We start from the raw sequence: 72,089 nt of genomic DNA on the forward strand, positions 1-72,089 counted from the left end.
TGCCTGGATGGGAACGACTGCACGTAAAAACAAGACCCAGCATCCTTCTTTCTCTGTTTAAAAATCTATTTTCTACAAGTTGCAAGGGTTCTAAGAATTGGTGTGTGGGTGGTTATAGCTCACGTTTGCCCTTTCCCCCATCCCACTGTGCAGATTAAATGCGCGCAGGCAACAATAGTTCTAGTAGCTAGAACCGGTGCAGTAGCTGTGTGAGGCATTCAGTGTCTGCATGTATTACTTCAGGGATTTTCATCTTTATTTTTGAATAAGGACTCTGAGACCCAGACAGGCTAGGTATGTTGATTAAGATCACATTTTATAGAGGACAGGGTGGGATTCAAAGCCACATGGCTGACTCCACAGCAGTGGCACTGGAAAGGACAAGGCAAGGGGAGGTGGTGGAGTAATCCACCTGGGTGAAAGTGGAAATTTAAAATAATGAAACCAACTTAAATTATCATCCCATGTATAAGCAATTTTCAATAAAGCAGTGATGAAATATTCTTCCTTACTAGAGTGGACCCCTCCCATCACCTTATTAGGCTGGATGCTGGCATGACTGTATAGGGTGCCTGCCCATGGAACGATCATGGTACAACTTAGGGGAGCTTGACTGCAACACTGCGGATGGCTGAGCAAAGGTATGGAAAGAACTTGGGGCTTTAAAAGTATTGTGGTAAAATATACAAAAAATTTACCATTTTAACCATTCAATTCAGTGGCATTAAGTACATTCACAAGGTTGTGCAACCATCACCACTATCCATTCCAGAACTTTTTCATCATCCCCAAAAGAAACTCGGCACCCATTGAACATGATCCTTTATTCTTCCCTCCCCCAGGCCCTGCTCCCCTCTATTCTTTCTGTCTCTGTGAATTTGTCTATTTTAGGTACACACAGTAATTGTCCTTTTGTGTCTCCTTTTTTCACTTAGCATGTTTTCAAGGTTGTATCTATGTTGTAGCGTGTACCAGACTTTTATTCCTTTTTAAGTTGCAATAATATTTCACTGTATGTAGAACCTGGGTTTATAATGACACCATGTGTTAGGGGACCTCCTGTTAAGGTGGATAAGTTTACCCTAGGGTGTAGGTCATGTGCATGGGGTCTTCTGTTTCTTGCAGCTGAAAGAATCCTAACTGACACATAAGGCACAACTCAGATTCTCCTGCGAAGCTCCAGGGTGGGCAACAGGCCGAGCCTCAGAATGGAAGTTCTCCAGCGCGTGGCGCAGTTCTCCAGCATTTCCCCCTGGGTGAGTGTGCAAATCTAAATCTATGTATGTGTACACATGTATATGCACACAAACACATGACTAAGCCCCCACCTTCACCTCTTTTCATCCTCAGATTAGCTATTTTGATAATCCCTTGTTACAACTGTTAAGTTCAACACACAGTTATTCGGTACTTAACATTTTTCACGATAAAAAAAAAATATTGAACTCCAAATCAAGTGAGACATTGTGCCCGGAGCTCTACAGAGAAGTACAGATGGATGCCTCTTTCAAAACACTTTTCCACAATCTTCAATCTTCAGAGTTAGTAACAATCAAGTTTAGTCAAGGGTAAAGAATAAAAACATTTATTTAAGAAATACCATCCAGCATCAATTGCTCTGAGTTTGGCAGGCATGAAGAGTGGATGATTAATGTTTTGTTGGTGTATGAAATTTGAAATACAGGAAGCAGTATGGCAAAAAAAAAAAAAAAAATACTTAATATTAAAATTGAAAAAGAAAAGTTACTAAGCTACTAGGATAGAAAGAGACTTGAGGTTAAGAAAACGTCACCATGCAATGAAAACAATCTCCTCTTTAATAAGTACTAGCAGAGAAGGAGGCTAGACATACTTACATGATTATGGGGGAATGTTTCTCATGGAACATTTTGGTTCCTGGCTCTGAAGAGGTGGACTGTAGAAAGATGTAAGCAGACCCCAGGACTAGCAGGAGATATGGAGAAGAGGGATAAGGAGAAAGAAAAATCAAGCAGAATGTCTCTACTCAAAGGTCCCTATAAAAAATATGTTTTAAAAAATCTGAGTAGGCATATATTATATTTTTTTCTATGACTATAAAAGTATAATGGGCATCATGGGAAATGCTGTAAACACATAAGAATACCCTTTCATTGTAAACATATATAAAGCCACCTGAAACTATATTATATTTCACATTACAAAGTTGTTTTGCTGCTCCCCTTTCTGGTTGCTAGTTGTTCACATTATGGGAGAGAACAAAGGCCTTTACAAACCTATCAATTCAGTCCTTTTATTTCACAGATAAAGAGGGTAAGCAGCTTGTCCGCAGTTACATGCATCCTCAGTGGCAGAGATTGGACTAGAACCGGGTCTCCTGATTTTCTATCAAGTGATTTTTGCATTATAACAGACATAATTCATACCACACTCCATCCTGGTCTGTGCTTGATGATTCTCTGTGAACCTCAGCTAGGGAAGAAGAGTTGTGAAAGAATAGGTCTGTTTGGGGCTTCCCTGGGTTGCTATGAGTGTGGGATACTAGAAGAGGAAGTGATAAAACACATCTCCTACTTCTTCTATTCATCCCAGTTCTAAATATTGCAAGAGAGAGAAAGAGAGCGAGAGAGAGTGAGAGAGAAAGAAGAAGAAGAAGAAGAGGAGGAGGAGGAGGAGGAGGGAGAGGAGGAGGGAAGAGGAGGAAGAGGAGGAGGAGGAAGAGGAGGAGGGAAGAGGAGGAAGAGGAGGAGGAGAAGAGAGAAAAGAGAGAGACTATTCTAAACACCTAACAGAAATATTTCCTGGATAGAACATTGTACATGAGAGAAATTTTTAAAACCATAGAAAAGTAATTGATTTTACAGAACATCTGGCCTAAGACACACAATCATACACCTTTCAGAAGCTCTGCAAATAAAGCCCTGGTTACAGATGACCAACATAGAGAGCTTCAGGCTCCAGGGAACATCTCACCCTGCCCCGTGGAGTCTCTAACCCCCACACTATCAATTGAGCTGCTAATCAGTGGTGGAACTTGCCTCCAAATATGCAAATTCCAGGAGAAGGAAAAATACATTTGACTGGATTCTTTTGAAAAGCCCCACCATTCTCACGTCTATTTCTGATTTCATATTCATCAGTACCCAACATTCCACATATTCTATTCTGGGTAACCAGGTCCCTGGGTGACAATATGGGGGATGCTTTATCACAACATTCATGAGCTGTGTCTCAGGAGGAAGGGTGGTCAGATCTCTTGGGGTCATTCTTCTGTGCGTCCTTTGAGAACAAAATTCAGTGACAATGTTATTTATTATTATTATTATTATTTTTAATCCTCACCTGAGCATACGTTTTTATTGATTTCAGAGAGAGAGGGAGAGGGAGAGGAAGAGGGAAACATTGATGTGAGAGAGAAACATCAATCAGTTGCCTCCCATATGTGCCCTGACTGTGCCTTTTGTTGTACGGGATGATGCTCCAACTACCTGACCCACCTGGACAGTGCAAAAGTGTTATTGTTTTTAAAGTGTCTATCAAACAGTTTTTGTTCAAGGTTCAACACAGGAGTATGAATTGAGAATAGCCTGTGTCATATTCATGAACTAGGAAAGTTGTGACAGCAAAGTTCTTGAAACTGCCATTCTCAAGTTTACTGAAACATCAAAAAGTACCACATTCTTTGTCTGGCAGACATTTATCTTCCTTGTGCTCCATAGCTTCCTATAAGCATAGGATCGCTTCTATTTAAACTTTTCCTGGAAATTGCTTTCTCAAGTGAAGAGAAATCATTTGTTTTTAAGACATGAGCCAGCCATGTATTCTCTGTTCCATCTCAGGCAATACATTGCCTTTGTGCCATTTTTCTTGTCTCTTTCCATATCGTTTTCTGTGTTTTATACACAGACTCCTGAAAAATTCTTTCTACTTGTGTAGGAAAGCCACGACTTTCTTCCTCCAGGGCATTGATGGTTCTCAGAGCAAACGGAGTCCTTCCCCGGGGCAGGGGATTGTTCAGAGGCCGCATGGGAATAACAGAGTTGTATTTGTGCTGCCTGTTAACGGAGTTCATTAGGGACGTATAGAACTGGAACTTACACCACGTATCTCTTAAGAAGTTTTCAGTCAACAATAAGATTGTCCACGCAGACCCATTTACAGCATCGTCTAAATTCTGTAAATGCTGTCTGCCACATGGCATCTCGGCGAAGATTATTCCAGGTTTGATGCCAAAGTCATTCTGGAGCAGATCCTGGACCCTGAGAGCTTCACCTGTGTCATCTTCTGCGTGCAATATCACAAATTTGAAGAACAACTCTTCTTCTGCTTCCTCGTCAGGCTCCCCGTCCACGCCCTCAGCTCCCTCCTGCTCTCCTGCTGGCCTCTCAGTTGTGTTGCTGTGCTTAGCAACATCACACAGAGAGACTTCAGATTTCTTGGATTCTGACTCATGATGTCTTTGACTTGTGTCCACACTGTGGCTTTTAGCCAAAGAGAGAGAGAGAGAGCAGCGATCTATTTTAGACTTCCCGATACCCATTATGAATATCCAAGTCAGAAGAGAAAGGCTTTATTTCTCAGCTTTTCTTTTCATTCTAAAAGAAGAAATAACAGAGAAGAACATTGTAAATTTAATCAAAACATTCAAAATAGAAGCTTGCATTTAACCTGAAAAGCTCAAAAAGATGACGATATATGGTCCTAAGAAAGAAATGCCAAGCAGATCATTGGGAGACAAAAATCACCTGTCTTTTGTGAGCTTCTCAAGGGCTACTACAGGGAGTCAGGTGTAAGTTAAACCAAGGGTCCAAGTGACTATAAGACATTTGGAAAATTTAAATGTTATTTTATTAGCATATCAACCTCCAGATTAAAATGAATCACTTTGGTATTGTAGTGAGAGGTATCATACCACTCTATCCATCTGGAGTTTAAATCCAACTTCCCCATTATCAAATTATTATATAAAAATCTAAACAAACTGAATATTCAAATATTAAATGCAAGATTTATTTTTGTACCAAACACAAATACTAAACAGAATACAAATATCCTAACGCTGGCCAGCAGGCAGCTCTATTGACTCAACACAAAAAGACTGCAAATGTCAAATCTCACTGGTTTGCAGCTTTTTTGTTTGTCTGAGGTCAGGCATTATTGCTGTAGTGAGGATGGTGGAGAAATTATAAGAAGGGTTGTGAAAAATAGGGAATATTCTTTTCCAGCTAAACCTGGGAATACTGACTAAAACATATTGATTCACTTAGGGAAAAACTAGCATCTCGGTTTGGAAGTGAGATCTAGAAACACACACTGCAATTTTCTCCATTGAAGTCAACAAAGAATCATTATTGCCTAAACCCATTATTTTATTTTTAAAATTCCAAGTTCAGAGTGGAAGAATTAGATCAGCCACGAAAGAAAGGTATTCCGTGTGAATCTAATTGAAATAAGTGTTCAGATAATGTTGTTAATGTAACTCCAAAATAGGCAGTTACAAGGGGGATTCTTTTATAAAAGACAGAAAATTTAAAATACATAAATATAGACTCCATATTTTCAAATACGGGCCCACACTGTTTATTCTCCAGAGCACTTTTATTTATTGTTCATGGGCAAAGACCAGAGTTCAGTAAGAAACCAGAATCACATGATGACATAAGTAACACAGTTTCATATGCCTAAATAATTCAGGTTTAGAAGAAACCATTCAGCAAAAATGTGAAACATTGTTATGGGAAGAAAAGATAAGAAAAAAACACAGAGCCCAGCTGGTGTGGCTCAGTGGTTGAGTGTCGACCTTTGTTACTGGTTTCATTCCAGATCAGGGCACATGCCCGGGCTGGGGCTCAATCTCCAGTAGGGGTCATGCAGGAGGCAGCCAGTTGATGTTGATGCTTCTCTTTCTCATTAATGTTCCTCTCTCTCTCTCTCTCTCTCTCTCTCTCTCTCTCTTTCTATTTCTCTCTCTCTCCCCCTCTCTCTCAAAAAATCAATAAAAATTTTTTAAAAAAGGAAAAGAAATAACACAGAGAACTTCCTTCTGATATACATGAAGAGTGACAGGGTTTGCTGCTGCCTCTGAATAGAGAAGGAATTGCCGACTACTACATGTCATTTATTACATCTGTACTTCATGTTCTGACTCCATAGTAAATTATGCTAACTAAACTGCTACATACATATATACACACATATATTCCTAATAATACAATCAAATTAATCTGAACTCTCCTCACTGGTTAGGATTAATTGCTGACTTTGTTGCTGCATTATGAAAAAAAGGTTTTACTATGCAAAGTTGAAGAAGCTTCCCCTGCAGAATAAAATAATGGTTAAATATCTATTTACTGTGCCAATTAAAATGATCTTTGCTTCTTCATTGAGAGGTTTGTTAAAGCACCTTAACCTCAGTGTCTTGATCACTAACTGCTGCAGATAAGTGCATGTGAAGTAATACAAGACAGTCATAAAAATGTCAAAAATTTCTAAAGTAAAATGCTGTGTCAAGCCAGATCACAAACTCTTTTCAACTAAAAAAATTTTTTAAAGAATTACAACTTTGTGTCTTATCTTTCTTAAATGCCAGTCAGCAAAAAGAGCAAAACACTCCAGAAATCTATGGTGTGCTATTTAACTTCCAAGCACTCCTACCCACCCCTGCCCTAAGTAGACCAGAGAGAAAAAGTTAATGACAGTGTCTTAAACACGTCACTCTGATCTTCTAACTTGGAGGGAGAGAGTGAGGAGGAAGCCACGGTGTGAGGGAGCCCTGCCTTTCCCACTACCAGTGATTCACAGACGGGGAGATGGTCAGATTCTGTCACTGGGATTCCCAAGGTTGGAAGAAAAGAGAGGGGCTGAGTGTGCCTACTCTGAGCCAATAATGCCATCAATAAGGAGGGCTTTACTAGAACTGAAGGAGGGCATGGATGTCGAAGGAAATGTGGGGAGGGAAGAAGGCTTGCCACAAGAATCCTAGAAGCTCCCTTTATTAATTAATTAATTTATTAATTAATTTATTTTTATCCTCACCTGAGGACATTTTTCCATTTTTTGTTCAGATAGAGTGGGAGGGAGAGAGAGAGAGAAACATCGACGTGAAAGGGACACATCGAGTGGCTGCCTCCCGCACGACCCAACCAGGGACGAGGACAAACTGCAACAGAGGTACGTGCCCTTAGCGGGAACCGAACCCGGGTCTCTGTGGACCGCAGACCGACGCTCTAACTGCTGAGCCAAACTGGCCAGGGTCTGGCAAGCTCCCTTTAAAGTTCTCTTCGCCCATCAGGAATGGTCAGCACCAGGGCTAAACGTTTGGGTTCCATCTCCTTCCCCTCAGCTAAATGGGAGGAGAGTGAAGGCAGCCGCTGGGGAGAGGTACATGAGATGGCTGTTCACGGGAATAAAACACATGTGTATTCACTTTCCAATTTACTTTTCCAGAAAAGATGGTTGAAACACCTAATGACTTTGAAAACATTTATATTGAAAAGTTTCACCTCCACCCATATCCATCCTGTTACCCCCATGGCCTCCCACTGGTGATCAATTTTATGAGTTTCTCCTATATATTCTGTTTCTTTATGAATATATATTCTTTCGTCTCTTTCCTTGTTTTCAAAAAAATATCGTGTGTGTGTGTGTGTGTTCATTTATACACACACACACACTGTCAAATACCAATATATGGACAGATTGCTTTTCCCATTAATACTATGACCTCATAGCTTTCCACATCAGCACATAGAAAACTTCCTCACTCTTATTTATGACATAACCTTCCACCATGTGATTGTACTACAGCTGTCCCTGTTCCTGGATATGGGAGTTGTTTCCAGTTTACTACTATTATGAACAATGTTGCAATGAATAACTTTGGACAAAAGTCATTTCATGTGTGTGCAAGTTCATCTGTAGAATAATTCTATCAAATGGAGTTTCTATATCAAAGGACAAATGCATTTGTGATAATGATAGATTTGGCCAAATTGCTCTCTGTAAGATTGAACATTTTTTCATTTATTTATTTATTTTTATTTATTGTTTTTATCTATTTATTTTTATCTTCATCCGAGGACATTTTTGCATCTATCTTCAGATAGAGCGGGAGGGAGAGAGGGAGGAAGAGAGAGAGAAACATCGATGTGAGAGAGACACATCGACCGGTTGCCACCTGGGGGCTGAGTTGCCACCGCAACTGAGGCACGTGCCCTTAGCGGGAACCAAACCCAGGACTCTCTGGTCCATGGGCTGACGCTCCAACCACTGAGCCAAACCAGCTTGGGCATTTTTTCGTTTTTTAAATGTTTAACTTGACACATTGACAACCCCATCTCCCTTCCCTTGCCTCTGCCAAGATCTAAGACAATGGAAGCTACCAATTACCATTGACCACAGCCCAACACAGCTAATCACATCCCCTTAGGCAAGAGAAATGTGGAAAAATATAAGCCATCTAGACTGACAAACCTCAGAAGAGGCGGTGGGGGGGAGGGAAGAGATAAACCACAGAACTTACATGCATGTACGCATAACCAATGGGCATAAACAACAAAGTTGGGGACAGAGCGGGGAGGGCGTGTTGGGGAGAAGGGTGTCAATGGAGGAAAAAGGAGAAACATCTGTAACAAAAATAAATTAATAAAAATAATTTTAAAAAAGAAAAGAAAAATATAATCCATCAGAATGAAGCCCTGAAACTGAGGTTCTGAAGGGAAGATCAAAACAGGTCTGAGATCAGAAGGAATGAGGGTCCAGAATGTATCCACTTTATATGTAGGCAAAAGAAGATCTAATAGAATCCCCTGTATTAAACAGGAGTAAGATGGAAAGAACAGCTTGGCAAATATGCAAAAATATTACAAGAAATAAAAGAGAATATAAAGAATCATAACATGCAAAAGACAAATAAAAAATTCCAAATTCATTAAGACTCTGAAATCAGATGGTCTGAATATAAATCCCAGCCCTGCTACAAAAACAAACAAACAAAAAAACCCACAAAACTGGGAAATTTTGTACAAGATACTGAAAATCTTTGTGCTTTGACCTTAACATGTGTAAAATGGTAATAATTATAGTGCCTACATTTAGGGTTTCTAGTTTATAGTTATAGTACCTATGAAGATCAAAATGGCTTAGAACAGTGCCCCCCAAATTTTAGCAGCTATTACTGTTATTAAATATGTAACAAAGAAACTAAAGAAAAATTTACACAACAAATGGTCAAAGTGGAGTCCATGGACAGGTGCCAGTCTCTGAACGTTTTGGTGTCAGTCTGTGACGAGACAACGAGATTGTGCCAGGATGTCAATCAACTACATTAGCTAAGTCTGCTGTTTAGTTCAGCTGACTTTTTTTTCATAGTAAGACATTCTCAGTGAAGACAGCAGCATGGTCTACATTGGGTGCGGGCTTCTTATATTACAGACAAGCACTGCGAGTAATACTGCTCTAAAAGACATGAAAGAGAATATGTAACAATAAAACAAACATATTAAAGATGAGCTAACAGAATTAGATGAAAAGGGAGACTGTAGACTATTAGGAAAAAATAGAAAGAGTAAAGAGTGAAATAAATATGAAAAAAAAATCACAGCCTTGGCCGGTTTGGCTCAGCGGTTAAAATGTCGGCCTGCAGACCAATGAGTCATGGGTTCGATTCTGGTCAATGGTACGTGCTTCAGTTGCACTTGTCCCTGGCCCTGGTCGGGTTGTGCGGGAGGCAACTAGTCGATGTGGCTCTATCACATTGATGTTTCTCTCTCCCTCCCTCCTTCCCACTCTATCTGATAATAAGCAGAAAAATATCCTCAGATGAGGAATACAAAATATATATATATATCTCTCACAGGAAATGGAAAGGAAAAAAAACCCAACAACAACAAAAAAGTAATTTGAAAAAAAGATAGAGCTATGGAGATTTATTTTTTTATTTTTATTTTTTTGTGTGTGTGATTTTTTTTTATTTTATTAATTTATTTTTGTTACAGATGTTTCTCCTTTTCCCCCCACTGATTCCCTCCTCCCCCTCCCTCCCCGCCCTGTCCCCAGCTTTTATGCCCATGTCCACTGTTCATGCATACATGCATATAAGTTCTGTGGTTTATCTCTCCCCCACCACCCCCTCTACTTGGGATTGTCAGTCTGTACCCCACTTCCACGTCTCTAGGACTATCCCATTCCTCGGACTGTTATGTTCATTATATTTCACAAATCAGTGAGATCATATGATACTTGTCTTTCTCTGTTTGGCTTGTTTTGCTTAGGATAATACTTTTCAGGTCCCTCCATGTCGTTTCTAAATATAAGAGCTCTTTCTTTCTTACAGCTGCATAGTACTCCATTGTGTATATGTACCACCACTTTTTTATCCATTCGCCTACTGATGGACATTTGGGCTGTTTCCAGATCTTAGCAATTGTAAATAGTGCTGCTACCAACATGGGCGTACATATATTCTTTCTGATGGGTGTTTCAGGCTTCTTAGGGTATATTCCTAGAAGTGGGATCATGGAGATTTATTTTAAAAGGCAACCAGTATAATGAAAATAAATGCATCTGAAATAGAAAATCCAACGAACATAAAAAAAATAATTAAAAGATATAACAAATTCACCACCTTAATTCAAGTGATCAGTCTTACTGAGGACAGCCAGACATTATGTGTCTCCCGGTATAATTCAATATGACATGCACAGCATAATGTAGGACAAGATTTGCTAACGATGCTGAGTCAGCATAGAATATAGAGTCTGGCATTTGGGGAAGAGGTCCAGCCAGGAGATGTGTATTTGGCATTTAGCTGTGTATAGACAGTATTTAAAACCTAAAGATTATATGAAATTATTAAGGAAGTGCGTATAGATAGAAAAAGGAAGTGGATTTCCGACTTGCCAGCCCCATAATTATGTGAGCCAATTCCTTAAATAAATCTCCTCTCTCCCTCCATCTCCTCCCATCTCTCTCTCCTCTAACCTATTAGTCCTGTTTCTCTGGAGAACCCAAATACTACCTTCTTTAAGAGTTTGTTGCCCTAAAATTAAAAGTTAATATTTGCATTTTTAAAACATTATGACCACTTGGGAAGAGAGGCTCCCAAAGAGTAAGTAAAATAATAATCAGTAATTATTTGATAATAAAATACACACATATACAACTTTTAAATCTGTCCATGTGGTTACCACAGAAAAAGCTTCTGTGTTTAATCACTGCCTCTGAAATTTAACACATTTAAAATTGAGACATCTAGTACAGAACCTGAATCCTTCAGACTTCGTTTTCTTTCCTATTTAAACAGCACCATCTTGTGGCGAATACATGTAAAATCAATGGTTTCTTCACTTGTCAATACATTTTAATGTTATAAATAAATAAGTGTTGTTGAAAACTTACCCTGCACCAAGACCTGCTGGGTTTGAGGGCTGTGAAGTCAGGATAAGTAGACAAGTAGGACTCACTGCACTGTGCTTCATTCAGGAGAACAGGTGCTACGGAAGCACTCAGGAAGCCACCTGCAGCAGGGAACACCAAGCGTTAGTGAGGCCAAGAGAGGTGGGTGTTTTCCATTCAGCGGGACCAGCTTTTGCAAAAACACTGAGACACCAGATGGTAAATTCCATTAGAAACATTTTGCACTAGGTGTTTATATAATTCCAGTCCACGTAAGTAAGGGCAGGAAGAAGGTAGTGGTGACAAATAAGAATGGGGAGATAAACAGGATTGGAGAGTGTAAGAGGCCTAAGATATTATGTTCAGCACTTTGAATTTGATCATGTTTGCAGAGAGAGAGAGCCCCTCACAGGTGTTAAGTTGGGGAGTGACATGAAATGACTTGTTCTAGACAGGTTAAACTAGTTGCAGTAAGGAGACTAGGCTAGAAGACTGTAAGGCCTTAGACTGGGAGAACAATCATTTGAGAAGCTGGTGCAATAACCAAGGTAAGAAAGCAGAGTCCTGACCTAAGGAAGTGATAATGGAGACAAAGACATGTAGTCGGTAACAAACGTGGGTGGGTGGCAGAAAGAAAAATCAGGTATGCCTCCTAAGCCTGTGCTTTATATAACTTGGTGGTGTTGACATTTGCCAAGATGAACAGGGGTGGAGGTGGGTGTGACCAATTAATTCAATTTGGGGTGTAGTGAGCTCCGAGTCCCCATAACCTAGAAGAGGAGCTGCCCAGTAGGGACTTACACAAGTAGGTTCAAAGCTCAGGAGCGCATCCTCATGGGGGATCAAAGTGTGGCACTAGCTCAAATCTGTAAGGAACTGAAAACAGGTAGAAGGAAAGAAAGAACAGAGGCAGAACCAAAGGCTGCCGGGCATCCAGAAGAGGAGAGGAGTGGCATCTGGAGGTGGGCAGGAGCATTTACAGAGAAATGGTGGGAGTCACCACACCACACTGCCTTGCGCTTGCTTAAGCCTCTGCAGGAAGTGAGGACATGAGGAGAGGGGGAAAGCTTAGCTAAGAAGGAAAGTAGAGGCCAATAGCTGCAAATAAACGTAGGGCCAGGAGCGGATTTCATGAAGAGAAGTGATACTTGGAATGCCTAGAAACTGAGGGAATGTGATGACCTACGGACTTGGGGTTTTACCTTCCTGGGAGAAGATGAATGCACTTTTGTTTTTATGAGGGACAAGTGCATTATCTTGGGTGTGAGCATACTGTTATTACTATTGTCTGGAAGTTCTGGTATGGAAAGAAGGGTGCTGTGGATGTGAAGTGGCCAAAGGGGTATTCTGCAGCCGACAGTGCAGATTTGCTCATCCAAAATGGATTTCAACTTCCTTTTGGTGTACCTTCCTGAACTTCTGGTACACAAATACTAAAAGCTCTATTTCCTAGACTCCCTTAAAGCTAGGGTTTACGATATAATTTAAGTTCCGCCAATTAGACCTACTTACATGTCTGGGTTAAATATAAAGGCAGGCAGAGTGTGAGGCACCTATTTGGCTGGTTAAGACTCTAGCAGAGTTGGGGTGATTCAGGAGCTGGCAGCTGCCTGAGTTGGCAGGTTCCCTGGTCGTGGCAAAAGCCCCAGAAACACTATACCACTGCCGCTCAGCAGTGCTAGCAGGTGCCCCTAGAAACCCAACCTGGAGTCTAGCTCGACTTTCCTGATGCGACTGTAAATCTTGTAATACCCTCTAATGCATACCTTCTGTTTCAAATAGCAGAGTAGATTCTGTTCTCTGTAGCTAAACTGTGATCGGTACAACATCCAAATTCAGGACAAGGAGCTACAGCAGAGGTCAGCAGCAAAACATGACCTGCCACCTGTTTTTGTAAATAAAGTTGTGTTGGAAGACAGTCATGCCCATTTCTTTATGTATTGTCTGTGACTACAGAGGCAGAGTTGAGTAGTTATAACAGAAACCACATGGCCCATAAAGCTGGTGATATTTACTATCTGGCCCTTTCCAGAAGTTTGCCAGCCCCAGGGCGACAGTGTGGGAGAGCCAGGGTGCCAGCACACAACAGAAAACACCTGTCAGCCAGACAAGGAACATGTAGGCTTCTCTTTCACCCCTTCACACTGAAAGTATGGTTTAAATCTCAAGGAGGGTAATCAATACTGGCGTAAATAGGTAGAATTTGAATCCATCCTCATCGTATATTGAAATTACATTATTAAGAATCAGCTCTCCTTTATTTATTTTCTTCTTTTGGAGGTTACACAGAATCCATAAGGATGACAAAGGCCCAGTATAAATAAAAGGAGTAAAAAATAGTACCTATTGATACTTATTTATAGTCCAAATAAATCAGTGCCTGTATTTTTCATATGAGGTATCAGAGCACGCATTAGCAGGTGTAGGGTTATGGGCAATACAGGAGTGTAGCACCCTGTATCTTTCCTTCATGGCACCAATCACAACTAACTGTACAGTTAATTAATGATATGTATGACTATCTGCTTAGTTTCTCTTTTTTCCCACTGACAGGTTGTAAACTGGTAGATTGTAAAGTTTACCAGAACAATGACCGAATCTGTCTTCTTCACTGCTATATCCCCAGAGTCTCGCACAGTCACCATTCAAGAATACCTTCTGAATGAATCAATGACTGAGACTATTCCAAATATGACTAACACAGTATTTGAGGTTTAGAGAGATAGCCTGATAACTCTTTATTATCTGTATTATATAAATGACGGACTCAATCAGAATGGGACTAGCCAATCCAAATATATCTTGTGGGGTTTTTTAAATGAGCAATTATGTTGCAGTATTAAAAATTATGTGACTATAAACATGGTCCATTCATTTCAAGACAGAGTTCAAGGATCATATCTGTCAGAAAGCATTTTCTTTTATCTCCAGGTAAAGTTCTGCTCCCCTGGACACCCATAATATCCTGTTCACATCTCATAACATATATTGCACGGCACTCTTAACTTCCTTGGTAGTGTGGGCGTTGCCTTCCACCCCATTTTCCCAGAATACTCGGTCAAGGTAAATGACATCATCATTTACCCAGTTATGACCAGAAACCTGAGGCATCACTGATACCTTCCCCGTCCTCTCCTATACTTTCACTCCTGGCTGTCACCAAGCCCTGTCTATTCATCCTCTAAAATACATCTCTAGTTGTTCCACTTTCCCTCTTCACATCTGCACTCTAAGTCAACATCTCTCCCCAGATCCACCACTGCACTGTTTCCTAATTGGTCTCCTCTGTACACTCCGGTCAGTCTAATCCTTTCACTATTTAGCAACCACAATGATCTTTTTAAACACACACATCTGATCAAGTTTACTCCCATAGGCAACCCAGCAATGGCTTTCTACTGCTTTCAGAATAAAAATGTTTTCATATGGTCAATGCTGCCCTGTATCTGACTCGTTCAGCTCCAAACTCATCTCCTGCCTCTCTCCCTTTTCTTCCTCCAGTTCCCTGCACATGAATCTTTTTTTCAGATTCTCCAATTTGCTCAGCTTTCTCCTGTCACAGGATCTATAAAGGCATTTTACTGCAATTTTAAAGTATGAGTTATATGACTATATTTTCTTAGAGAAATTGCACACAGTATCATGGGCTAGCAAAAATTCTATTGAAGGTTAACAATCAGAATTCCAAAAATGGGAATAGCAACAACATAAACTATCAAATTATTTATATGACTGAATCCTATTAAACCATTAAAAATGTTTATGATTGCTATGAATAATTTCAATGACATAAGAAAATGCTTCCATAATAATGAGTGAAAAAAGTAGAGTATAAAATAGCATATTCAGCCCAGCCGGTGTGGCTCAGTGGTTGAGCGTCGATTCATGCATCAAGAGGTCGCCGGTTCAATTCCCAGTCAGGGCACAAGCCCAGGTTGTGGGCCAAATCCCCAGTGGGTGGCATTCAGGAGGCAGCCAACTGATGTTCTTTCTCATCGATGTTTCTCTCCCCCCGCCCCTTCCCCTCTCTCTAAAATCAATAAAGAAACATATATATATTTTTTAATAAATAAATAAAATAAAATAGCATATACAGTATGATCTCAGCTTTATAAAACAAACTAGAGAAAATAGATTGGAAAAATGTATACCAAAAAGGTAACATTGGTTATCTGTGTTTGTATAAGTATATCTCTATATATCCCTTTTCTACAATGATAATGCAATCTGAAAAAAATTTTGTTTTTAGTAAATAAAATAATCGTTTCCTAGGTTTTGTACTTTTAAATAGAGGTCATGTCGCCCTGGCCGGTTTGGCTCAGCGGTTGGAGCGTCGGCCTGCGGTACAGAGAGACCCAGGTTCGATTTCCGCTAAGGGCACGTACTTCGGTTGCAGTTTGTCCCCGGCCCTGGTTGGTCGTGCGGGTGGCAGCCACTCGATGTGTCCCTTCACATCGATGTTTCTCTCTGTCTCTCTTCCTCTCTGTCCCTCCTGCTCTATCTGAACAAAAAATGGAAAAATGTCCTTGGGTGAGGATAAAAATAAATAAATAAATAAATAAATAAATAAATAAATAAATAAATAAATAAATAGAGGTCATGTTAACTTGGTGCCAGAGTCTATTCCTTATGTGCCATATCTGTGCATTCCAGGTGGGTGTAGTCGGTCTCCAGGTTTAACTCTGACCTCCTGTTTTCTTATCTATATGCAAATGTTCCAAGAGTCTGGGTTTACTAACTCTAAGCCAACCAGGGATCCTCCAATATTTTAATTACAGCACCACAGAGCAGTATCATCTCCATAATGCCTAAAACAGGTCCTTGAGCAAGTAAACAATTAGTTGAAAACACACACACAACTGCTTTTATAGGTTTCAAAAAAAGAGCAAAAATACAAACAGAGCTTCCCCTGGGTACCTGCTTTTTTATCTGTGGAACCTGTCTCTTGAGTTAGCTGCTGGGCAGCTCCAGGCTGATGAGTACTCTCTAGCTCACACAGACAGAAGCTTGTGACAGGTGTTTTGATTCTAACTTCACTCCTGGCTTCCTTTTAACTCTCTACTCTTCTCTTTGATCCATATTCCAAATCCACTTTTTGTTGTTGTTGTTCATCCTCACCTGAGGATATTTTTCCACTGATTTCTTTTTTTAGATAGAGTGGAAGGGAGAGGGAGAGAGGGAAAGTGAGAGGGAGAGAGAGAGAGAGACAGAGAGAGACAGAGAGAGAGAGAGAACTGAGGCCGAGGTCCAGATAAATGCCCTCGATCCTTCAGTCCAAGGGCCAATCCCTAACTGCTGAGCCAAACTGGCCAAGGCCAAATCCATTTAATTTTTAAATTTTATTAAATCTTCTATTGCACATATTTATTCAGGCACCCAATTCTGAAATAACAATTTTTTTTCTTTTTTTCTAGAAGAAGGTAGGGTAATACACATACTACTGATAACATCACAGAACAAGTTCCTTGGGGTTAAAATGAGAAATAAGCATTATAAATAAAAGTATTTTAGTCTCAACACCTTTACCTAAAGATAAAAATATTGTTTTGCATTTCCATTCCCATATATTTTTTTAAAAGGGAACTAAATTTTGCTGTAAAATCCTGATATTCTAATATATGCTTAGTCACTACACTTAAAATACTTGTATAATATTTTCTGAACAAGCTACTTCAGTTTCTTTTTTCCTTTTAAACTACCTGTTACTGGTACCACTCAGAAAGTCTCCAAATCAGTGACCACTGCTTCCTACTGACGCAGAGGAATTGACAAAAATAATTACTGCACATTCTTTTAGGTGAACTGGATGGTATTTTTCTTTCACTTTCTATATTTAAAAATTGGAACTGGCACTAAAGGGCAAACTTCTCCCAACCAGAAAGAACATTTTATAAAAACAGAATTTAAGGTCAAAATGAAGCCCAAGAGAAAGATGGTTGTGCATTTTAATATTAGAGAGTCTTAGCAACCAACAATTTTCTAAAGGTGCCATAAGCTTCATGGAATGCCAGTATCTAACAGAAACCCACCCGAGGGTCAGTAGCAAAAAAAAAAAAAAAGTTACACTAGGACTATGGCAGTAATCCCTGAGATACAGTATTTGAACAGGGAAATGAAGGTGCACAGCCTATGATGGTCTACCAGAGACCCACCACAGGCAAAGGGAACAGCAGCAGGATCAATGTCCCTGCAGTGGAGTAAGCAAGGGAGAAGGTAGGGGATGTGATCAGAGAAGTAATCAAGGGTTAGATCACACAGAGCTTTGAAGCCATTGTAAGAGTTTGGTTTTTATCATTGTGATAAGTAGCCACCAAAAGGTTTTAAAGGGAAGTAAAAGTTCTGATTATATTTGAAAAAGTCACTGCCATTTGTAAAAAGACTATAGAGGAACAAGGGTAGAAGCAAGAAGAATAAATCAGACTTCACAGTCATCTAGGTAAGAGAGGTTGTGGTTTGCGTGAGAGAGGAAGCAAAATGTGGTCAGATTTGAGATATCTTTTCAAAGTAGAGTCAACAGAATTTACTAGATGTTTGGATGTAGGGTCTGAGCTAAAAAGAAGCTCCAAGGAAGATTCCCAGAGTTTCACCCTAGTTGAATGGCATTAACGTTTACCTTTACCAGGGAAAAGCCGCAGGAAGGACTGGGTGGGTGTGGTATCAGTCATTCTATTTGAATATACTCAAATCAAATTCCTATTAGACTTCCATGTGGTGATGGTAAGTTAACAGCTGGATATATGTATGCGTCTGGAGCTCAGAAGTGAAGCTAGAGATAAAACTTTGGAAGTCATAAGCTTATAGATATTATTCACTGCCATGGAATATGGCTTGGGACAGAAATTGCCTGGGGATCAAGTATGGCTAGAAGGAGACTATGGCCAAGAATTGAGCCCTGAGGTACTCTAACACTTAGTGGTTTGGGAGAGGAGAAGCCTGAAGACACCGCCGTACCAAACAGAAGTGGTGACCTGGAGGCCACGTGAAGAAAGACTTTCTAGGAGGACCTGGTGGTAAACTGTGTCATATGAAATGAAAACTATACAGATACTGGATTTCACAAATGCCAAGTGGGTGATGGAGACAAAAGGCCCAGAGGAGAGAGTGGAGGGGGAAAGAGGAGGAGTGGAAATAGAGACATGGCTCCAAGTCCTTTAAAGAAGTTTTGTTGTTTAAATAAAAGGGATCAAAGAAATGGGCGGAACCCAGAAAGGGATGATTGGTCTGAGGGGGAGGTGATTATTTAAAGACCAGATTTATCAGCAGACTCATATTTGTTAAACAATAAATAAAAAATACCATGAGCAAACGATTCAACAGTATCAATGTGATTTATACTTCAAGTTCAAAGCAGCTGGACATGAGTAACATTTACTTTGCTTCAAAAGGAAGTAAAACAGTATTCTACTCCGGCTCATCTACTTTAAATAAAGTATAAAATAGAGTTGCTTAACTGCATTTATAACCAACACACTATTGAAAGTATTATATCACATTTTAAAGACACCCCCCCCTCCTTTTTTTAGTTTAATGCCAGGAAAAACTGGAGAGGTCCTAACTAATATAATACCGGAAACTAGCTCGCAGCTGCCAGTTCAAATTATTTTTGGCCAAATTAGCTTTTGGACAAGAAGCAAATAAGGAAACAACCTTCAGCATTTTGTGCCCGGCTAAGGCTCCCGCAGAACATTTAAGCCCTTTAAGACGCTGGGCATTGGCTTGAAGACGTTGTATATGGCTTGAAGGTTTCTTTAAAAAATGGGTTTTCTAGTCAAAGTGAAACAAGAACGGTAGAAAGTTGCGTGGGTTTTCCCTTCAGAGATCGGCACCGTCCGACCGAGGAGGGAGCCGGGCTCCCGGAGCCGCCGCGCCCTGCCCGCCGTGGGGCCGACTCGCCAGACTGCTGCGCGCGGCCGCCCGCCCCAGCCCACCCCGTCCGGCCGCACCTCCCCGGCGCCCTACCTGCCTACTCCCCGGCGGGCCACACCGGGCCCAGCTTGGAGGCTTTTCCGTCTTCGTCTCCCGTCGAACTGACCCACTTGGTGTGCGACTTCCCCCGGGCGTCGGGAGGAAGAGGTGGCCAGTCCCCAACCCGCTGCCAGTTCCCTACGCACGCCCACTGCCCTGCGCTCCAGCCGCGCGCGCGGAAGTCGCGGCACCGCGGAGTCCCCACCCCTCGGAGACGCTCTGACGCTTAACCCTTGGAGGTCAGTGGTGCGGCTCCCAGCTCCCCAGGGGCTGCTTGGGCCCCGACGCAGCACCGCGGGGGCGAGTCAGGGGTTAGAAGGTGGATGGATGTCCCCGCGCGTAAGGGAGAGACTGGCCATTCAGAAGGGAGGAGGAGAGGAAATCCGAACTCTCGCCCAGGCAATATGGACTCTAAGCTGCTGCTTCTTTTTCTTTTCTCTTTTCTTTTCTTTTCTTTTCTTTTCTTTTCTTTTCTTTTCTTTTCTTTTCTTTTCTTTTCTTTTCTTTTCTTTTCTTTTCTTTTCTTTCTTTCTTCTCCTCCTTCTTGTCTTCATAAACCCCGACTTTGAGGCTGGGGAGTGCGGAGGGGGGACCCCACTGTTTCTTCTCCTTACAGACCTGGGTGCTGGGATGGGGCTGCAGCCACTGCTTCCGTGTTCCCGGTGCGCCCAACACTGCTCCGGCCCTAAGCCCAAAATACTTGATCCTACCTATCCACTCTATCCTCCTAGAGGGGAGCCCCTAAACTCCAAAGGAAGGAAATGGCCTGCCTCACTCAGACTGACCCTGCACCTTTTCCGAGATATAGCGACTCCCCAGTCCTCCACGACGGTCTCTTGGCGTTTCGTTTTCCTTTGGGGCTCTCTCACTGGAAGTTGCGGCAACAACCCCATCGCTGGCCAGGGATGCGAAGCGCATCACCCGCTCCCCTGCCAGGCCAACTTTCTCAGGTTCTTTTTCCGCAGTCGAAACAGACTGGAACTTCCCTGAATATCAAGGAAGAACATTAAAAGCAGTCAAGTAAAGAAGCAAAAAAGCCTGTTAGATGTAAGAAACATCCAAACCTGTAAGAATTTCTGTAAGTTTATTTGAGCCAAACTGATGGTAAATGCAGGGAAGCAAAAGCTCAAGGGATTGAGAAAAATGCTCCAGAGAAGAGCCGTTTTGCACCTTTTTTATGCATGACAATAAACAGAGGAGGCATAAAGGGGTTACAGTACAGGAAATTCATTGGTGATAGATTAGGGAAAAGGCAAAGCGGGGAAATCTCTGGGATTGGATAAATTAAAATGAACAGACACTACTTTTACATAGGTGGGTATAGGATAGTTAACAATTGACACAATAACAATAACAATGAGGGGCTCTGTGGCATCCTGCTCTGGTGGGAGATTGTGCTCTGAGGCATTTGGAAAAAGGAAACATGGCTACACCATTCATTACATTCTGACAGCTGGCTTCTTCCACTTCCCAGTGGTTGTTTCAACTTTTCAGGTAAATAGTGGCCTTGTTACTAATCTAAATGATACTTTTGTTGCACCCATCTCCCCTGAGAGTTTCTCTGCCTTTCTACAAAGTTCACTATTGTCTCCTCCAAATACTCTATTTTCTGATGTCAACCACCCCATGTGGCCTTTATGCTTATCAAACTTGTTAAAATTCTTCTCTTTAAGTCTCCTCAGTCAGTTCCTCTCACAACCCCTCAAATCGGTGCTTTTCAGTTGCAATACTGCTAATAGCAAATGCCATAAACATTTATTTCCCCATTCACTACCTATATCCCATGCACAAATAAACCTAGTCACTAATGTCAAAGGCAAATTCACTTGAATTTTTCCATTTTATGTCTCAACTTGTTCCAAATTTTGCATTTTTCTTCATAAATATTCACACTGTACTAAGAAAATATTTTAAATTGGTTATGAGTTTTATGACTTAAATTTTCTACCCAAATTATTAAGTATACATTTCAAGAAAGTGCAGTGATAATATATGCCAACAAATAGTTGGTGTCTTCTACACGAGGGATATAGTGTGAACAAGACACACATGGTCCCAGTCCTCATGGAGATTTTGCAGTATAGTCCAGGAGATAGACAATAGACATGTAAACAAGTAATAAAACGTCAGGTCCATTCATTGGGAATGAATGAATGAATGAATGAATGAATGAATGAATGAATGAATGAAACAAAGCAGAGTAAAGTGGGAAGGGGTATTAATTAAATCAGAATAGAGATGGCTTCTCTGACATGTAAAATGTTTTCCTTGTGGCTTCCCAACCCTGAAATCCTTGACATTAAATGCTGGTGTTTTCAAGGTCTTGATCCTCTGTCCTCTTTAGCTTACTCTACCATTTCCCTGGATATCTTACATATGCCCAGCAGACTCATACATAAATCAGTAAGGATATAAATGATTTGAACATGATTAATGAGCTTGACCTGATTGACATACATAGATTATGGATCCAGTACAATTTCAAAATACACATTCTTTTCAAGTACACATGGAACATTAACAAAATTGGTCTATATTTTTCACCATAGACCAAGTCTCAACAAAGCAAAATCAAAACAAAGTAGAAGACTGAAATAACACAGAATATGTTCTCTCACCACCTACCTATTATACTGAAAACAAAAAACAAACAAACAAAAAAATAACAAGAAAAGCCTCTACATGTCTGGAAATCAAAAGACATTTAAAAATAACCCATGGGTCAAAAATAAACCACAACAGAAATCATAAAATGTTTTTATCTGAATGTTACTAAAAATACTATATATCAGTATTTGTGGGACATAGCTAAATCTAATGAGAGCAGAATTTCTAGTCTTACATGCACATATCAGAAAAGAAAGCCAGAGAATCAACTATCTAAACATCAGCATCAAGATATTAGAAAAACACAGAAAATGAAATCCAAATAAAAATAAGACTAGAAAATAAAGAAAAAATTAAGAGGATCAACAAGAGCAAAAGACAGTTCTTTGAAAAGACTAATAAAATTAATAAACTACTGGTAAAACTACTTAGAAAAAAAAAAAGAGACAGAGAAGACACAATACTAGAAATAAAAAGGAAACATCAGCCCTGGCCGGTTTAGCTCACCAGTTGGAGTGTCAGTCTACAGACCAAAGAGTCCCGGGTTTGATTCCGGTCAAGGTCACACCTTGGTTGCAGTTCATCCCCAGCCCTGGTCAGGTCGTGTGGGAGGCAACCAATCGATGTATCTCTTTCACATCAATGTTTCTGTCTCCCTCCCTCCCACTCTAGCTGAAGATAAATGGGGGGGGGGGGGGGGATTGTCGGATGAGGATTTTTAAAAAAGGCAACATCATTACAGATCATAAGACCTTTAAAAGGTAAAAGACTGCCCTGGCTGGTGTGGCTCAGCTGGTTGGGTGATCCCCTGGGCACCAGGAGGTTGCTGGTTCAACGACCGGTCAAGGGCATATGCTGGCCGGCTCAATCATTAAAAAACAACATGCTGAATTTTGGGTAGGAGTCTGGGGCATTCTTGCTAAAAGCTGCTCTCATGCCCCAACGCTGCACATTCTCCAGCTATGTTGGTGCAACAGTGCTTGCTACCAGAAGGAGGCCTACAGCGAAAGCTGCTGGAGGGAGCTGACTTGACCTGCAGTGGATGGCAAAAAGTTCATACCTAGTGGTGCTGTCAATAAAAACCACACACCTGGGAGGAAATAAAAGGGGAAACCACATAGCTCTGTTAGTCTGAAGTTGTGACCTCACATGAGGTGAGCAACAGGCCAGTGGATTAGCAATTTAATAGAAAGATCCTGGAAATGGAAGAGCTATTGAAAATCAAGATTAGCTCTTCACATATCTCTGTAGGATTGAGAGGCTCCATAGACACGTGGGAGACACAAGCTTGCTCTGCAGAATATGTGTGTGGTTGAACCCCGGTTCTAGCACTAACTGTGTGACCTTATGCAAGTGAACTTAACCATTCTGTGCTTCAGTTTCTTAATCTGTAAAATGGGGGGAAAGCATTGTTTGGAAGAGTAAATAAACTATACAGCATGAATCTAGAACATAACAGCAGGTACAGTATTATAACATCTCAGGGTCAGGGGAATAAACCTGAGAAAGATTTTTTTTTTTTACAAGTAGACTAGGTGATTCTTGTATCATAATGTTTGAGAACTACTTTCAGGTTAGATATTGTGATTTTCTGTTTGGGATCTGTGTCCAGATGCCTTAAGAATAAGAAACTAGCATATTTACTTCAGTATCCCCATTGTCTAGCACACAGTAGACATTTAGTCAAACATCTATTGAATAGTAGAAAAATTTAAAGTTATTCAATATCCAACCCTCCAAGTCCCACCATGTAGAAAAAAATAACAAAATAGGCTTAGAATTTAAATCTTTATATTAATAGGAAAAAGCTAAAATTACTCTATCATACAGAACAATGATTCCTTAAAACTTTTTGAGTCATGGACTCCCAACAATGTGGTGATAACAACACTCTTTATCTAGAAGACTAAGATAAATATAAATTCTTGTAAATAATTTTAAGGGATCCATCTTAGATTTAAAACCTCTCATATGAAAACTGTCTTGTTGTCTAACTCCTAGAATAAAATAGTAAGTTCTTGTTTATCAATGAATCTCTATTTCTAGAAAAAAGGATAGAACCTACGTGACACTAAATGAATATTTGTGGAATGAATAAATGAGTCACTGATAAAAAGATATCATCTGGGGGTTATCTGAACTCTATGAGTCACCCAAGGGTGAAAATGAAAGTACAGAAGGTGCATATTTTATTCATTACCGAGATGTAACCTTGAATTTCTGGAGGTAGGTAAGGAGAAAACGGGTCATTTGGACCCATGTTCCCACTCCCACTGAAGATGAGTATTTCCTGAAGACGTAACATGTAGAATTTCCCAGGTCAAATTCAGGCACAGAACTGGAGTTCAGGAAGCAGTGCCAGAGTTACTTTTGCCCTTGGGGCGGATTGCTGATCTTAGAGAAAGGAGCTGAGAGATATAGTTGTCTTTTTTGTTGTTGTTGTTTAATTGATCTTTTTTTGGGGGGGGGGGGGAAACATTGATGTGCGAGAGAAACTCCCATTGGCCACCTCCCATAGGCCCCGTATCAGGGACTGAACCCACCGCCTTTCAGTGTACAAGACAATGCTCTAACCAACTGAGCCACAGCAGCCAAGGCCAACGTTGTCTTTTCATCATCAACCAGAGTTGGAAAGACGAGGGCTCGGTTTGGTATCCACCAAACATGGTGAAAACACCCCTCGCTCTAGACTAGACCAAAGCCCAAGGGCTGTAGCCTGAGTCAGGGTACAAACTGCACTGCAGTGGGTTATCTATAGGGGCACAGAGAATCTGAAGCCCAGGTTCCAGACTGCAACTTTGGGTACTTGGCAGAAAGAATACAAAACCTTATCTGGGCTCAAATCTACTTAGTGGCAGCACAGCTAAATGCACCAAGGTCAGAATTATTGGTAAGTTTAGGATCCATTATGGTGCCTCCCTCAGGAAAATGGTGAAGAAAACTGAAATCAGCCAGCACGCCAGATACACTTGCCCTTTTTATGGCAAAACCAAGATGAAGAGATGAGCTGTGGGGATGTGGCACTATGGTTTCTGCATTAGAATGACAGCTGGTGGTACCTGGACCTTCAACACTTCTGCTGTCTGAAGTCTGCCATCAGAAGACTGAAGGAACTGAAAGACCATTGGAAGCTCTGTCATTTGAAACACTGCTAACTATTAATAAGTGGGTTAATTTATATAACTAACAAATAAACAAAAACCCATAAACCTCTTAAGGAAGATAAAATCATCTCAGATCTTTTTTTTATTTATTTTTTCCTTCCCCAAGGACATTTTTGCATTTATCTTGAGATAGAGCGGGAAGGAGAAAGGTAAGGAAGAGAGAGAAACATCGATGTGAGAGAGACACACCTAGTGATTGTCACCCACATGACCCCAATGGGGGCTGGGGACAAACCGCAACCGAGGTACGTGCCCTTAGTGGGAACCGAACCTGGGTCTCTGTGGTCTGCAGGCTGACGCTCTAACTGCTGAGCCAAACTGGCCAGGGCTAAAATCATCTTAGATCTTAAATTATTTTTTTTTTCAGGTTTTCCAAGTAAACAAAGATAATGAAGTACAACGATAACCAAGACAACATTAACTAGAAGCCACATGAACTACAGATAGCACAAAAAGAATCATAACAGGCTGTACATACTGGAATTATCAGACACAAAGGATAATCCATGGAAATAAAATTCTCACTTTAAAAATGCAGCAAGGGCCTGGCCGGTATGGCTCAGTGGTTGGGCTGAGAAGGCAAGCCAGGTGCAGCCCCTTAGGCGGTGCAGAGACCCTGCCCTTGGCTTTTGTAATTCCTTTACATCCGCCAATGGCCTAAACTATAGCAGAACTTGAAAGCCCCAAATATCTGGAGGCTCATCATGTATAAAAGGCGGCTGGAACCTGGGCATTGGGGCTCAGCCTTTGGAGGTGACTCTGCTGGGACAGCACTGGTGCACATTAAACAGTCCTTTTCTAGTTCTCCAAGTGCATGCAGTCTGTCCCTTCCCACTGACCAAATTTCTGCCACAATATCTCGGTGCGTTACCTGGGAAGCCGACAGCTGTGCTGGCTCCTTCAGCCACCATTGTCAGAAGCCAGCAGGAAGGAGTCACTAAGTTTGGGCCCCCGCGATGGAAAGGAAAGTGCACCACCAATGATTTCACTGGACCCTGACCCTTGCCAGGCCCGACTATAGTCGGCCACCGCTGCGCTCGAACTGACTCCAGGGAGGATAAAAAAGCCTGCCAGGACATTGGATTGGTAAGTGTCCATGGGGACCCAGGACGGAGTTCAGGCCCCCTCTAAGGCGGAAGGGGAGCTTGATCACCTTCCAAGCGGCATAGACGCCGCACAGGATAGGGAATTCCTGGGTGGAAGTTTCAATTCTGTGCGGTTGTGTGTGTGTGAATGACTGTGCTCCAGAACACCTGTTATGGAGCCTGCGTGAGTCCCAACCTGCGCATTCCTGGTGACCTCATACGGCTCAGGGCAGTATCAGGTTCTTGGGGACAGTTGTCTCCACCAGTGAACCTGATCTGAGTCAGGGGCTCACACTGACCTGCCAATGCCAAAAGGCACCTAAATCCCCAAGAGGGGAGCAGCAAGGTGGATGAAATGAGAGTTTCCTCCTGTTCGTCTCACGACACCATTCACTGGGAGGTTTGCTTAACCATCTCAGATATCGTTATGGAGGGAAGTTTCTCTAAACCCAGTGTTCAGGAATGTATGATAAAGAATTTTAGAAAGGGGTTCTCAGGAGATTATGGGGTCAAAATGGCCCCCGGAAAATTGCACACCCTCTGTGAATTAGAATGGCCCAGCTTTGGTGACACTGAAGGCACCCTTGATGTCCCCACAGTCCAGACCGTGTGTTGGCTGTAATAGGGTAGTCACCAGAGACTCTGGCCATCTGACCGATTTCCCTACATAGACCAGTGGTTGGAAATAGCCCAAATCAGGCCTCCTTGGGTTTGATTCTGTGTTACTAGTCCGGGACAGTGTAAGGTCCTCGAGGCCCAAGGTTAAAGGAAGACTTAACGGCGAATTAAGTGGCCTCCTATATTGCAAGGGGATTCGGAAGAGGCCCCTCCACTGCCACATGCCCCGCTACCTAAGGATGGGGAACCTTACCTGCCTGACACCTCCATCTACCTCATCCCCACAACCGGCCACTGCACAGCTGGAGCCAGGGTCGCTGGAGCCAGTGGGAAGATGTCTCAGGTGAGTGACCCAGGGACCAAAACCTGCAGCAGCAATGCAATTACCACGGCAGGAGACAAGGGGTCCTACAAGAGGGGGTAGCAGTCTTCTAGACTCGTCACGCCACCTGGGTTGACTGTAATGGATTGTCACAGAAGCCAGAAAGTGGCTCCAGACCCAGGTGCCAACTGGACACCTAGACATAGAAGCCTGAGCATGAGAGGCCTTACCTGATGAGGAACCCTCAGGGAGACCTGCAGACACAGAGACAGGAGAGGTCAGGAGAGAGACAAAGGCACAGAGGTGAAGCCAGAGTTTGGAGCGGACAGAGAGAGGCCAGAGGAGCTGCGGAAGACAGAGGGAGGGAGAGGAGGGTTTGCAGGAGCTGGACCACTAGGCACCTCTCCCAAGCCAAGGGGCAAGTTTTCTCCATCTTGTCTGAAGGTCCCTAACCCCTCTAAAACTCTGCCTCTGACCCTGGCGCTAGTCCGAGCCCCAGGCTACAGAGAAGAGCTTTCCACAAAGCCAGGGTGTGAAGGATGCGGTGCCCAGACGGCCTCAGTCCCTCCCAGCTTCAGCACCCTGCCATGTCCCAGCCAGACCCACATCTCAGGAAGGGCTGGACAGGCAGCTGGCTGTGGGGAGCCCAACCCCGCCTGCTTCTCCCCACTGTGACCTTCCCTGGGCTGGTGTGGCTGTTCCTGTTACTGCTGGCCTCCCTCCTGCCCTCAGCCTGGCTGGTGTGACTCAGCATCATACCCATGCACCAAGAAATTCAATTCCTGGTCAGGGAACATGCCCAGGTTGTGGGCCCAATCCCCTGTGGGGGGCATGTAGGAGGCAGAAAAATGAGTGCGTCAACCGCCAGCGAGGAAAACCAGGAACTTCTGCTCCACCCAGCCACTACCAGCCAGTCTTAGGTTTCAAGATCACCCAAGGCAACTAACTGAATGCTAGGGGCAGAGAGGAAACAGGCAGTCTGCGCTATTCTGGTTCCCACTTCCTGTCGACAGATTCAAGGATTCCTGGGAGCAGCAGGGGTCTGTTGAATATGACTACCCAGATTTTCAGAACTACCCTTATATGAGGCCCTGAGAGGAAAAAAATTGGCGCCCCTTGTCTGGGGCCCTGATCAAGAAAGTACTTACCAAGCTCATGGAGGCACTAGACTTAGGACTTCCAGACATCCCTGAGAGTCCTAACTCTGGAATTTGGGTCATGGCAGAGCCTACCTTTCAAAGCAAATTGACCCAGTTGCGGCAGGCTGGGTGTTTCCCGAGAAACTCAGTGGCATCATCCTGCCTGGTTAGGACATCCCTGCTAGGCTGTGGTACCATTTGCCTGCCTTTGGGGAGACACTGCTGCGAGGGCTGGAGCAAGACCCAGGTGTGCAGGTCGAGAGGCTGACAGTGCAGTACCTGGGCCAGGCACCTGAGCTGCTGGGTGGGGCAGAGCTGGGCACCTACCTCACTGGCACCATCAGTGGAGATCCAGAGTTGGTAGCATCTCTGCACTGGAATGAGGGAGCCCTGTTAGGGGTGCTGAAGTATCAGGGGACCAAACTCCACATCCAGCCCCTGGAGGGAGGCACCCTTAACTCTGCAGGGGGGCCTGGGCTCACATCCTATGCCAGAAGAGTCCCACCAGCAGGCAGGACCCCATGTCTAGTGTCAAGACTCTTCCTGGGAACCTCAGGCCCAGCCCCCAAAGAGGCAAGCTCTTTGCTTCTGAGTGGATTCGTGGAGACCCTGGTGGTGGCAGATGACAAGATGGTAGCATTTCATGGCACAAAGTTGAAGCACTACCTGCTCACAGTCATGGCGGCTGCAGCCAAGGCCTTCAAGCATCTGAGCATCCGCAACCCTGTCAGCCGGGTGGTGACTCGGCTAGTGGTTCTAGGGCCAGGAGAAGAAGGGCCCCAGGTGGGACCCAGCGTGGCCCAGACCCTGCACAGCTTCTGTGCCTGGCAGTGAGGACTCAACACCCCTTAGAACTCAGACCCAGATCAGTTTCTGTTTACTCATCAGGACCTGTGTGGGGTCTCTGTGACACCCTGGGCATGGCTGACATGGGCACTGTGTGACCCGGCTCAGAGCTGTGCTACGGGCTCCAATCGGACAACTCAAAGCCTGTGTTGGTCTGAACAGGCCTGGGAGTACCTCTCGTCATGTCATGGCTCCTGTGATGGCTCACATGGATCCCACGAACCCTGGTCCCCCTGCAGTGCCCACTTCATCACGGACTTCCTGGACAATGGCTACGGCACTGTCTCTTAGACAAGCCAGAGGCTCCTCTGCACCTGCCTGTGGCTTTCCCTGTCAAAGACTATGACGCAGAACGCCAGTGCCAGCTGACCTTTGGGCCTGACTCACACCACTGTCCACAACTGCTGCTCTCCTCTGCTGTCCTCTGGTGCTCTGGGCATCCCAGTGGTCATGCCATGTGCCAGACCAAGCATTCACCGTAGGCCAATGGCACCCCATGTGGGCCCTCAAGGCCTGCATGAGTGTCGCTGCCTCCATGTGGACCAGCTCCAGGACTTTAAGATCCCACAGGCTGGTGGCTGGGGTCCTTGAGGATTCTGGGGTGACTGCTCTCGAAGCCTTGGGGGCGATGTCTGGTTCTCCTGAGACTGCACATGGCCCAGGAAGAAGAATGGGCACAACAGGAGGGAGGAAATATAATGAAGGAAGGATGGTGGATCCTCCCAGACCACAGAATCTACGTGCCAGAACAATTAGCCCATCGGTTAGTCCTCCAACAACATGAACTCACCCATCTGGGAAAACCTACCCTAGAAGCCTTATTAAGCTGGTACTACTTGATTGCTCAACTTCAATCCCTCTGTGCCTCAGTCTCCCAATGCTGTCTCCTCTGTGCTCAAAACAAAGCCAGACAAGGCCCCACTGGGCCCACGGTGATCCAGCACTGAGGTCAAGCACCCTTTGAAGATCTAGAGGTAGACTTCGCAGAAACAGGACCCAGTAGAGGAAATAAATATCTCCTGGTTCTCAACTGTACTTTCTCAGGCTGGGTTGAAGCTTACCCGACACGTACAAAAAAGGCAAGAGAAGTAACCAAAGCTCTACTGAGAGACATCATCCCGAGATATGGAATGCCATTGACTGTAGGATCAGACAACGGCCCAGTCTTCGTAGCAGAAATAGTAAAGCAGGTAGGTAAAACTCTAGGCATTGAAAGGAATTTGCACATGGCCTACTGGCCCCAGAGTTAAGGAAAAGTAGAATGCATGAATTGGACCCTTAAGAAGATCATGAAAAAACTATGTCAAGAAACCAACCTGCTCTGGACTGATATACTGCCCCTAGCTCTCCTGCAAATAAAAAACATTCTTGAGGTACATAAGTGGGTAAATGATAGAATACCCATTTCCCTGGGAATAACTAACTGTACACTGTCACAGATCAGGGGACCAAGTCTGGATAAAAGACTAGAAAAGGGAACCCCTCAAACCAACCTGGAAGGGGCCCTATTTAGTTATACTAACCATTCCCACAACTCTCAAGGTTATAGGTTTGAATACCTGGATCCACCACTCATGGGTGAAGGCAGCTCACCTGCCACATGACAAACAACCTGCCTGGAGAGTGACCACCAGCCAGAACAATCCACAGCAGGTCACCCTTAAGAGGACAGTGAAACCTGCTGATGGGTCTATGGCAAGCACCTGAGGACTCCGCCAGTAGACTCGTGGTCATCACCTGCTGGACTGACCCCAGCACTAGACTCTGTATTCTTAGTAGCCTTACAGGATCAAGTAGACTCCTTAGCAGCAGTAGTATTACGAAATAGAAGGGGGTTAGACCTACTGATTGCTGGAAAGAGAGGAATGTGCTTCTTCTTAAATGAGGAATGTTGCTTTTATGTTAATCAATCAGGAATATTTAGAGACATGACCCAGCAGTTAAAGAAATGAACACTGGGCATCTTGGGTACTCCCATTAGCTGGTCCTCTCTTAATGCTTTTTATAGCACTCCTGTTTGGCCCTTGTCTTCTCAACATGCTAACCCATTTCACTTCCTCTCACTTAGAAACAATAAAGCTCTAAATGATACTTCAAATAAGGACCCCCAACTACTCTCTTCTGGACAATGAAGAACTCTACTTGCTGCATCTCTCCCCTTTAATGCTCCTATTTCAGCAGGAAGCAGTCAGAGAGATCGTTGCCCCTCTTCCTCATGTGGCACTAAGGGAACTCCCTGTCCAAGATGTTCTCCAAGTTGGCTGGGAGCAGCTTGAGAATCAAGATGGGGAATGAGAAGGCAAGCCAGGTGCAGCCTCTTAGTGCAGAGACTCCACCCTTGGCTTTTCTAATTCCTTTACATCCACCAACTGCCTAAACTGTAGTGGAACTCAAAACCCACCAAATACCCGGAGGCTTATCATGTGTAAAAGGCATCTGGAACCTGGGCACGGGGCTCAGCCTTTGGAGGTGACTCCGCTGGGACAGCACCAGTGCACATTATACAGTCCCTTTCTAATCCTCCAAGTGCATGCAGTCTGTCTCTTCCCGCCAACCGAATTTCTGCCACAACAGAGCATCAACCCATTCAGCAAGAGATCGCTAGTTTGATACCTGGTCAGGAAACATGCCCAGGTTGTGGGCTCGGTCCCCAGTAGGGGGTATGCAGGAGGCAACTGATTGATGTTCTCTCTCATCTATGTCTCTCTCCCTCTCCTTTCCTCTCTCTCTTCAAAATCAATAAAGAAACATATTTGAAAAAAAAAACAAAACACAAAACTGGCAAAGCATTGGATGCCATTAAAAGTAAGAGCACACAAGAAAAAAGAACCTAACAGAAAAATAGAATTAAAAAATATAAAAACAGAAGATATGAACTTAATGAATGTGTTACAGCAAATTAAAAACAGCTAAAAAGTTAATTCATGATTTATACGCTATATCAGAAACTAAGATGATGCAGAGAAAATACAGAACATATAGAAGAAAAATAAAGAAATATAGTTCTAACATATGTTTACTTGAAGTCCCAGAAGGCAAAGCAAGAGCACAATGGACGGAGGCAACTTGAGAATTTTCCAGAACTGACTTATCAATCCACAGATCCAAGATGCCAAATAAAAGCCAAGTAGTACAATACAATGAAACCCTCACTTATAGCATAATGAAAGTGCAGAAAATCAAATAAAAAGAGAAAATCTTGAAAGCAACCAAAGGGGGGAAAAATTAGTTTCAATAAGTTAACAGACAGATAGCTGATTTCTTAATAACAAAATGGAAGCCAGAAGACAATGGGAAAATATCATCAAAATAATCGCCCAAAGAGTATTCTATACCAGCATAAATTTTTTTCAGAAATGAAGGCAAAGTAAAGACATTTTCATAAAAAGAACAAAATGAATTTCCCACTAGCTGAGCTGCACTAAAGGAAAACTCTAAATGTATTCTTCAGACAGAAAAAAAAAATTATTCCAGATGGAAGCTCAAAGAGCAGCAAGGAACAGAGAACAAAGAAGGTGGCAAATACATGGGTAAATCTAAATGAATTTGACTATATAAAATAGTAACTTATCACATTTAAAAGCATATAAAATATATGACAACATATAAATTGAGAGGAAGGTAAATGGAGTCACAAAGCAATTGCCCAAAGAATTTAAATAATAGAGAATATGCTCTCTGATCACAGTGCTACAGTTATGTTAGAAACCAGTAATAAGAACTTACTTATGTTTGAAAATTAAGAATTAAAATTCCAAATAATATCTAGGGGTCAAATCAGAATGATAAAATCAGAAAATTCTTTGAAATTGATAAATAAGTAAAATAGGTATTAAGACTTGTAGAATAGAGTTCGTGGCAGAATTCTAAGACGGCCCCTGAAATCCCTCCTCATCCCCACATTTATACCTTTGTGTGGGCAGAACCTATCATTTGCTTCTCATCAACAGAATATGAGAAAGGTGAAAAGATTCTGAAGATGCAGTTAAGGTCTCTATTCAGCTGACTCTGAAGGGAGATTATTCTGGCGGCTCTGACCTAATCAGAAAATACTGTCAGGCCTTCCCTGAAAGAAGAGACTTAAAGCAGCGCATTCTCTCTCCTGCTAGCCTAGAAGAATCAGACAGTCATGACATCAATTGCTCATGTGGAGGGGAAGCCTCAAGTGGCCTAGGGCCTCAGTCCTACAGCTGCAAGGAACTGAATGTTTTCAACAACCTGATGAGTTAAGGGGACACAAAGCTCCTGAAGAGAACACAGACCAGGTGACTACTTGATTGCAGCCTTGTGAGACCCTGAGCAGAAGACCCCGCTAAGGTTTGCCAGACTCTTCACCCATAGATACTGTGAGATAATACAAGAATGCTGTTTGAAACTGATGAATTTGTCGTAATTTGTTATGTAGCACAGAAAACTAACATAGAGCTAAAATAGGATTTAGAGTGGAATCTAGTTTTAAATATATATTAGGCTTAAATATATAGAAGGTTGAAATTTTGAGCTAAATATCCCTTATAAGAATATAGAAATATGACATTAATCTCAACCTAAAAAAATAAAAATCATAAAAAAGCTGAGATCAATGATACAGACAACAAATATATAACAGGAAAACAACCAAGATATTTGTTCTTTGATAAAAACAATAGAAGTGATAACCCTCTGGTAAGACTGGTCAAGTGAAAATAATATATATACAAATAACAGTATCAGGAATGAAAAAGGGGCATGTTAAAAAGATAAGAGAACAGGAATAACACTTTGTTAATAAATTTGAAAATGTAGATGAAGTAAACACAGTCTCAGGAATATATAATTTACCAATATTATAAGAAAAGATACTCTTATTAATAATAAAATTGAATTAGTATCCGATAAAGAAGATGCCAGACCCCAAACACAATTCACCCAAAATTTCTAATTTTCTTCTAGTTCAAGATATAAGTAATGCAAATCTTATAGAAGCTCTTCCAGTAAACAGGGAAAGTAAGCCACTTTCCAACTCATTTTACAATACTGATATTAATATTGATATTAAGCAAATATCTTAAAACAAACCAAATCCAGCTATTAAAAACAAACAAATCACATCATGGCCAGGTTGGTTTTACCTCAAGAAAAGTAAGTCGGTTTAAAGATAGGAAACAGCCCTGGCCGGTTTGCTCAGCAGGTAGAGCATTGGCCTGTGGTCCAGAGAGACCAGGGTTTGGTTCCCGCTGGGGGCATGTACCTCGGTTGCAGTTTGTCTCCGGCCCTGGTTGGGTCGTGTGGGTGGCAGCCACTCGATGTGTCCCTTTCACATTGATGTTTCTCTCTCTCTCTCTCTCTCTCTCTCTCTCTCTCTCTCTCTCTCTCTCTCTCTCCCCCTCCTGCTCTATCTGAACAAAAAGTGGAAAAATGTCCTCGGTTGAGGATAAAAAAAAAAAAAGATAGAAAACAAATCCATTTTAACCGACCACATTAAGAGAATAAAGGTGGAAAAAGAATTTTACTGAATAAGTACAGAAATACCATTTGATAAAATTCAACTTTATGATTATAAAAAAAAAAAACTCTTAGCAAACTGAGAATATCCGGGACATTTCTAAATTTAATAAAAATACCATACATTGCTTATAGGATACCTTGAAAGCATTCCCAGAAAACAGTAACAAAACAAAAATGCCTATTATGACCACTTCTATTCAACATTCTACTGGATAGAGATCCCTGCAAATGTAAATTAAACAAGAAAAAGGAGAAAAAAAGAAATGGTGTGAGAAATTAAAAGACAAACAAATCTGTCCTGATTTGTAGATGATATAATTGTATACATAGAAAGTCCAAATATACAGATGATTAGAATTGGTTGAACAGAAAAATCAGATTAAAAATTGTATTTCCATATGCCAGCAACAAAAGATAAAAAATTTAAACATACCTTTTTAAAATAGCATCAAAAACATAAAGAAGAAAATGAGATTAACAAAATATATGAATATATACTTCTGTGAAGAAAATTACAAAATTTTACCAAAAAATACAAGACCTTAACAATGGAAAGATATGTTCATTCACCGAAAAATGCACTTTTAAAAAGAAGAAACTGGCCCTGGCCAGTTTGGCTCAGCAATTAGAGCGTTGGCCCGTGGACCAAAGAGTCACGGGTTTGATTCCAGTCAAGGGCACACCTCATTTGCGGTGTCAGGGTCGAGCAGGAGGCAATCAATTGATGTCTCTCTCCCTCCTACTCTGTCTGAAAATAAATGGAAAAATATTCTCAGATGAGGATTTTTAAAAAAGGAGAAGAAATTGTTCACAAATTAAATACAGTTCCAGTCAAAATCCTAAGAGATTTTTGTTGATACTTGTGCTAATTCTAAACTTTGTACAAAATGCAAAATACAGCTAGCCAACATTTTGAAGAACAAGGTATAAACACATGTTCGACCAAATATCAAGAATTTAAAAGGCTTTAGTAATTCATACAGTATGTTATTGGTATAAGGACAACTGGGTTAATGGAATAGAGCAGAGAGCCCAGAAGTAGACTCATGTAAATATGGGCACGTAATCGATGACCATATTGGCATTACAAATCAATAGAAAAAGGTGAGTTTTCAAGAAATTGAAAAAAGAAACCTGGAAGACAAAATTATACACATTTTAGAACACAGTATAGGAGAAAATATTCATGATCCCAAGAGAAAGAAATATTTCTTTAAAAAGACATACCAACACCAAAACAGGAAAAGATTGATACATTTCACTAGGAAAATAAAAATAAAAACTGTGAAAAGACATTTGAAATAGTTATAACCAAAAGATTAAGTTTCCTGAATACATAAAGGAATCCTGTTAATCAAAAAATATCAAGCTATCCAATTTTTAGAAAAGGGCAAATGATTTGAAAGGGACTTCATAAGAGAGGAAATCAAAATGATAAATAAACCTGAGAAAAACTAATTAACCTCATGAAAATGCAACTTAAGCAACAATGAGGTATAATACCAGTTTCTTTAACAATATTACATGTAACTATAAAAATAACTGAAATACCCAGGAGATTTTCAAAAGTTTTAAATTCTGACAATACCAAATGTGGAACCTTTTAATGCTGCTGATAAAAACATCAATTGATACAATTGCTTTAGAAAATTAGATATTACCTAGTAAAGATGAAGATACACACTCTATGAGTAAATAATTTCAATCCTAGATGTATTCTCAAGAGATCATACACATGTGCAATAGGACACATACAAGAATGTTCATAGTGAATTTGTTCATAATAGCAAAAAACCATGAAACAATCCAAACGCCATTATAGTTGAAGAGACATATAACTGTGGTGTACTCATGTGATGGACTACCACACGGTAACAAAAACAACAGCCATATGCATTAACATAGACGACCTAGCAAAATAAAGTCACAAAAAAATCCATGTAATACTCAATTTATTAAATAGAATTTAATATTCCATTAAATTTTACTTATTAAAATTGACGTTTTGCCTGATTTTTAAAAATATTTTTCAGTAATATAGACATCAGTACTACTAAAAGTGTGATCTATAGACCATACCGAACTGTTACAGGCCGATGCAGAGATAAGCAAATCATGTGCAAGTTTGACATTACCAAACTATTCAAGTATTTGATTTTATATTTATTAAAGTATCTGTGATGTATGGAAATTATTTAAAAAGGCAGTTTGAAAAGAACTATTATACATAATATCAAGAAGAATAAGAAAATTATTTTCATTTCAAGCAGAACAGTGGTTATCTCTAGGAGAAATTCAGGGATGTGATCAGAAAAACATACATAGGAACCTTCTATGGTGCTGCCAATGTTGTATTTCTTTTTTAAAAATTATTTTCTATTGATTTTAGAGAGAGAGGAAGGGAGAGGGAGAGAAACATTGATGTGAAAGCAATAAATCCATCTGCTGCCTTCTGCATGCCACCCGCTATTGGGGATCAAGCCTGAAACTCCAGCATGTGCCCTGACTGGGAATGGAACTGGCAACCTTTTGGTGTATGGTATGACACCCAATCAACTAAGCCACATAGGCCAGGGCTGGCAATGTTGGTTTTCTTTTCTTTAGCAGGGGTTCTCAACCTGTGGGTCGCAACCCCTTTGGGGGTCGAACGACCCTTTCACAGGGGTCACCTAAGACATACAGTAGCAAAATTAGTTGTGAAGTAGCAACAAAAATAATTTCATGGTTGGGGGTTACTACAACATGAGGAACTGTATTAAAGGGCTGCAGCATTAGGAAGGTTGAGAACCACTGCTTTAGAGAGAGAGGGAGAGGGAGAGATAGAACCATCAATGAGAGAGAACATTGATTGGCTGCATCCTTCCCTCCCTTCCACTGGGGATTGGGCCCACAACCTGAGCATGTGTCCGGACAGGGTATTGAACCTGTGACCTCTTGGTGCATGGGAAGATGCTCAACCACTGAGCCACACCAGCTAGGCAATATTTCTTAGACTAAGCATTGGTTATATTAATGTGTACTTTACAATTTTACTTCTCTTTAAACTGTACTTGTTTGATACCCTCTTCTGTATTGCAGATTTTATAACTTTTAATTTAAAAAATTTATTTAGACAATACCAATTTTAAAAAATACATGTATATGTATCTATAAAAATAAATGAATTATGTCCTGGCTAGTTTGGCTCAGTGTTTAGAGTGTTGGCCTGCAGACTGAAGGGTCATGGGTTTGATTCCAGTCAAGGGCATGTACCTGGGTTGCAGGTTCAATCCCAGAACCTGTGCTCTCTTGCATCAATGTTTCTCTCTCTCCCTCTACTCTCTCTGAAAAGATCAATGGAAAAGTATCCTAGGGTGAGGATTAACAACAAAAAGAACTGAAATACAACAAAATGGATGGTGGGGGTATGGGTGGATTTTACCTTTTAAACCATTATTTTTCTTAAATTCTTGTGCTGCCTTTTCCTTTTAAGGTAGTAGTAATCACTAGCAAATACCAGCACTAGAAACAGATATGCCAGACCAGTGTTACTTCTGGTATAATCTCAATTTCATCAAGGAATGTGATCATTTCTAAAAATGCAGAAATGCAGACTGAAAAATAGCACATTTGGTGGTTTGGGAATAACATCCTGTATTTCCTCCAGAATTTGGAAACAACTGAGTTGCAGAAGAGATCATCACCTTCATAATTAACCAAGTTAAAGAACATGTTTTTCTTACCTGTAGCAATGGAGACTAATAGGTCCCTATCCCTGAACTCATTGCTGGACTAGCTAGACAACTGTAGACCTCCCCCATGGGTAAACCAAGTTAAACTTTTTAGGATATATGTCTTTCAACTTATATATTTTCTTCTTCTTTTAGCACCCTGAAAATGCCTTAGCTCCTTCAAGGACCTTTTGCTTCATTACTTATATAACATTAGTTGCTCATATAGCTGTCCTGCCTCCCCCAACTAAGTTATGTTCCTGGAGTTCGGACTATCTTATTCAGTTTTGACACTTCTAGCAGACCATTATGTACGTGATAAATGTTCAAACGCTTCCACATTTGTGCTATGTACTAAGAGCCATATGAGTAGAGGTCAACGTAAGAACTTTAGAAACTAAAGAAAGAACAAGAAACTAGAATTGGACCAATGACAAAAATATAGCTACTGGCCCGGCTGGTATGGCTCAATGGTTGAGCGTCGAACCATGCACCAAGAGGTCGCCCGTTTGATGCACAGGTTGTGGGCCAAATCCCCAGTGGGGGACATGCAGGAGGCAGCCAATCAACATTCTCGCTCATCGATGTTTCTGTCTCTCTCCCTCTCCCTTCCTCTCTAAAATCAATAAAGAAAAAAACTAAAAAAAAAAAAATGTATATATATGTATATATATATACACACACACACATGTATGTGTGTATGTGTGTGTGTGTAGCTTCTGTTAAGTGCTTGTATATGACGGACACTGATTTTAAATGTTTTATAAACATCTCATTATATTCTCATTATAGTAGATATTACCTCAGTCATAGACAAAGAAATAGAAACATACTGCTAATAAAATCATTTGTGTGAAGTCATACAACCATGATTTGAATTTGATGGTAAAGCACTGAAACGATATTGAGCTACACTGAAACAAGACAGTTAAGCCTTCGGAGATCTATCCTTTAACTAGTATTTGTAAGGCAATACTACATGGTGGTTGAGAAAGAAGGCTCTGGAACCAGGCTGCAGTGGTATTCAGATTCTAATTATTGCCATATGGGCAGGTTTCCCAACCTCTCTATGCCTTCATTTTTCTCATCTATAAACAAGAATTCACAAGTTCATTGGATAATTGCAAAGATAAAATGTATCAATACAAGTAAAACATCAGCACACCATGAGGCACAGGGTAAGCATTCAATAAATGTTAACCTCTATTTACTATTATTTATTTTGTAGAATTGTGCCCAGAAACCAGAATGTCCTGTGTGACTACATTATCAAGGGAAAGAAAAAAAAAAATGAGGTAACTTGGCATCATACAATCTGAGGTTAATTTACTTAAAAACTAAGAGTTTTCTAGGAAACTGAAGGCTAAACTGCCTTTCACACAAACTTTCCGTAGGAAATGCAAAAAGGTTAAAAATGAGGCAGTTGAGAGGCGGTACAGGTTTCCCCTGCTATCTGAAAGCAGAGTGCTCCTATGAAACCTTTCCTAAGCATAAATGGGATAAAGCAAAACAGCAATTATCATTAATTTATATGAAAAAATTTTTAAGCATTCCCAGACCCCAAAATAACATACCAAATAACACATAAAACCTAAAATAACACTGACATATAGTAAAGCAGTGCCACTCATGCTGCTCAGGGTACGTGCTGCCTCTGGAATGGTTCCCTGAAAAACAGATGCGGAATGCTATCTTCACCATTTCTCATCAAAGGAAAATCCTCTCTGGATTTCTTCCAGTTAGTGAAAACAGGTACATATAATGCAGATATTTGTAAAAGCAAAGTGGTATACCATAAGCTTTCAAAAAGTAGGAGATACCTGTATTCCTCTTCTTTTTTTTCTTGGCCAGTCCAAGATGTTTCGATGAAAATACCAAATAAATAGTCACTCTCTTGCTACAAAAATGTAATCCAAGCTGCAAGTTCAAAAGAAGTTTTAAAAAGATTTAAATCCTGACAGAAACAAGTCAGTTTGTTGAAAGATTTTTTTTATTCTACAAGGGTTGATGCAACCCTACAGAACCAACATCTGTTTAGATAAATTTGTTTTTCTTTTCAGAAGTAAATAAAAACCCCTCTGATTTATTTATATATTAATTTGTTTAATTTTTGAAAACAATAGTCACAGGGTCTGCTTTGTCCTATTTAACTATCAATGTTACACATTTATAAACTAAAGCAAATATAGATAGTACAGAGATTTAAATGAAATCTTTCAAATAATAAAACTGCTTCTCAGTCCATTGCTTTTTCAAAGATGATTAGCATCAAGCCACAATGAAAGTTAAGAACCACACACCATTTGTTTCTTTTAATAGAAAAAAGAATGTTTAGATTATTAGCAATCTTATAATGTATCTTCACAGTTGGAATTTTAGTATAAACTTGTATATCAAGTCCCTTTCCATTATTTATTCTACTTAAAAAATATATACAGCTAATGATGTTTAAATATTCTGAGCCATATGTCCAAATATAAATATTTGGGAAATTCAAACTGCTATATCAAGTTATGAAAGAATTAAGGAAGAAGAATGAGCTACAAATTATACAGGAGGAGGAAGAAAAAAAAAGTTTACTTAACAGTTATATCTGGATAGATATGTATTTTCTCATTTATATATACATACCCAGTTTGAGTATAGGCAGCCATCAAACATTAACCAGATATATACAGACTAAACTAAGCCTGTACTATTTTCTACAACAGGTAACAGTGGTGATTTCAAACATTTAAATATATCTCAACAGTTTTATCACAAATTATTTGTAGTAATAGTCTAATATTACGAAGTTTTGATAGGCAGAGATGAAATAACCGCATTATCTATGCCAAACTCGGCACCTGATGGTACCTGACTCTGTTTAATTATGGTCTAAGTATCTGAACACAAAGAGCAGACAGGTAACCAGAACGGACATTTAACATACACCCATGCTTATGAGTCACATTAACATTAGTGTTGAAAATTTTCAAATCTAAATACCGAGGGACACTTATAAAGCTGCAAGACAACGCCAATATAAGAATCCAAATGGTAAAGTTACAAAATCTTAAACTTCATTTTTAAGCTGATATTAAGGATTAGATATGTGATCTTCAAAACATTTAAAATTAAAGGGTTGAAGTTGAAAACACATTTATCCCTTGCTACACTGCATTTGAAATTAGCCAGCATGACAACTTTAATTCCTTTTGCTCTTACATGCAGTAGTATACTTGTATATATGTATTTTAAGAGCTTAAAATTGAGTTAACTTTTAGTCAGTAGTGGTAACTAGAATCGCTATCCAATCAGTATTCTATGGTACCACATATCGAAGTCTGTACAATATGAATCTTATTCAGCACTTATAACCTTTGGGTGGGGAAGGAATGCATGGCAAAAAAAACAGTTGCAATTTCTTTTTAACAGCAGAAAAGCTTTAAACATCTATACAATTTTGCAATATCTTGGATTCTATCTCAGAATACTTAAAACAAAATCTTATTTCAGTTAGCTCAATCTATACAAGTTATAAAATACAAACACATTTTAAACCATTTAGTATACAGAATATGCACTATTTAATATTCATTAAATGCAGTACAATGAGGATTATCAAATAAAAAACACACACAGCATTCTAAATTTTTAAATCATTTTAGGGATGCTAACCAGGGATTATACAAATTACATGTGCAAGACAAAAAAGAAAGAAAGAATGAAAGGAAGAGAAAAAGAAAAAAGAAAGAAAAAAAATCCAAAGAAACTAACTTCTCAGTGCATCACACCTATTGGGATTAAATGTATGGCACTATTACAATATTAATATTATAACTGTCAATTTAAGCTGGGAATGACTCAAAAACATTAAAGCCACATAATGGCAAGAACCAGCCAATTAAATGTTTAAATGAAACAGATCACCTTTTTTCTTTGTAAAAGCACTGAAAATGTTAATTGACAGATGATTCAATAAAAAATTTCACTTTTCTTTTGCCCCTATAAGACATTGTAGTATCTTAAATTTTACTGTATTTATTCTATCTGGTTTGACAGTCTGATTTTTAAGGCCTGTATAAACTCTATTATGTTACCGAAACATACTATTTTCTATGTAGTAAGAATGTCTTTATGAAAAAAATAACATATCTAGTTATAAATCATAGAATGAACCCCCAAAACAAAAATCTGACATTTTCCAAGCTAGTGAAAAATAAGTTATACCATGATGTATCAATTTAAAATTGTATCAATATTAACAAACATTTCTATGGTAGATTTTTTCCCCCATAAAAATTAAACAGTGCAGAATAGGGCTTGGGCTACAGGTAATCACATTTGGTTTTCTGAAAAACAAAACCTTATTTACTATAAACAATTAAAAGGCAATTTCTTCCTCCACAACACATGTAGATATTAAATCGAAGGTTTTAAAAATATTCACTACCTATAAGAAAAGTATTTTTAAATGGCAAAAAGGAATCAAAATACCAAAGTTTAGTGTGCGAAGAGGAGATATAAACAACCAAGAAAAGAGATCATTGATGTTGAATATTTAACATGAATAGCCCAAAATAAGTTCCAAAGTTTTTATACCTTTACAAATAAAAAAAGGTGTCCTTTCCACAGTCTGAGGAATTGTATAGTCCCCCAAACAAGTATATGAGTAAGGTTTTTAAAATGTTGTCAATATTAAGTTCTTCGGTTACCTAAAATTAATTAGAGGACAGCAATATTACAGTGGCAATGGTGCATCAATTCTCAAAACGTAGTTATGATCCAACACGAGTTGTGGTGGTTCTTTTATCTGAGAAAAAGCTTTTCAGAAGAAATACCTGCCCTATGCTAACCACCAGAAGAATGAGGGCTTCTCCTACTGACCAATAGGCCACTCTTGTATTTAGATCCTCTGCTCGGCTTCGGCCTTGAGCTTCTCTCAAACGGAAATGAGTCTGATAGTCGATGACAGACTTCAGAGCTTCATGAATTGAAACACAGGCAGATTCCATCTAAAGAGAAATATTTCCAGTTAGTATGTTTAATACTTTCTGTACAACCCATCTGACATAGTCATCTTTTCTTTTAATTTGATCTTAATTCCTCATTTCACTAACATTCTACTAAACTGTCACTCATTCATTCACATAGTTATGCCAGAGGTCCTGGCAGTGCGATCCTTTACTCATTCCCACTAGTACAACTGGTAAGTTAGAGATCCTACAAAGCAGCTGCTTGCCCCAAACTAAAATGTCACAGCTGTGGCACCTATATGCATGGGACACTAGGCTAAAAGTAGCAGAAATATTTATCAGTTAAGGTTCGTAGCTATAAAATTTCAAACCCAGATTCCCTGAAGAGAAATGATTAGGAAGAGATTGGTGCTGGGGTCGATGCTCAACCACTGAACCAAGGAAGAAGAGATTGGATAGATCAGTAAATATGACCAATACAACTATAAATCAAATTCCAAATATATATATATAAAAAAAATAAAGTAATGGCATAAAAAGATTGTTATTCGAACAATTTAAAAACTAACTGAATCTGAAAATTATAGGTCATAGTAGGAATATCTCTATTTTTTACACTTACCAGTTTGCTAAATAAGTTTTTTTCCCCTCGTGCCAGTCAACTAAACCAATTAATATACATGTTCTCAATAGTATACAAGTTTCAGTTTCACTGTGTAATTGGTTTGTGAGCCTTCCTCTGATGATGCCTTACCTTTTAATACATTAATAATACCACCTAAATTGAGAAAAGTTTGTCTTAATTTTACTTTATTACTTTTTTATATATGTTTTTATTAATTCCAGAGAGAGAGTGGAAGGGAGGGGTGAAAGAGAGAAACATCAAGACAGAGAACTACTGATTGTCTGTCTCCTGCATGCCCCCTACTGGGGATCAAGTCTGAAACCCAGGCATGTGCCCTGACAGGGAATCAAACCAGCAACCTCTTGGTGAATGGGATCATGCTCAACCAACTGAGCCACACAAGCCAGGGCAGAGTTTGTCTTAATTCTAATTGGCATGTCGACATGAGAAAATAATTCAAAAATTTAATAAAGTTCTGCCAAGTATGTATAAAAAGAATAATTATAAAAAATATTCCAGCCCTGGCTGGTCTGGCTCAGTAGTTGGAGCATCAGCCCATGTATCAATGAGACCTGGGTTCGGTTCTAGCCAAGGGCACGTGCCTTAGTTGTGGTTCGTCCCTGACCCTCATCAGGGTCTCGGGGGAGGCAACAGTGGAGGTGTCTCTCTCGCATTGATGTTTCTCTTCTCTCTCTCTCCTTCTCTTCCTCTCTCCTAATCTGTCTAAAGATAAATAAAAAAAATGTCCTCAGGTGATGATTAAAAAAAAAATTCCATTTAAGATGCTTTTAAAAAGTAGAAAATTATAAAATCTACAGATTGATTTACCTATTAGACTACTCAAATGTTCTTGCCGTTCCTGTTTTAGGCCCCTAGGAATGAAAGATTAGCAAAACTGTGCCAAAATGAATGATTTCTAAATTTGTGGTAAGAGGCTAGAGAAGTGCATGGGCATTTTTTTGCTTTCTATGTATTTTCAATATATATGGTCTAAGGATTCTTTCCCTGGAAAACATGCATAACAGCAAGGATTTGACACAAATTTAGAATGTTTAAAGATTCCCTGAAGCCTAACCAATGGGGTATGGATTGAGAACTTCTGGATTAGAGGAAATACAGAAATTAAGGGACTACTTGCATAGATTCAATACACTTTTTCAGATGGTGTTGTTTCCCTTTAATTTCTCTTTACCTTTAAAGTGAAAATGTTCATATCATATTCAAAAGTACAGAGAATAGAACAATGAACCTCCATGTCAATAATTAACATATGGCTGATCTTGTTCCATCTTTATTCTCCACCAGTTTTCCTCCCCACACCAATTATTTTAAAGCAAAACCCAGATATTTTATCATTTCAGTTATACTTTTATACATGTTTATTTCATAAAGGTAACACTTTACAAATATATATAACCCCAGTAGCATTACAACACATAAAGTAATTTAAAAGTTTCTTTATATCAAATATAAAGTTAGTTTTCAAATTTCCCCAAATGCCTCAAAAGTTGTTCACAAATCAGAGTCCAAACAATGTCAACACAGTAATCAGGTTGATATGTCTTTTAAGTCTTCTTTAATCCTTCAGTTCTCTGCCTTCTTTTCCCCTTCCCATCTATTTATTGAAGAAACTGGGGCCTCAATCCTGTAGTATTTCCCACTTCCTGAATTTTGATGACTGTTTCCATGGTGTTCCTCTATCCTTTGTATTTCTTATAAACTGGTAGTTGGAGCTAGTGACTTGATGGGATTCAGGTATAATGTTCTTAAAGGGAACATTGCATAGGCAATGTTGTGTACTTCATTACTGCCTATTATCAGAAGACACATAATGTCGTTATCTCTCCATTTGTGAAATATTAGATTTAGGTGATATAGTCTTATCTACCCATTCTAAGGTTTCCCATCTGCCCTTCACCTAATGGTTTTAGCACTGACTGGTGATTACTGCCTACTCTAGACCCAGCATTTTATTAGTGGTTAAAAAATAGTGATTTAGTAAAACCTATCATTCATTCTATATTTATTAGCTAGTAATGTTTTCCAATTTCAAAGTATGAACAGTTGCTTTATAAGTATCCCTATTGTATGAGAGACTTACTAGCTTGCTTGCTTGCTTTATTTATTTATTTATTTTTATCCTCACCCAAGGACATTTTTCCATTTTTTTGTTCAGACAGAGTGGGAGGGAGAGAGAGGAAGAGAGAGAGAGAGAGAGAAAGAAACATCAACGTGAAAGGGACACATCGAGTGGCTGACACCCGCACGACCAACCAGGGCCGGGGACAAACTGCAACCGAGGTACATGCCCTTAGCAGGAACCAAACCTGAGTCTCTCTGGACCGCAGGCTGATACTCTAACCGCTGAGCCAAACTGGCCAGGGCATTAGCTTTTTGAAAGTAGAAAAATAAAACTAAGATTTTAAAAAATGTGATACAAAATACAGGTTAAGTGATACTAATTGCTTTATGACCACTCATTTCTTACATTTATCTATTTAGGTTTTAAGAGCAAGCTACCTTCTTACACAAATTAAAATTCATAAAGGTTAAGTTATAAACCATGGCCCTAAAGAAAAATCTTTGTTTACAAAGAAAAGTGCTGTTTACACAGAATGTTAAAATAAAGAGATTTCTAGAAATAAGAGCATTGGAACACATCTTATTTAAGTCTACAATAAGTTTATGAATTAAGGCTATTATACATTATTAAAAACTACCTCTATTATCACATGACTTTGGCCAAGGGACTAACTAGAATATGGGAACAATGAAATACCAGTTTAAGGTTTTAACAAGCAGGTGTTAAATAATTCCTGAGTATCTTTTAGATATAATCTGAGCTCATACTGTATTTGAACTAGAACTAAAATAGCCCTTTCATCACCTGAGCAGTATTTATTCATTGACTTTACATTTCTTTTACTATCTTTCTCTTATTAAACTAGTCTTCAAAATAAAACCCAATTTAGCTTCCTTAATCTATTTTTGTTAGATGACTTATCATTACTCTTTTAATATTTTACCTTAAGTTACAGCAAAAGTTATTGTAACAGCTGCTTGAATAACATAAAATATTGGCATAAAACCATCTGTGGTATTTTTATATATTAATTAAAGCATCATTTTGCTTCTAGTTATACCAATCTGCTATGTTATGGTAGCAACATTCCTCCATGAATTACAGAAAATGCTTCAGAACGCTGGAGCACTGTTTAGACTTCCTAAATTTCCTTTACCATTGATGTTTCTACCTACGTGATTCTCCTATTTTAATGCTTCTTATTTTCTTTACACTTAAAAATTCATAAAATCCTTTAACACCGGTCTTCACTGAAAAGTCTGAAGTTCTCTGTGAAATGCCTATTCTACTGTAATAATTAAGATAAGTCTTAATGATTGTGTTAAAAGTCAAAATTCTGTGTTTATCCACAAGTTAATGCATATAAACTATGCGTTTTCTCCCTTTACATAACACCAACATTATAGTGTTGACTTTTTATTTACCTGGGTAAGAGCACTGACTCGGTTCTCACTAGGAAACAGAGGTGGGTCTTCTCCAACTTGAAAATCAAAATATACAGTTTTATGTGTGAACGTAGAAAATTCATTGCTGAAGCAAAATTTGTATGTCCCATTTTTGGAAGCCGTGAAGGTAAAACTGTCATACTGTTTCTTCATCTCTTTGTATAACACATTGCCATCGGGATCTTCTAATCGACAATCTACGTCATAGTGACCACCAGTAATCACCTATAAAGAGAGAAAAAAAAAGAGATCACTGTAATTAACAAGTTTTATAAATTACCAGATTTCCTGCTAAAATGGCAAGAAAGTTATAGGCTACGGACCTTTACTATCACAGACAATTTTATATATTTTTTATTCCTACCAGTGGATAGAACTTGGGAGGCCAATTTCAGTTCAACTAAAGATTTATAAAAACTGAACAAATCTCATGCTAGGAGAGAGGAAACTAGCTAATTAGCCAGACAACTTTCAGTTAATGTAGGTTTCTGATATCACTGAATTCTCCCAAACAATCCTACCAAGGGGTTTTTTCACCCCTCCATCGGACAAACTGACATTAAGATAAACTCGAACTAGTGTCATGTAATATTTACCTTCCACACATTTTCTCACCTAATTTTCTATTAGTATCATTCAAGCACAGACATGGATAATATAGTGAAGTAGTAAAAGTAGGTCAGTCCTTAGCACAACACCCCATCATAGACTCAAACTAATTTTACTGCCAAATTACAAATAGATTGTGCTTAAATTCTTTTACAGGTCAGTTATATAGAAATTGATACATATTTTGTTTTAAACTACATTATTAATTGAATAGACCTGTGGACTGTTCAAAGAGTATCATCATCATTTATAAACGTGTTTTAAGAGAAACATAAATGATTAAACAATACTGTTTATATACTAATGACTAAAGCAAAAACAAAACAGAACACAAAAACAAAAAGATCTTTTATCTGGGAAGTTAAAAGCACACTGAAAGGAAAGCTGAGAGTTTATAAATGTGTAACATTGAGAGTAAAGAAAATGTTCCTGGAGAGGATTTTGGAGCTATTTTCAAAGGCTTGTATTTAATCATTACAATTTGGGCAACTTGGGTTGTCCAAATGAAGGGGGGTGGGATTTTTCCTGAAGTAACTGGACAATCATAATAAGACAGAAAAGGGAAGAAGGATTAAAGAGAAGCACGGCCTCTTTATATGAGAAAGAAATGAGTGGGAAGAAAGAGGGAGGAGATAGGAGAAGAAACATAGGATGCATGTATCCACTTGAGTAAGAAGTGATGAGGAAGAGACAGTGGGTTTGAGGGTTCCCAACCAACATGAGTCGGGGTGGCACAAGCATGTATTTTCAAGCTTAAACACTTCTGGTTAGCATAATACTTAACATTCTAGATCTGCAAAACAGAGATCAAACTTTGGACTTTAAAGAAGAATGGATTTATGTGATCTTTTGTCACCTTAGAGATATGAAGTATAACTGAACTATATTAGAAGATCATTTTGATAATTAAATTATGTACTTGGGAAACTATAAAAATATGTGAAATTAATATAGAGACAATGTTTTGACACAAAAAGTGTCTTTATCAATTGGGCAATTACCCCTGCCCCCAAAAGTCAACAAATTTTTTTCCAGGTGAAAATAATGACATCATTTTTATACACCCAATTATTCATATTCAGTGTTGTACTTTGAATAATCAAAGACATACAGAATAGGACCAGAACTGACCATCATGATACTTTTCTTGCAACAGACTTTCAAACAAGTAATCTCATTTCAGATAATAGTAACCCTTTACAAGCTGTCTGGTCATATAAAATAGAAACTTGGAATCATCCCAAATTAAGTGTTTATACTTGTCTGGTTAAACAACAGGATTCTCTTGATGTTTTTGCCTTTCTCAAATTCATCCCATCTTTTCCATTCCTAATCCACAATCCAGACAGGACTATTTTTTTTTTAAATCCTCACCCAAGGACATTTTTACATTTATCCTCAGATAGAGCAGGAGGGATAAAGGGAAGAAGAGAGAGAGAGAAACATCGATGTGAGAGAAACACATCGACTGGTTGCCACCCACACGACCCCAACTGGGGCCAGGGACAAATTGCAACTGAGGTACGCGCCCTTAGCGGAACCGAACCCGGGTCTCTCTGGTCCGTGGGCCTATGCTCTACACTGCTGAGCCAAACCGGCCAGGACCAGACAGGGCTATTGCCACAATTTCCTAAAAGTTCTTCCACAACCCAATCTCTCATCCCTCTAATCAAGTGTTTTTCAACCTTGATTAACCTCCCTATCCTTCTCCATCCCCCATTCTACTTAAAACCTTTTGATAATCCTGTTTCCTTTTGGAATTCCCCTTTTGATTTCCCCTACAGAAAAATCCAAACCTGTTAACAACAGCATACCATTCCCCTGTACCTCCTCCAGGTAGCTTAGCTCCTTTCATACCCTTTCTCATTCTGTGTTCCAAAAATACCAAACTGTCAGAAGTTCTTGGAAGAGTCTTTGCTTTACAACTTCACTGTAAGTTAGACAGGGTTTATTTACTGAAGAAGAATCACAGGACTCAAAATGACAGTGCTTACAAACCCAGTTTATTACAGGAAAAGAAAACATCACAGGCAAAAGCTGTCTCACAGAAACAGGTCAGGTAAGGGTAGGTTTTGGCTTCTTTGTCCTCCCCCCATGAAGGTTGTAGATAGACATATACTCTCTCTCTCAGATCAGGAACCACCAAGTGTACATGGAACACCTTGGAACCAGCCCAAAAGAGTATTGGCTGGGTTTTTAATATTTTTCTGGTCACATAGGCATATTCCTGATAGGTAACCAGTCTTAATACCATGCCTGTTCCTTAGCCTCTGCCCCATTGTTTTCTGGGTTGCCTAGCAGGAATGTGTTTGCCACATGTTCTGCTCTTTCTGGGTTTCATGTGAATTGCCTATTTCCTCTCCAAAATCCTAGACCCCTGTCCACACCTTCTGCTTTATCTAGCATGGCATGAAAGCCTCCACTGCCCACAGGGTTTCGAGTCTCGTATGTGATACCCCTGCATATACATCCAAAATAAACTTTGTACATTTTCTCCTGTTAATCTGTCTCTGTTAATTTGATTACTAGCCCAGCTAGAACTTAGAAGGTGGGAAGAAAGCTATCTTTTTATGACCCCACAACACCTAGTGTATACTTACTTTGTTGGATTTACCATTATAGGACTGTATGTGTCTATGTAAGCTCCCTGAGGTCAAAGTAAGTCTTACTTATCTTTGGGAGGTATAATAAAGAATTTAATCTGGAACTGCATACTGATTCTGTTACTTGCAATGTTTTAGGACCTTGTGTTTTAACCTATGGGAGCCTCAGTTTTTTCATCAGTAAAAAAGGAATATGAACTATACCTATTTCATTTCATATTGAGTTGTCCTGAGAATTAAGTAATACACATGAAATGCTTGTCATACTGCCTATCACATTACAGTTGTTTTTAGCCCATAATAGTTGTAATAGTAGTGTGTATTCCCAGCACCAAACACTGTGTCTATACATATGAGAATTCAAAAAATGTTTGTTAAATTCAAACAAAATTTTTACTGACAATTTATATTACAATTCTTGCTATCTTCTTTTCTGTCCCATAGTCCTAATCCATAAAGTTAAAAAGCCTAAGGGTCACCCTTAGCCTCCTCTCCCTCACTCACTATAATCAAATTACCAAGTCCTGTTCATTTCACCTACTAAATTATCTCCAATCCTTTTACTTTTCTTCTTCCCCACTGCTAACACCCTAGTCTAAGCCTCAACCACTACAATAGTCTCCTAATCAATCTGTATATCTACTCTAAAATACCTTCCCCACCTGCACAAGTTAATATCCATACAACTACCAAAAATATTTGGATTATGTCACTTCACCGCTTACAACCCTCTGATAGCTTCCCATAGTCTTAGGAAAAACTAAAATCCTTAACACAGCCAGCAAGGCACTACATGGTTTGGCCTCTGCTGACCTCCCCCTCTCCACCTCCATTTCTGACTTCTTACTCCCAAATATATAGGACCTCTCTATAGTCTTCATATTCTCAGTCACTCTTACCATGGGGTTCTTGCAGAGCCTATTCCCTCTTTCCTCTTATTGAGGTATGTGCAATTCATTCTTTACAATTCAGCTTAAACGCACTTGCTAAAGGAAGCCTTCACAGATCCCAAAGACCAGATCATATATCCCCTATTTTCTGCTCTTAAATCAGTTTTGATGAATGAGCAGGTACTAATTAAGAAAAGAAGGGTAGGACAAGGTGGGGAATTAAGAATGCAAGAAAACACTCTCCAGTGTTTTGATCACTTCTGCATCACCAGCACCTAGCACTGAACAGCTGCTCAAGTACGTGAAATAAGTCTACCAAAAAGAACAGAAACAGAGTAAAGATTGTTCTAACCAATTAAAACTACATTCTGCCAAATAAAGTTTCGTTTTACTAGACTCCCAAATGTGAGAAGGGGCCTCTCATTTATTGCAATAATTCTTTCTACACCACCTTGGCAGTTGGTCATCTGGCCTAGAGTGATGCTCGTTCAGTGAGAGGGACCACATTAATCACCAGTCCTAAATATCAATGAAAAAACTAAAAAGCAATAAAGTTAGATATTGGCAGCACCTCAAATCTGATTAAAGCAGAGGTGTAGGTTAGAGAGTCGGGACAGCCACTGGGCACTATAGAGCAGGAATAAGTATTTTTAAAGGAAAGTCTTTTAAGGAAGAAAGCTCAATGGCCTTCAAATGAAGGACATTAGAGAATGGAAAGAAAGTATGGAAGCATTCTTGAAACTCATATATCTTAATATCTGGTGTTAAATTTCTCTCGCCCAAAGTTTAGAAGAGGAAGGCCAAATTCTCTGTATCTGTAACCTAGAGTTGATTTCTGAATCAGCCAAAGATAAAGAAACAAAGTCCGGAGCGGGGCACCAGCAGATCACTCCCCGACCCTGGAACCACGAGCTGGGGCCCTGGGACCGCCAGAGCCTGTCGTACCTGGAACTCGAGGGTGCACTTGGTGCCTTGCGCGATGTCCTCGTAGAAACACTGCTTAGCATTGTCGGGCAGCTCGAAGGTGATCTCGGAGGCGCCGCCGGGTCCCGGCACCAGCAGCAGCAGCAGCGCGAGCAGCCTGCAGCCCCAACGGCCCGCGGCGGCCCCCCAGCCCTGCGCGGAACCCAGCCGCGGCATCCCGAGGCGGTGGCGGCGGCCTCAACAGAGCTGCCGAGAGACGCGGCGGCAGGTCTGCGTGGACTCCCCGCGCGCGGCAGGCCTCAGGCCGAATCGCTCCGAGCCTCGGGGAGATTCGGGTTGATAGAGAGCCGCTGGGGGCGGGTGAGCAGTGCTGAGATCCGGACCTAGGGCCGGGAACCACCTGGGGAGCAGATACTAAAACCTGAACAGAACAGGCGGAAAGGCCTGAGGTGGCCGGAAGTGGGGCGAGTGCTTGGGCAGGGGCGGGGCCTGAGGCACCTGTTCCAGTGACCCGGATGTACTTTCTTGGAACGGAGGGGAGAGACGTCGGAGTGTATACGTGGAAGCTCGCGAGGCGTCGGGTCGGCCTCCTCCGCAGCCGGGGCGAGGGGCGGGGCTAGCGTAATGAGCAGGTGGGCGGAGCCAGAAGAAGGGGTGTGGCCAGCGGGTGCTTGGCCGGGCGTTCGGCCAAAGGAGCAAGGTACCGCCGGGGAGAGTAAGTAGCGTAGGCTTGTGTCTATGTGAGAGCTGAGAGCTAGAGAGCTCCAAGGGAGTGAAGAGCTTCTTTTGCGCTAGGGGGCTAACCGCCGGTGGTAGAGTGCTTGGCTATTTGCAGAGAGTTTTCTCGTAAATAACAAATTTCGGGGGAAGCAGTTTAGCGGGGAGCGCGAATTCTGGGACCACCAATTGAGTGTTCATTATCATCAGGCACTGTGCTCAGCACATTACATTTATTGTATTTTTGGATTCTTCAAATAATCCTATAAGGTAGGTATTACGCCTATTTTACTGAAGAGAAAGTTTATGTTGGAGTACTTAAAAAATAATAGTGGGTAATATTAATAGTAGTTAACAGATGTCGATTTCATAAATTATACGTTTTTTCGTGCATATAAACACGAATTAGATATTATACCTTTTTTAAAAAAAATAATGACCACGGGGAGGCTCATGCACCTCAAGATGATCAGCAGAGAGAGTGGGTAGGGAGTTTTATGAGAAGGAACTGGAGGAAAGTGGGTAGGAGCCAGGTACGGAAGTGACGGCAGACAGGAGGTGGAGTAAGGCGATGAGAAGCGGGTGTTCATGAGCAGTGAGACCGCAGAACTTCTATGAGCTTGAGATGCCCAAAGCCTCCGCAGGGTGAAGGTGAAGGAGCTCCAAAAAGGTGAAATTTGGGGGAGATTGCACCTTCCCGAGAACTGGGCTAAAAAGAAACATTATTTCTTCTGTGAGCAGAAAGAAGACTGAATTTCAAAGTAGAAAATGTGAGTTCTACTTTCTAACTCTTTGGGCACATAACATTGCTCTTCTAAACCTCAGTTTCTTCATACATAAAATAGCAATACAAAGAAACAGAGAATGAATGAGTGAATTAGATTAAAACCACAATGCAATACATTACACACCACCAGATAGGCAAAATTTTTCAAGTGCAACAATACCAGATATTGGTGAGCATATAAAGCAACAAGGTCCAACATACACTGCTGGTGGAAATGTAAATCGGTGCAATCATGTTGGAATATAATGTATCATTACCTAATAAAATATAATTTTGAAATTTAAAAACATTAATTTATTTGTATTTATTTAATTTTAAAGGTTCTGGGATCAAAAATTTGAGAACCAGTGCTTTAGACAAACTTCTGCATAGGTACACTAGGCTACATATACAGGAATATTTAAAGCCAAAGCCTAATAATAGTCCCAAACTAGAAATACCCCAAATATCCATAAGTTTGAGTATATTCTTAAAATGGGACATTACAGAGCAATGTAAATGAACTGATTATAGCAACATAGGACAACATGGGGAAATTGTAAAGCATAATGCAACAGAAACGAGGCAAAGAAGAAATCATACAGAATATAAAGGCTAACAGCAGGCAAAACTAAATGATACGATTTTCCCTAATACAGCAATCCAAAGATGCAAGGGAATGATTACTCAAAAGTCAGGATAGTGGGGAAGAACAGGGTAGTAGGTAAGAAGAAATACAGGGTGGGGTGTGAGGCGGGGGCTCATCCATGCCAGCATTGCTCTTGTCTTGTTTGTTTATCTTTAACTAAGGGTGCTTACATTTATTTCAATTTTATAATTGCTTGTTAAACTCACGTGCTTTATGTATTTTTCTGTATGTAATATTTCACAATAAAAGAAGGAAACATTAATATGCTGGATGCATCAGTTAACTATTATTGCGGGGGGAAAAACTCAAAACTTGTGGCTTACAAAATATGTATTTATTACTGCCTGGGAGACAGCTGGTACATCTGCTCTCAGGTAGGCTCACTCATCATCTGTGGTCAGATGAGGGTTGAGTGGGCAACTTTGCTGATCTTGGCTGGGCATACTCATATTTTGGTGGAGAAGCTGTTTATAGGCTGGTTTAGAATGGCCTTGGCTAGAACAACTGAACTCTCCTCCATGTAGTCCATGTAGTAGTCTCATCTGCCAAGAGGCTAGCCTGGGATTGTGTGCACAGTGGTTACTAGGTTCCACCAGAGAGAATGTGCAAGGCTTCTTGAAGCCTAGGCTCAGAACTGGGCCCTATCACTTCTCCCTCATTCTGTTACCCAAAACAAATCACAAGGCCAACCTAGTTTCAAGGAACAAGGAGGAGCTGCAAAGTCAGGGCTCCATTAGAGAAGCAGAACCACTAGAATGAAAAACAATTACAGTGATACCTCGGTTCTCGAACATAATTCGTTCCAGGAGGACGGTCGAGAACCGAATTGTTCGAGAACCGAAGCAATGAAACCCAATAGGAAATAATGGAAACTGGATTAATTCGTTCCAAGCCCCAGAAAATGCCTATTTACTGGCCTAATTTGTATATAATATGTAGAAAAACATAAGTCTCAACAAGAAATAAAAGTGTACAGTATGTCTAAGGGTTAAATTCAGTGTAAAGCGTGACTCTCTCCACAAAGCGTGACTCTCTCTCTGCACTCACACTGATGACGCAAGCAAGGCGCGCTGGGCCGAATGAACGCCATTCGGCTCAACTCGGCTCATCTCGGAAGTTCGAGTTCCAAATATTTGTTCGGATTCCGAGACAAAAGTTTCTCGAATCTCCTGGTCGAATACCGATTTGGTCGAAAACCGAGGCGTTCGAGAACCGAGGTATCACTGTATATATAAAATAAGGAGTCAACTATAGGAATTTGATGTTACTAATTGTGGTAGCTGGTTAAACAGTCTATGGGAGGCTGTTCTTCATCTGGTTCTGGAGCCTGAAGTCTGCAGATAGAGCAGTCAAAGAGGGAAAATGGATATGAAGTGGAAAGAGGAGGAGAAACTGGACCTGCAAGGATGGGCCCCAACCCACATCACATTCTTACTGCCTCCAAGCCTCCAACTTCCACGATGTGTGGTCTATAGGAAGAGCCGGTGTTCTTCATTGAGTTAAACATGCACCTAGCCCAGAGTTAGGGTAGCTTCAGGTGCAGAAAGGAATATTGCTGCTGCTTCATCACTTCTGTGTTCCAAAATACATTTTGTGGACCTTTAATCTTTAACTCTGCAGGGAATGAATTCTAGGAAAGAATAGTTCCAGCTGAACTAAGTTAATGCAATACAAATCCACCAAGACATTTGGCAGAAGTGAGGTTGTGATGGTGAGGGAAGACTTTTGTTCACTTTTGCAATCAATCTACCCCACTGGATAAAGACGGAAAATGAACAAAACTAGATTCTTGCCCTTGGACAGTTTGTAACTTAGAAAATAGAAACTTAACTTTGTTACAGATTTTTAGTTGTTGTTGTTTTTTTTTTCTTTATTGATTTTTACAGAGATTAGAAGTGAGAGTGAGAGAGAGAGATAGAAACATTGATGAGAGAGAAGATCACTTGGCTGCCTCCTGCATGCCCCTCATAGGGGATTGGGCCCACAACCGGTGGACACTCAACCACTGAGCCACACTGGCCAGACCAGATTTTTAGTTTATTTATTTTTATTTAAAAAATCACTTTAGGGTAACTGAGGGACTATGAGGAATCTCTTAAGTTTATATTTCATGTGGTCCATTTGAAAACAGCCTTATTTATTTGTTTGTTTGTTTGTTTATTTATTTATTTATTTATTTTTGAGTTTTAGAGAGAGAGGAAGAAAGAAAGAGATAGAAACATCAATGTGAGAGAGAAACATCGATCAGTTGCCTCCTGCATGCCCCCTACTGGGGATTGAGTCTGAAATCTGGGCATGTACCCTGACCGGGAATCAAACTATTAGTACTTCTCAGTCCATGGGATGATGCTCAATCCACTGAGCCACACCAGCCAGGTGAAAACAGCCATATTTAAAGGAGACTTACTTTCAAACAAGTTATACGGTACATTGCCACCATTATTCATGGCCTTTCCATTCTAGATATTTTTTACTCCTAAGAATGACAGAAGTTAATAGAAAACCCCTGAAACACCATTTATCTCTTAGACTTATAGCTCTCCTTTACCAAAGAATAATAACGCTTTCAAGTTACACAATAAGATGGTAAAGTTATTTGGAAACTAGGCCACCTAAAATTTCTCCCTTTGTTTCAGTTCCATTTTTTCTGAAATGTTTTCAAGGGAAAAAATCATGAGCAGAAAACAGCATTTATGTCAGTATGTTCAGGTTTTTAATGTGTATGCATGATAAAACCAGTAAAAAGCCCAAAATAAACTAATTTCATTCACAATAACATCAAAAGGAATTAAATTCTTAGAATAAATTTAATAAAAAGTGTAAAGCATATACTCAACTATAAAACATTTTTTAAATAAATGAAAGACCTAAGTAAAGGGGAAAGCATCCCATTTTCATGGATAGTATTTTTAAGATGACTACATTCCCCAATCTGATCTACAGATTCAACGTCATCCCTATCAAAATCCAAGCTGACTTCTTTAGTTAGACATTAGGTACTAAGAAAACATCACTTGCAAGAATGGAAGGTACTTCTTGCACCTAGGAGTTACTTTCGGTTTATAGACTATGGTTTTAGAAACTCTAAAACAAATGACTGCATCAACCCTCTGTGCCCCTAGGGCTCACTTATGGTAAACTGATTAAAAACCCACATATAAGCTCTCAAATCCAAACAAATCCCCTCTGTTATATAACCTTGTTACTGCCAGCTTGAATCAGTGGGAACAGTCCAAAACCCACCAGAAAAAAATATGTGGGAGAAGCTAAGGGAAATTGGAAAAAAACAAACAAAAAAATGCTCCTTGACTTCCTTCCATATGGTCAGAGATCTAAATACATAAAGGTGAAAATACATTTAAAAAATATTTAACACTGCATTTTCTTGGAAAAAAATCTGTACGGCAATTTCCTTTAAAAAAAAAAGGAACAAATATTATATAAGCCATCTAACAGGCAGAATTAGTATACTGTGTACCAATCACATTAATCCAACAGAAATAGGTTTTGTTGCACATACTCTAGACCTAGTGAACCTCACTTCATCAGGATTAAGGAAAGAAATTAGCCTCTCTTTTACTCTGAAAGAGAAAAGTTGAGCCAAGACTAGCTTTTAGACGTGCTTCCTCTTCATCCCAAATCACCATATAAAAGCAATCTTTATTTAATAAAATACACATACAGAAAATGTATGCCACTGACAGGAATTTATTCTTCCATTAAATAAGACTACAGCACTGAATTGTCTGTTTAGAGCTGCAACTACATCCAAGATTAATGCTATATTAAGTTTTTAACATCAAAAATAAGACAAAAAGAAAAAAATTGCTTAGACAAAAAAATTAAAAGCTCTCCAAAATAATTACATTCATTTACATTTGCAAATAAAAAGGCAGATGTTATCCCTTTACACTGACAGATGCCACAGAATGTGCCAATCTACACAGATTCCTCCTTATATAAGACACACTGCATTATATTTAGAGATTTGACATATGAAGCTTTGTCCTAAAGACACAGGTAGGCACAGAGCATTTACTTTGCCAAAGGCTCAAGGTTTTAGTTTAGAGGACCACATGTTAACAACAGGTACACTTAGTGGCTATCATATCTTCAAATGCTTTATAAGCTATTGAGACATCGGGTTCAATGGTCAACACACTCAAAGGGCTGTATTTGGTAGGCACACATGATGGTCTTGGCACTGAGGAGTCAAGCTGCTTCTCATAGATGATGTTCTGCACCATGTTGTGAACTGGAGAGTCATACTGATGCCCAACTGCCCTTGGATGGTCCCCTTTACAGTATTGGGGATTATATCTGTGTGGAGCCACAATCCAGCTATCCCACTTCAGCTGACTAAAACTAAGTCTCAAGTCATGCAGCTCACTCTCATTCTGGGGGAAAAGAAACTGTATGAAGTATTCACTCCGATTGAAAGAAGCTGGAACCAGAGGCTTCTGCAATTCTGAGCTGACGGGAAGGTCTTACTCCGTTAGCAGCCTCTTCTCCCATAGGGCAGGCAGACACCTCTCTGGTCTGTGAAGGACTTCTTTCATAGTGGAAGGAATACCACCTGTGAAAAGCCTGAGCACTTGTGTCATTCAAGTATAAAAGCAGTGGTAAAGACTTGTGTGAAATTCCTGATATTTAAGAGAAAGTCAAATGGGCACAGTGATTCATTATTCTTCAGTTGCTTCATCTAACTATAGACACAGATACGTGTACAAAGGATACATATTCAGTTTTATGAATACCCTAATCTGTAAGTACTTCTACAGCATATAATATTTCCACAGTAGGCAATAAATTTAAAATTTAAAAATTGATGTGACCTCTTTAGAATCTTGCTGAGATCGACTGCCTACTTGATAGTGAATAAAGAACAAAACCACAAGGAAGCCCTGATGTTGGCCAATCGTGCAAGTCACGTTTGTGTCAGAAGCTACCAGTCTTCAGAAGTTTCTCACTGATGGCTGAAATGGAAAACGCGAAATCTGTAGAAGCCAGGAATCCACTCCACTGTGTTGTCAGCTCACCAGAAAATGCTGTAGCCAGGCCATGTTGTCTCCTCTCCAAAAAAAATTTTCAACATTGTATAGTTAAGATCTCAGGTTCAGAACATAACATTTTGGGGCAATATTTTAAATCCTCATCTGAAAAATGTTTTTGTGCTTTACAAAAGTGAAGTTGAAAACAGTAACAAAAACACTAACTTCCTTCAGAACATCAGTTAACATTCTCCAAAATGCAGGAAGCAATGGACGAAGAAGCTTCACTTGTAAATGGACAGGTGGCCCTGTCAAGATATTGTAGGCTTTCAGATTTCTTTTCTCCCCTTCAATTCTCACTCATCTGCCCCATTTACATCATACTGCCACTAGGAGGTGCTGCTTCCTTTCTAATATTTCTGCCTAGGCACAAACAATTGGTTCTTTTTCTTCTGGCATTTATAGTAGCATAGGTGATCTATTTAAGCAAAACTTTGCTAAAGGCACAAGAATAACAAAAGGGAGATAATATTTAAAAGTGGTTAGTGAATGGATTAAAAACCTTCTAGAAAGCTATTTTAATAGATTTGTACTTCTTCCCAGGGTAGTGCAAAACCATTAAGAAGTGTTAAACTTGAGCCCTGACCAGTTTTGCTCAGTGGTTAGAGCGTCATCCCACAGACCAATGAGTTGTTGGTTTGATTCCAGTACCTCAATTGCGGTTCATCCCCAGCCCTGGTTGGGGTTGTGTGGAAGGCAACCAGTAGATGTGTCTCTCTCACATCAATGTTTTTCTCTCTCTCTCTCCCTCCCATTCTATCTGAAGATAAATGGAAAAATATCCTCAGGTGAGGATTTAAAAAAAAAAAGTTAAGCATAAAGAGAACCTAATAAGTTAGAGTGGTGTTGTAAAAAAAGCATTCTAGTGGTCATATAAAGGCTGCATTAGAGAGGCGAAATATTTAAACAAAGAGATCAATTGAAGGACAGTTACAGTAACCTAGATAAGAGAGGCGTGTCTGTTAATGGCTGACTAGCACCATTGTGAGGGCTGTAGGATGGAAGAGAATTTGAGTCAGTACAGTAGGAGGTGAAAATATTGGTCAGGAGTAAAGAACTAGAAGAGAGAGGGGGTGGGGTGGGGTACAGAAAGAGAGATTAGATTGATTAGATTGATTTTCCCCGAAGTTGAGAAAAGGTTTCCCTAACAGAAACCAAGTTTTACAGGTATCCAGAGACATCTTGGTGATGCAAAAGAAAACGAAGCAGCCTAGCAGCACAGAGCAGAGAACAATCATTTCTTGGATAACTGGAAGGTGGCACTCTATAAACAAGCATCTCTGTTTTATAGGCACTGTGCTGGGTGTTTCAAGTACCAAGAAGTCAGACATTTTTATTTTTATTATAATTTCATCCTTAAATAAAAATCACATTATAAGACAGAGAACTGTCTTCTATTTGCTCCAATATTTGGCACATAATAGGAGGTAAATAAACATTGGTTAAAGGGATGGATGAATGAAAAATAAGAATGAGAAATGTTTGGATGTGGAGAACCATTCAAAATCCAGCTCTTTCCTTTTATGTTGCTACATATAGCAACCTTATTTTTACCATTTGGAAATATTAGGATTATATAACATGCCCCTTTCAAACAACTATATTTACTAGATTACCCTTAATCATATATGATTTTCATTTTCATTTATATGGGACTATCTCCGTTGGAAACAAAATACAATGAATAGTTCTAGATGGGTGGTCTGGGCAGGAAGCAATTAGAGATGATATTAGTTCATTTGCACTGATCTTAACTGGCAAGGCTTACAACAAACAGTGTCTCATATATAATAATATATAATGAGATAGTGAGAACTAATAACAAAACAATGTCTTTTAGCTTAATATTGACACTTGGAAAACAGCATCAGCTGCAGTTTTGCTGAATGTCTCTGAGCAAAAGCCTCATTTTATTGTTGTCATGTCAATTTCTAGAAAACTAGGAACCATCCTTAATTTCCCTATATTCCTCAGTATTACTTTGGTTTAGTATTTAGATAATGAGAAAAAACTCTGATAACTTCTATCTGGTGCTTCTTGCCATAATTTTCCTTACTCTAGGGGCCAGGAGCCAACCAGGAAATGTTGTCAATTGTTGCTGTACCAACCCTAGAGTCAGAAGCTGAGAAAATAACTTCAGAATGAATCTTGGGCCCAACTGAGCTTAGGGTAATTCAGACTTGTATTAAAACCTCATTTATTACTTGACCCCTGTCTGATTGGTAAATCATAGTGATTTTTGGAGTTTCCAAGAATTAGGGTTAGCTAACTAGTATCTAACAATCCTCAAAATCAGAATTATTTCTCCAAGTGCATGATTTTCAAGGTAAATGGCCAAGGTCGATAGGAGAAAGGCCAGCAGGATGATCATGGGAAGGACCTTTCTCAACATCTTATTCAAAACATTCTAGAGCTGGAAACTGACTCAGGTCTGGATGGATGAAAACCATGGTTCTCTAGAGTGGTCATTCAGGTCAGGTTTCTTCTGGCTTTCAACTCCTTGGAATTTGTGACTGTGTAAATCAAGTAAGACCTTACTATATTGCTTATCAACTTTATTCCTGTGGACTCCATGAATTAACCACAACCAGAAATCTCTACATGTTATACCTACTCTAGGTCTGATTAGCAAATCCACTCGAATACTTATTAAAATGAGCAGAGCCATATTCTTTAGGGCACTCTCTTTAGGGACATGTTCGATACTGCTGAGCTCAGGGAACCGATTTTTATTCATCTTTTTCTATCAGCCTTTTCAGCTTACTAAGGACAGACAGTAAAGCATGTTTTAGTGGTGGTGGTGTTCTCCTCACCAATCTAATTATCATGGCAAGAGTGACATTCTTTAGGGCTGCAATGACAGAGAGAATTTATGTGTGTGTATGTGGGGGTGGGGTGGGGCACAGGCAGTTATAACATTGAATCCAACGTGAATGTCCTCTGAAGTCTTTGAATTCATTTCCAACCTCATGCAAAGAAAATTTTCACCTTTTGATATCATTTAACACAGTCATTCATTGTAGGCTTGTATTTGATGATCCAGCCAATACACTTTTAGGATCACAGTTTGCCATCTCTCGGCCTGCCAGGATCAGTGCAACGCAATGAAACTACACGCACATGCTGCTTTGAGTGAGGGGGAGCTTTGCAAGGGAGCAAATGCTCCAGATCTTTGGAAACAGTCCCATTTAGTTGCAGATTGGTTCCCCCAGGTAACAAGTGGATTTATGTAAATTATTTCCTTGAAATGGCGTCTCTGCAAACCATACACCCTAGCTTTGTCTCTTGCTTTTTACTGAAGAAAGACACTTTGAAACTAAAAAATAACAAACACAGACATTCTTGAGTCCTAGGACCCATTAGTCCACCCATGCAAACCTTATCTTATTCACATGCAAATAAAGCACTCAATGCACATGGGCTGGCCAGATAGCGAGAATGCATTAACGCAAGGTTACAAATCATCCAGCTTCCAACCCCCCAATCCCACAACAGTTGATTTCCTGAGACAGCCTAAAGAATGACAACACCTGTGTCAAAATATAAACTATCTTAAAATATTTCCTCTTCAACTAAGTACCTTCAAAATTCATTTCAATTAATATTCTCCAAATTTTTCATGCCATGAATTAGTAAATTCTGGCAATTCTTTTTCATGCAACTACTCTGTAATGTTCCCTACTCTGGGTCTGTACTTCACTCTATTTGAGTTTGAATTCTGGTCACCAGTCAAGCCACAGTGAGGCATGATTTATTAGCTCTCTTCTGCAAGGCAGCTGAGCTTCCCTCAAAAGACAAGCAGTGGACAAGTATTTCAGAAAATTTGGGGGATTCTGGATTCTCCAAGTCCTAAATGTGTTCTGATAGTTGCTCCTCTAATTGTTAGGATACAAGTTTTTCCTGATCATTGTCCTAATTTACATAAAAGACATAGTGATGTTGTGAATTCAGCTACCAGTATATTTAATAAGGCAGCCCAAGAATTACTCTCTACGTTTGGTTTTCAATAACTTCAGGCTCCATTCATCACTGAAAAAGTTTCAAGTTTTGTACTGTGTTTTGTGGGAAAATGTTAAGGTTTGAATGTGCCTTTCTTTCACTTTGCCACCTGGTGCCTTCAGGAACAACTCTCCTGCTTAGTACCCCAAAGATTTGCCACCCCCCCACCATGAACACAGATGGAGATTAGCTGCCTCACCACTGAGAACCAAGGGCTGTTGACTTCACAACCTGGACTCTGAACTTTAGTCACTGCCTCAGTTTGATTTTTTTAAAGGAACATGTATGAAATATACTATAATAATAATTTGCATTGGCAGGGAGCTTATAATTAAAAACAGATGAATAAAATGCTATGTTATTGGACATATTGATATTTACACTGATTATACATGAGCTTTTGAACTTGTCTCCAAAGGTCTTGACAAAATTATGACAAGCCAATTTTCTGAAGATACAGATAATCAGATATTGTGGTAGCATATGTTCAGGTCATCTGCTAATTGCCCTTCTTTGATTCATTTTAGAATGTGATACACATAAGTTAAAAAAAACTGATAGCTAGTGACTCATACTTTTGTTACCTTTAGCATTAAATTTCTGTGACTTATATAGCATGCAATCTGATCCTCATCAAGAAAAAGCACAGATGATCACCTTCAGAATATAAATATGATTAAACAGCCAAACAATGTCCTTTCTGAAGAAATAGAAGAAAATTCTGTTGTTGGTCATGCCCAGATGGCTCATTAGCTATTTGGCACTATATAAATTTATTACCATGGTGTTGACTAAACAAAAAGAAAAATATCCACCAGCAATTTCACAAATGTTACATACAATATTGAGTGTACATATTTTATATTTTATGTATTTACTTAATTCAGATGGAGAATAGGGTAAACTTTTATTTTGAGGTGATATTATTTGTGATGAAAATGAACCCATTCCTGAAGGTTATATGTGATGAAGTAGTTAATCTTGAGAGTGGGTGAATTTATTGAGGTTTCCTAATGTTAAACCAAAATATGTTTTTAAGTGGCTTTTAAAATAGGGTGGGGATACAGATTCTGAATTAGGCTCTACCACACATATGTATATACCTGGTTTAAAAATTTACTTCGGAAATAGAACAAGGGGGAAAAAAGGACAAGACAGTGTGTGAACGGGGAAGATGATAGTGAAAAGGCCAGGGCCCAGATAGTAATCTTACATGAGCTTTCTTACTACACAAGAATAAAAGATAATATATTATTTTTATATAACTCTGGTCTAGTTAATGGTAATGTAGTTTTTATATGGTGCTATATAGTACTGTGTTTTCTCTAAGCTCACACATAATGATAATTTATACTTCTAAAAATAAACCATGTGCAGTAAGCAGACTAGCTCAAGGGACAGAAATCAAACCGGGAAGCTCTTTCTTTTCTCAAAAATTATTAATTGATTGATTGAGAGAGAGAGAGAGAGAGAGAGAAATACTGATTTGTTGTTCCACTCATTTATGCCTTCATTGGTTGATTCTTGTATGTGCCCTGACTGGGTATCAAACCTGCAACCTTGGCCTATCAGGACAATGCTTTAATCAACTGAACTACCTGGCCAGGACCAGGAAGCTCTTTCTGAGGAACTGTGGTCACAATGTGGTCCAGCCTCAAATGCGACAGAAGCAGCAAAGAACGGGGCGAATTGTAAATATTTTGGGGAGATGGTATGGAGAATTAACTTTGAGTATGAGAGACAAACCAAAGGCTATGTTCGAGGGGCAATCATGAAGTAACATGCCAGATTTAACTCACATACCAAACACAAGTGTGTTCCCTTCCATCCTCAGAGTTATAGCCTTAGGAACCATGTTCCAGGCTGCAAAAGATTCTTTTGGGTTCCTCCTTTGTTACTGCCAACAGCTTATTCTTTTGAATACACAGGCATGGAAATATTTTAGATCGAAAGAGAGAGATAATTTTAAGAAGTAACCAAATATCTTTGGAATGTGAATAATTTAGCTGGGTATTGCTATTTTTTTAGAGCAAAAATGGAAAAATATTATAAAATAATGAAGCTTATTTTCTTGCATAACTTTGGTAAATTTATTTAAAAATAATTACGTTATATTGCACACATATGTGTATGTATAATGCCCATATGCTAAATTTTATATTTATATAACATAACCGGAACTGTAACTATTTTCAATTTGGACTACAGATTTTAGATGGTTGATTGATATAAAATATGTTCATAGTGTCTATGTCAGCTGTGGGGATTCATAACAATCATAGGGAAACAAAATACAGGAATAAAGTATACATTGGTGTAGACAGCCATAAATGGTAGCTTTAATTGCATCAAGCTAGCAAACATGTAAAAAGGAGCTGGCACAAATCAGCTCTCAATACACAATATTCGAGGTCTGCCCCTGGATAAAGCTGCTACTTGTAGTACTTAGTGTGCTAGACACTTCAGTTGCTTTACATCCTTTATTATTGCTTCTTCTTAGGACAGTCCTTCTACGTGCTAATGAACACTGGCACTTTAAATAAAGGGAGGTTTCGAGAGGTTAACTAAGGTCACGGAGTTTATTAGTGGCAAAGCCAGTTTTTGAAACCATGTTTGTCTAACAACAGGTTCTGCACTCTACTTAATTCTTTAAATCTTTTTAAAATGATTTCTTAAAAAGTAAATAAAGTGCTTACATTAAAACCATAACACTGAAAGTCTGTTCCTTGGCCAAAGGTTATGGCATGCATGACCCTTTCTGATTTACACACACACTCACCTCATGCAGCTGAATGAATCCCTGCTCTCTTGCATTTTATCGTGTTGTTATCATTTGTGTTCCTTTATGTCCCTTCTCCACTATTGCCCTTCCATCAGATTCTGCCTTAGCAGTGGTGGGAACAAGAGGAAGAGAACCTCCACCTCCTACTTTCCTCTTCCTCCCCATCCCCGCCGCTACACATTTATTTAGCTGCATCTGAGGCTTCTGGCTTCCCCAGCAGCCTTCCTGCCTCAGTGCCAAAGCCCTTCTCCAGCCCATATACAGAGGTGCTCAGGGTAATCCAGTCTAGTTTTCTTCTGAATTGTCGTTTACCCTCTTCCTTTGGGCCCTCTGAAGCATAATGTCACTATCTTTTCTTTCTTTCTTTCTTTCTTTCTTTCTTTCTTTCTTTCTTTCTTTCTTTCTTTCTTTCTTTCCTTCCTTCCTTCCTTCCTTCCTTCCTTCCTTCCTTCCTTCCTTCCTTCCTTCTTTCTTTCTTTCTTTCTTTCTTTCTTTCTTTCTTTCTTTCTTTCTTTTCTCTCCTTCCTTCCTTTAATAGGCAATATTAGTCTCAAAAATCTTTCCCTTCATCAGATGTTTGATCCCCTTGCAAAATTTTTGGTCTCTGAGCTTGAACATGGAGTTTTACTCCATCAATAACATGACTGTCCTGTGGTAGTGTATTCTGAAGTTCCTCTGAAGAAGAAAATTGAATCCAACCCGTACCTCTGTGAAAGCCAGTCTCTTTGTCAAAAGGTACAGTGCACTTTCCGTACACGGCCAAACTGTGCAAAGTGTTCTCTCAGCTCACTCAAGCCGGCGGTCCAGGGAATTTTTCTGACAAAAGCAATGGGTCGGCAGCATTTGCCCGCAGAGCCATAGTGCCCCTCAAGGCCGTAGCTGCCATGTTTAGTGTTTTCTTTTCTTAACAAGGTTGGGAGGAGGAAACACAGGACAGGGAGAAAGATTTGCTACATTTAGATGGTTTCTAGGTTATTCCCAGATCAAAATAAGCCTTGTTAAAAGAATATTCACTAAGTGGGACTGCTTATCTGATATTGCCCTCTCTGGGCACCCAAGTCTTGACCATATTAGTGTGCATGAAAAGGGGCCACATGCTAACCTGCCAAGCTCAGGGGAGGCCTGCCTGGCAGGTGGCCTTGCAAACTCAAAGACCTAAAGTAACCACAAGGATGGCCTGAAATGTAAACTTTTCAACTAAAAGAGGTTTATGGCAGGTAGTCAATTCCTAGGCTGGTATTTTTCTGGACGGAAGGTCATTTTTCACCTTAATTGAGCCTAATGCCTTTTTGCACATGTGATAATATACCTTTGGAATATCAAGATAACTCCCCCTTTTCCAGACCCCTCTGGGCACAACCAATGCACCAGGGCAGAGACCACAATCCCCTCCTTCATTGTTATTTTTATCATGTTAATTGTTGACTGTTAACTATCCTGTACCCACCTATGTAAAAGAAGCGTGTGTCCATCATTTCACTTTTTATCCATTCCCAGAGATCTCCCGTTTTGCCTTCGACCGCCCTAATCTATCACCAATGGACTTCATGTAACCCACCTTACATCTCCTTTTTTGATTATAATGTATAAAATAAGATGCAAAACTGCCATTCTCCAGATCATTATCTCAATACATTGAGATTTTGCTAAACAAAAATTGTCGACAGTTTTGGCTCAAATAAACTTACAAAAATTCTTCACAAGTTTGAATGTTTCTTACGTTGACATTAGGCAGTTGAGGTCCGTGACTATGTCCACATTCCCAGTGCTCTGGAGAGAGTGGATGGGGGTGGGGTTCTTTAACTCCAGATTTCATTAAAATACCAACAGGGTTTGTGAGAAACAACTGAATCCACAATGTGGCATAAGAACTAATTTAACCATAATTATATATAATAAACAAATGCTATACAATGTTCCTAACATTAATTTCCAATTCCTTTAGCAATAAAAATTGCTTTAAATATGCCCTTGGCTAAGAATGGTTAAGAGAATAGTCTTTGCTCTGCTCTAGTCTAAATGTCTCTTCTCTGATATGTTGTCCTAACTCTGCTTAACTTGATTTTCTTTCTTCCTTCTTATTCTTTTTTTTTCTTTGTGATACTGGGCTGTTCCTGTTTCATGCTGGGATGTCATGCCTCTCTCTATGCCAGGAACCTTGTAACTAATCAGTAAATTATCTCTATCTGCAATTGTTTAAAGTTCAGACCACATAGACATTATTATAGAATTGCCAATGCTCGTTTTCAATATGCTCATGAAGATGCCTGGCACTAAGTACTTTTTACTCCAGGAACAGTATCAGGCAACTAAGAGGAGCCTACTGAAGTCAAGTGGTGATGTGGAGGTGGGAGAGGCAATGTAATAGAAGGATGCAGGGGTAGTTTATGGCTTTTAAGGGCAGGAAATACAAGTCGGCTTCTTCAGTAGGAACTGGAGCAAGGAACTGGAAAGTTATGAGCCAAAATTATTCTGTCCATATTTGCACAATCTCTTATTTCAGCTTCTCTCTATGCAAATTGTCCATTTTCTCTCTTCCAGGCTGGCTCTTTCTGCTTCTCGTAGCACACAGGAGAATATGGCCACCTCACCAGCCCAAGTTGTACATCCGTTCCAATTCATGCATTCACTGAAGATTTGGAGTCTCTATATTCCAAATCTATATTTGTAGGGAAGCAAATAGATTGATCAGTAGGAATCAAGTTTCCACTCAGGGTTCAGTGAACCCAGGGTTTAGGCCAACATGGGAGTCAGATTTCTGAGAAGGATGTGAGGGAGGTCCTTTAAGGAGGCGCCCTGGGATGGGGGGAACCATGGCCTCTCTTTGGGACAAATGGCTCTTTTCTGATGGTATAGTGGTGATGGGGGTCCTGCTAGCACTTCTTTCTGACTCCTCTGTCCTTTGTGCTGCTGTACCCTTTGTTAGGACAAAAATTTTTCTGACCAAGCTGTAAATTGATCAGCCATTGGGCTTAACAATGTCCCTGGTGTTACCATTAACAACAGTTAGAAAACAGTTGTGTCTCACCCCTTATTCTAGGTTGTAATCTCCTACTAGGCTTTAAGATCATATCCCAGAGGAGCGCTCACTCCCATGTAGTTGAAGCTAGAAATCAGTCAATTAATAAAAGAAAAAGTAGGAAACTATTTAAAAATATACATATACCTTAAACATTTTACTTGAATTTAAAACATGCATATTCATTTGCAAATCTTTTCATGTAGGCCCAAGGTCTTTTCTTTGAATATAGAATCATTGCTTGGTGTTCTGATTCATATTTCTTGCCTAAACCATATCCATTTTCTACGATCTTTGAATTTGGTTTGAAGTGGAATGAACATTTACAGACTCTTACAAAGCAGAGTTAGTGAAAAACACTAAATCTTTATTACTTTTCCTCTTTCTTTCAAGAACATTTAAAAAAATGTTTTATTGATTTTTTTTTTTTTTTGAGAGAGAAGAGAGAGAGATGGAAACATCTATGTGAGAGAGAAATATCAACTGGCTGCCTCCTTCATGACCCCCTGGGGATTGAGCCTGCAACCTGGGCATGTATCCTGACCGGGGGAGTTGAACTGGGACCTCTCAGTTCACAGGATGACACTCAGTCCACTGAGTCACACTGGCCAGACTCAAGAACATTTTTTTAGTGACTTATCTTCACTGAGTCTTTCTAAAAGATTCAATTTAGTTTTCATAAAAATAACAATTCTTTTTATTTTGCTCTTGTATTTTATTGGCAAATCTAATAAATAATCTATGTAAATAGAGTGAGAAGTACAATTGGCATAAACAGGTGTGCGAGCGAACCCAGTGTTCTCTTGATCATGCTTGTACCTCATCTGGTGAGGGTGAAGTTGCACTGCGCGCGGGGGCAGGGATTGCAAACCTTAGTGTGAAGCAGTCTCCTGGATAGCTTGTTAAAACACAGACTGCAGAATTTCAGTTGACCTGGTCTTGCATTTCTCACAGAAGATGCCGATGTTTCTTGTCTGAGTGAGGGGTGGGATAGTATGCCAACCACTGTTCTAGAGAGTGACCAGATAGCCAATGTATACATCAGTTTAGATGTTTCCAGAGTGATAAGAGAATGCCGGATAATCCAGCAGGCTGATTAAATGAAATCTGACTATGAGAGCTATTCCTGTACTTCTCAATCACACTGTCAAGTTGCTTATTCATGTATTCTGTGCATAGCTGTAGAAGCTCAGTTGCCCTGGACTATGTTCCTGTCTCTGTGAGTAAATGATTATGTGATCTGGGATGATCACTTAATATGAACAATCCCCTAGATCACTTAACTTTAATAATCCTCAGTTTACTAATCTGAAGAAAATGGGTATGATAATTTTTTTTGAGAGACAAAGGAATTTATTACTCATCTGCACAGCAAGCAGCATGAGCATTCGCATGTTTTTGTTGGTCTCCTTTGCCACCAAATCCCACAGGAGTGACACAATATGGGCCATGTGGATACTACATACACAGTGGATTTGTGCTCAGCTGAGGAACACTGAGCTTGGAAAATCCACTGATTTTCTAGCAAGTGCTAAATAAGCCTGTTCCCTCCCCACCCCCCCCCAAAGATTTTTTTGACTTTTAAAGAAAGAGGAAGGGAGAGGGAGAGAGAGAAACACTGATGTGAGAGCAAAAGATCAGTTGGCTGCCTCCTGCATATGCGCCCCCCCCCACATCGGGCATCAAACTGGCAGCCCAGGCATGCGCCCTGACCAGGAATCAAACTGGCAACAGTGCATGGGACAGTGCTCAACCAACTGAGCTACACTGGCCAGGGATAAACAAGCCTGTTCTTGATCTTCTAGACGAAGACTTCTTTCTCAAGTTTACCAGCTACATAAAATAATCCTGAGAAATGACCCTAGTGGGGAAAAAAAAAGGGTCTTGTAGTATTGGCACACTCAGCAAGAGGCCCAGGAAGGACTATCTCTCCCAACTCTGTACACTTGTACAGAGTACAGATATGCTGTATCCAAGCATATTCATGTTTTACAACTTGAATCCCATTGCCAACTTGCCATTCAGAAAACCAGTACCAAGTCACATTCCCACCAAGACTGCATAAGAAGGCCCATTTTTCAACATTCTTACCAACAACTTTTTAGTCTTTGCTAGTGCTAGTTTTATATGCAAAAGGCAAATTCTCATTTCAGTTTTGTCTCTGATAAATAGTGAGTTTGAACATCTTTTCATACTTACTGGTCATTTGTATCTATCTCTTCTGTTATGAACTGCATGTGCTTGTTTTCTTAAGACTAGTTAGTTTGGTTCTTCTTGGACCTAAGAAAAATGTATGCTAGACCATCAGTTGTAAGCACTGAACGTCTACTATAAGCAAGACTGTGGATCTGCCTTTGAGCTTCCCCAGAGTAGTTGGGGAAAGAAACCACACTCCAATAAAAAGGGACTCACAATGCCAGCTTCTGAATGCTAAAGGTCAAAGGTGTTCATAACACCATCACTTATTCACTTAGCTGTCACAGAGCCCCTTCCAGTGCCATGTGTTCCTCCAGGCACTGGAGGTATAAGAACCAAACAGACACAGCCACCATCTTCAAGGCACTCACAGTCTAGTGGAAAACAGGCAAGTAGAATAGTGTGAGGAGAGCTATGATACAAAGACATACACAGGGTGCTGTAATAGCAAATTAGG

General features: G+C 39.9%; 2 protein-coding genes and 3 pseudogenes across 2 annotated transcripts; 2 read left to right on the forward strand and 3 right to left on the reverse strand.

Annotated features, from left to right (window-relative positions):
• Positions 1 to 3,459: 3,459 nt before the first annotated feature.
• TICAM2 (toll like receptor adaptor molecule 2) lies at positions 3,460 to 4,568 on the reverse strand. The gene has a single exon (XM_036280125.1). It carries the CDS (start codon positions 4,517 to 4,519, stop codon positions 3,815 to 3,817), a length of 705 nt encoding a protein of 234 aa, XP_036136018.1. The 5' UTR covers positions 4,520 to 4,568; the 3' UTR covers positions 3,460 to 3,814.
• Positions 4,569 to 23,384: 18,816 nt separating this feature from the next.
• Positions 23,385 to 25,100, forward strand: LOC118642061 (annotated as a pseudogene).
• Positions 25,101 to 27,673: 2,573 nt separating this feature from the next.
• On the forward strand, positions 27,674 to 32,663 carry LOC118642062 (annotated as a pseudogene).
• Positions 32,664 to 40,446: 7,783 nt separating this feature from the next.
• On the reverse strand, positions 40,447 to 52,912 carry TMED7 (transmembrane p24 trafficking protein 7). Its single transcript, XM_036280126.1, has 3 exons — positions 52,475 to 52,912; positions 47,407 to 47,652; positions 40,447 to 43,313 (listed from the first exon to the last, which is right to left on the reverse strand). Exons 1-3 carry the CDS (start codon positions 52,667 to 52,669, stop codon positions 43,077 to 43,079), a joined length of 678 nt encoding a protein of 225 aa, XP_036136019.1. The 5' UTR covers positions 52,670 to 52,912; the 3' UTR covers positions 40,447 to 43,076.
• Positions 52,913 to 66,967: 14,055 nt separating this feature from the next.
• Positions 66,968 to 67,303, reverse strand: LOC118642878 (annotated as a pseudogene).
• Between the last annotated feature and the right edge of the window lie 4,786 nt (positions 67,304 to 72,089).

Source organism: Molossus molossus, unplaced genomic scaffold, assembly GCF_014108415.1.
Source record: "Molossus molossus isolate mMolMol1 unplaced genomic scaffold, mMolMol1.p scaffold_m16_p_3, whole genome shotgun sequence".
Taxonomy (NCBI): Eukaryota; Metazoa; Chordata; class Mammalia; order Chiroptera; family Molossidae; genus Molossus; species Molossus molossus.

Excerpts from the sequence above, each read along its gene's own strand:
- TICAM2 (XM_036280125.1), bottom strand. The coding sequence starts at position 4,519 with ATGGGTATCGGGAAGTCTAAAATAGATCGCTGCTCTCTCTCTCTCTCT.
- TMED7 (XM_036280126.1), bottom strand. The coding sequence starts at position 52,669 with ATGCCGCGGCTGGGTTCCGCGCAGGGCTGGGGGGCCGCCGCGGGCCGT. Across the intron at positions 47,653-52,474 it reads AGTGCACCCTCGAGTTCCAG|GTGATTACTGGTGGTCACTA; the intron begins GTACGACAGGCT and ends CTCTCTTTATAG. Across the intron at positions 43,314-47,406 it reads GAGTCAGTGCTCTTACCCAG|ATGGAATCTGCCTGTGTTTC; the intron begins GTAAATAAAAAG and ends ATTTCTCTTTAG.